The 72,089-nt window shown below is 31.9% G+C and overlaps 2 protein-coding genes and 1 pseudogene across 2 annotated transcripts; 2 read left to right on the top strand and 1 right to left on the bottom strand.

Moving 5' to 3' along the window:
• The first annotated feature begins 21,286 nt into the window (after positions 1-21,286).
• Positions 21,287-23,361, top strand: LOC117906619 (uncharacterized oxidoreductase At4g09670-like). The gene is made up of 2 exons (XM_034819722.1): positions 21,287-21,809; positions 22,456-23,361. Exons 1-2 carry the CDS (start codon positions 21,348-21,350, stop codon positions 23,068-23,070), a joined length of 1,077 nt encoding a protein of 358 aa, XP_034675613.1. The 5' UTR covers positions 21,287-21,347; the 3' UTR covers positions 23,071-23,361.
• A 25,369-nt stretch (positions 23,362-48,730) lies between these two features.
• Positions 48,731-49,378, top strand: LOC117905541 (annotated as a pseudogene).
• A 6,062-nt stretch (positions 49,379-55,440) lies between these two features.
• LOC117905540 (uncharacterized oxidoreductase At4g09670-like) lies at positions 55,441-56,354 on the bottom strand. Its single transcript, XM_034818441.1, has 2 exons — positions 56,350-56,354; positions 55,441-56,243 (listed from the first exon to the last, which is right to left on the bottom strand). The coding sequence occupies exons 1-2, from the start codon at positions 56,352-56,354 to the stop codon at positions 55,577-55,579; spliced, it is 672 nt and encodes a 223-aa protein (XP_034674332.1). The 3' UTR covers positions 55,441-55,576.
• Between the last annotated feature and the right edge of the window lie 15,735 nt (positions 56,355-72,089).

Here is a 72,089-nt window from a genome sequence, read left to right as displayed (position 1 = left end):
AGGTACTAAAGTGTAGTTGATTCTCTATAATGGAATGTTGAATTAACTTTATAATTGGATTTTGAAGGAGCCAATACTCCTATGGGTCTTAGTCGTCCTTGTTTTGAGCTCATATACCATGATGACATGGGTTATGAGGGTTGCATTAGTTCTATGTTCACTCTTGTGCATAAGGGTGTTTTGCTAACTACGCAACGTTACATAAGGGATAGTAAACAAGGTTTCTAGATTAGGTTAATTTATTAATTAGATGGTTCTATGTGGTTAGTTAATCAATTAGCACTAGTTTTGGGTTAGATCAAGTGACCCAAGCCTTGGTGGGCTTAAGTCACTTAAGCCCAATAGGGAACCCTATAAATACCTCTTGAGGGTTAGGGTTTCCAAGGCTTATTGACTGTCATCTTTCACTTTTAAAGAGAGAAAGAGAGAGCCAAGGCATCTTTTCTTCCAAAGTCCACTTTTTTTAGTGTTAAGGTCATGGTTTGAGTCATCGAGCCAAAAACTGTGTATGAGACCTCTAAAGTATTCAAGCATCTTCTTCATCGTAAGGAATTAATATGAGAACATCCAAATCAAGGTATGAATCATTCTTCTATAGTTTTATTAATCTAAATGGTTTTTAAAACCATGTTTCTGCTTAGATTAGTTTCTAGAGAAGCCTAGGTTAGATTGCATATACCTATACGATCTAAGGTTTAGGAATAAAGAAATCCAGGGGTTCCCATCACTCCTTACCTAAAAACCCCATAAAGAATTATAAATATGGTTAGTGGCCCTAGAATTTATCTACAAAGAATTGGTGAAATCCACCACCAAACAAGAGTCAACTAAAAGTGAATGATGTATCCTTTGTTTTTTCTTCAGCAATTCAGGACACTCATTTTACCAATGGTTTTTCCTTCCATAAAGAAAGAATTTTTCTCCTCTCCTTGCTCTTCTTATTCTTTCCCTCAAACTTTATCTTTTGCTAGGTGTTTCCATAATTTTATTTGTCTTCTTCCTAGAAGAATCAGAAGAACCTTTAATTGTCATATGCACACCCTTTTGGTCTTTGAAAATCTTCTTAGCCATTTGAAGTTCCCTCATAAGGTATGTTAAGTTCATTAACAACTTATTCATAGAATAGTTGAGCTAAATTTGCCTGAAGGAATTCAATAAGGTCTCGAAGACCATATCGACCTTAGTTTCCTAATCAATCTTAAGCTTAAGGATCTTTATTTTATTAAAGAGTTCGATCATACGTATCATATGGTCTTTAACTAGAGTTTCTATCAGCATCTTGGTGTTCATAATAGTCTTAAAAGCCTCTTGTCTAACTAACTTGCCCTAAGTTATGGCATGAGACATGTGTTGTTGTTGTAGCACCTTATTTGAAGCTCCAAGTATGATACACTTGGTCTTTTGATCTGCCTTATGTCAACTATGAAATGTCTCTCTTTCTTCTAGCGTGGATTATTCATTAGGGGTACTAGGAGTAAATTCCTAAGTCACCCATTTTAGTTCATCTAATGTGAGAATTATGTCCAAATTTCTTTTCCTATCCACATAGTTAGATCTTATCAAGTTGTTACTTGTGAGAATGAGATTAATTAGATTATATGACATGATTGTTTTAATAAAAAATAAGCAATGTATTAATTATTGATTATTCACCATAAATCAAGTAAGAATAAATTTAACTAAAATGTAGAGCTCTTAGGACTACGTATCCTTTTGTTAGGTATCCTAGTATCATAAAAATTAAGCCTATATTAGGCATGTCATGATCTTATTACTAGATAAAGACTCTCTCAGATTTATCTTCCTATCTTATTCAACCTTAATGCAAATCAACATACCTTATCAATTAGCCCTAGGACTATGTAAGTAAGCCCAAGGTGGGTAATTCAATCTCTTCATATCTAACTCAAGTGTGTATCCAATATCCTTGACATCAATGTTACCAAATAAAGAACCCTACTGTTAGAATGGTTGCTTCTACTACAAACATATATAATCTTGTCCATATGGAAAATCCAAATTCCTTGATTCCTCAAGCTCAACCCACTATTAGGGTGGTGATATTCTCAAATCAAGATAGGCTTTACAATGGAGGCTATGGGCTTTACTAAGGCTCTTTCTCACTTACTATTTTGAAAATAAATTTTTTTATTAAGCTTCAATAATTTCTTAATGGATAATATATTTTCTATGAAAATCTTCCAAAAATATTTATTTCCTAAATTCAAACCTTAATATAAAATGAGAAAAAAAATATTGAAAAATAAAATTTCCTTAAGAGCACTTTATTAAAAAAAAAAAAAAAAAAAAAACTCTCAAAAATTTTAAAATATTTTAAAATAAAATTCTCCTTTTCTATATATTATTTCTAGTTAAATAAACACTCTATAATTAGAATTTATTTTCATTAAATTATTGTATTTTCTAAACCATTTCGATAACCTTCTTAATAATAAATTACCTATCACGAATTCTCCAAAATTATACCTATTCTCTTAAAGCGAAATCTTATGCAATTAATATATATAAGAAAAATATGAATGCTTTCCAAAAAGAAAACTTTATTCTTAAAAATTTTAATAATTTGAGAAGATTTTAAAAGTAAAATCTTTAAGAATTAGTTTTGAAAGGGAAATAACAACTCTAAATCTTTTTCACAAAATCTTTCTTAAAAATAAAAATAAAAATAAGAAACCTTAGCGTTTGCACTTTCTAATTTAAATAGGTATGCTATTTTGGAAAAATCATGAAAATTTGTATCCAATTAAGATTAACCAAAATTAAGCTTTTATGCCAAAAATAAAATAAAATATATGCAATTATAATAAATATCATAAAATATAAAAGCAAAAATGAAAAGTTTTCCCATGGCCCTTAGAGATTTTGTCATAGATTTTTGGTAATATAGTATCAATTAAAATTTTCCAATTTGTCAAAATAACCCTACAACCAAAATTTAAGGTTAGATAATAATTAAAAACCCTAAATTATTACAAAATTCCCCAAAAGCCAAATTTTCCCCTAATTAGCCACATACAATGCTTAAACGCTAATTCAACCACTTAACTATTGCCCCTTGCAACTCTGAGTCAAGGTTGATTCATTAATGGATTAGGGTCATTTTCCACTTAAAAACTTACCTTTGTTGGTTGGTTTCTCCACTCTTGATATGATTGAATGTTAGGAATGACATCTTAGTTCTTTTAGGTTTCAAAGATAGGTAAAGCAAGAATTTTACATCAAAGAAAAAAAATCCTATGCTTATCCAAACCGAAGCATACAACCCATCTAAATAAAGGAAAAGCTTTTTACATTCAAAAAGAAAAGCCTACACTCTTTATGGAGTTTACAACCCAATCTAAGAGGAAAAAAAAAAAAAAACAATTCATGTTCAACCACATAATATTAATCCAATTCATTCACTTATCCTTTAGGGTTATGGGATGAATAAAATAACCTTGCAAAACAAAGTAGATCCTAAAAAAGGCTATAACATACTAAATCCTAAGCTAGAGCTCTGATACCAAGTATTATGAATCCATATATTACTCTATTTTCAACCTTGGATCGCTTAGGATGCATGCTATCTATCTTAGGGCTCTCTAGTTCTAAGGACAATGTAAGAAGTGGCAATAAAAACTTTAGATTTAGGGCAAGAATGATTCATATATTTGATCTAGATGTTCCTAAATCAAATCCAATCCAAAGAATCGATTTTGTAATAGTTGTTATTTCGTTAACAAAGGATTCTTCCAACGTCTTTGTCTTAACAATGGATTCATTGGCATCTTCTTCTTCTCCTCTGCTTTTAAAAATGTTATTGCTACTTTTTCTTATTCAATTGCTATGAAAAGAGCTCCTTACTTTGATTTGATGAGGATATCTTAACAATGTTCATTGCCTTCCTTTGAACAGCAACTATGTCACTTGCTTTCACTAACACCGAATATTCCAGTTATCCCACTCTCTAGCTGAGAAGTTGAGTCACCTTTTTTTTGTTTGTTGCAACAAGTAAGTTGTGAGGCGCTTGTGGACCCACATTTTTCACGTGCATCCCCACTCAATCGGCGAGACTCGCTTTTATTTGTGAACAATTAATTTTTGGAAAAGTTGGAGTCACCACTTATTTTATTTTTATTTTAAAGGGAAAATAAAATAAGAAAGAAAAAACCCTAAAAAAAATGACTCCATAATTTTTGGAAAAACATGTCTTTGAAAAACTCGAGTCTAGGTCCGGGGATCAGGTTACTTATTGGGAAGGTACCTCTAGGAGGTAATACCCCTCTAAGCCCTAAAGAGGTCTATACTGACTAAATTGGGGGAATGTGGCAATTAATTGATTAATTGAGGATACCTAGATAGACTAAGGTGATTTCAAAAATAACATGCCAAACATGATCAAATTACAATAAAGGAGAGTTAGGGTGCATACCTGGACTGCTTCTTAAGCACCATCAAAAGACATCAATGATTAGTTTGGAAAATAAAACACACAACATATATTTTATCCTAGTCTCTTAATCAAACATGGCAAGTTAAACAAACAATAAAAAAGATATGTTGAACAAGTTGAGAATCACATACGAAGCAATACATAACAATCATATATTAAGCAATACATAATTTATGGAATTAAGATACGAAGGTAAGAAGCATACCTGAATAGCATGGGTAGCTTGTAATGTGCTTCCACAAGACATGAGGGGTTAGATAGTAAATAATAAGATAAATCCTAGCATGCTTGTTATCTAATTAGCATAGCAAAAATTATCAGAGTATACTAATTCATCAATTATCACATACGTCTTGTATATAATTCCTAAAAAATAGATATGATTGTAACAACCAACAAAAATGGTAGCAAAAATAAGTTTTGAAAAGATTTTTTTATGTGGGGGTTTCACCAATTCCCCAATTGATATACGCAAATCTAACCTGGAATTATCCCATTTATGTGGAACCACAAGCTTGGATTCGTGTTTGATTTAAAACCAAAATTTTCATTAAAAAAATCGAGAAAGATGCAAACCGATAAAAAAATGGTTGCATATTATTTTAAGAAAATGAGATTTTTTATTCTAAGGACTCTAAATGAATTTTTAAAATAGATTTTTACAAGGAACATTTTGAGAAAAGTATTTTATTTTAAAGGGAAAGACATTATTCACAAACGAACAATTCGCAAAGATCAAATATAGGCAACCCAAAATAAAACAAAATCACAAAGTAAAATTTTCTCAATAATCAACAAAACTAATAAAGGTGGGGGTAGAGGCCAATCTTCATGATTTTCCAGTGACCTCTAAAAATTAAACTTCACAAAAAAAAAAACAAAAAAAAACTATCAATGTAATAAACTAACTGACTTTAGATCAAATAAAATTAGAAGATATTAATCAAGAATTAAAAATGGGGAATTGGACATACAAGAATAATAAAAAACTAACATAAGATCAATTAAGCTAATTAACTAAAATTTTAGAGAAACATATGAACTAAATTATGATCAATCCAGGAATGAAAATTTATATATTTAAGATAGAAATAATACAACTTAAGATCAATTAAACAAGTTATTTAAAGCTTTGAAAAACATACAAACTAAAAGTGGATCAACCAAGAAATAAAATTAACAAGTTCAGAATATGAAAATGACATGGACCAATCAACTTAAACGACTCAAGTCCTAAAAACTCATGTACTAAAAAGATGAAATAAAAATAAGATTAATATTTAAAAACATGTATTCAATCGCATAGGATCAATTAAACTAATAAACTAGAATTCTAAGACCACTTAAACTAGATAACATGAATCAAAACAATGATAAACAATTTTAAAAGACATGAGATTAATTACATGGATCAACCAAATTGATAAACTAAAATCCTAAAAAAAACCTAAACTAAATAGATAAATTAAAACAAAACTAAAACAAGGTAAAAAACATGAATTTTATCAATAGAATTGATTAAATTAATGAACTAAGATTATATATAAAAAAAATGCAAACCAAACAAATAAATTGCAATTAAACTAAAACAAGATTAGAGGCATAAATTTTATCAATACAATTAATTAATCTAATAAACTAAACTAAGATTATAAAAATGCATCAAATAAAAAGATGGGACAAAACAAAATCAAAACTCGTTTAAAAACATAAACTTTATCTAATAAAATTATTTAACTAATCAATTAAAATTACTCATACATTCAAACTAAAACATAAACTAAAACTAAACTAATGCGGAATTAAAAAAAATAAACTTTACTTCACAAATTACTTAAATTAAGGAATTCAAGTCACTAACACATTCAAATTAAATCATAAATTAAAATTAAGTTAATCCGGAATTTAAAAAAAAATAAACTTTACCTCACAAATTACTTAAACCAAGGAATAAAAGTCACTAACACATTCAAATTAAATCATAAGCTAAAATTAAGTTAATTCGAAATTTAAAAAAATAAACTTTACTTCACAAATTACTTAAACTAAGGAATAAAAGTCACTAACACATTCGAATTAAATCATAAACTAAAATTAAGTTAATCCGAAATTTTTAAATCATAAACCAAAACTAAGTTAATCCGAAATTTAAAAAATAAACTTTACTTCACAAATTACTTAAACTAAGGAATAAAAGTCACTAACTCATTTAAATTAAATCATAAACTAAAATTAAGTTAATCCAGAATTTAAAAAAAATAAAAAAATAAAAAAATAAACTTTATTTCACAAATTACTTGAACTAAGGGATTAAAGTCACTAACACATTCGAATTAAATCATAAACTAAAATTAAGTTAATCCGGAATTTAAAAAAATAAACTTTACTTCACAAATTACTTAAACTAAGGAATAAAAATACTAACTCATTTAAATTAAATCATAAACTAAAATTAAGTTAATCCGGAATTTAAAAAAAAAAAAAACTTTACTTCACAAATTACTTGAACTAAGGAATAAAAATCACTAACTCATTCGAATTAAATCATAAACTAAAATTAAGTTAATTCGGAATTTAAAAAAATAAACTTTACTTCACAAATTACTTGAACTAAGGAATTAAAGTCACTAACTCATTTAAATTAAATCATAAACTAAAATTAAGTTAATCCGGAATTTAAAAAAATAAACCTTACTTCACAAATTACTTGAACTAAGGAATTAAAGTCACTAACTCATTTAAATTAAATCATAAACTAAAATTAAAAGGTGGATTAGAACTAAACTAATTGAGAATTTAAAAAACAAAATAAACTTTAACACAAAAAATTAATCAAAAACTGAAATTTGTTTAAAAGAAATCTAGACTAAATAAGAATATTATATGGAAAACTAACCTGTGAAGTGAAAGAGAAAATCCCCTCTTGTTGACTCAGGTGATAGCCCTGTCTCTGCCTGAAGTCCCTTTCTCTCCTCCAAAGTTCCACGTGAAAATTCTTTCCGCCTATTCCCCTCAAAAAAAAAAAAAAATTCTTTTATGCTTGGATTCTCTTCTTTATTTATAAGGCAGCCCACTCCTTATGGAATATCTTATTTCCATTCTTTCTTATGTGCGCGTGGATATGGAACTCCATTATGTGTGGCTCACTTAGATATTTCCCCAAGGATGTAGTCATATCTTGTTTGGTAAGTGATCAGATCCCCTTTAATCTTCTTTCCATATGCTCCCGGATGTGCCTCAGTCGTGATCTGCCCACTTTCTATATGCAGCCCGGATTCTTTCTTCAAGCAAATCATATGCAGCCTGGATTCGTTCTTAAAGTCGTGATCTGCCCACTTTCTATATGTAGCTCGGATTCCTTCCAAGTTTCCTTATTTGGCTATGATCTCCTCTCCTTGATGGCTCTAAGTCTCATGCAAAATTAAAAATAAAGTTGAAATAAGAAATCATGTAATTGGAAATAGAATAAAATAAAATAGAAAATCAAATCACATAGCCACAAAAATCCAAAATGTCAATTCATGGAATTAAAGAATAAATGAATAAGTGACTAAATAAACAAATAAATTGATAAGGGTATAAAAATAAATATCAGACGTATGCAATTAGAAAAAATCAAGAAATTAAAGTAATGCAACGGATTATAATAATTTAAATATCAAACTCAAACCCTCAAAATAAAAAATAAAAATTCATTTCATGCAATAAATAGTCAAGCCAATACTCATCCTATCTCGGAAAAGGAAGTAACCAAAATCAAGAACACGCCTAAGTGGGCTATGCCAAAAGAAGTGTCCAAGTGACCTATTCTGAAAGATTGTCTAAGTAACCTAGAGTGAATGTATGCAAGCTAGAAGGTGCCAAGTGCATCTAAATGGGCTTAAGGTGATGCCTAATGGGCCAAGTGTATCTAAATGGGCCTAGGGTGCCTGAGTGGGCCTAAGTCTAAATTAGGGCTGCCAAGAGTCACAACGAGGTTAGATAAATCTCTCAAACAAAGTCCTTAAGGTGGCTTAGAAAAGATAGACTACATGAGCAGCAATGGGCCACTAGGGAATTGCCATAAAGTACCGAACAAATACTTAGTAGAACATGTGCTAGGTAGACAAAATTGAGGGTTTACAACGCTCTAGACTTGTTCGGGCATGAACTGAGTTTCCAATAATAAGATCCTACTATTGCTCATTCCAGCGGACGAGACACTTTCTCAGTTTCACCTACTTTTTTAGCATCGTTAATCTTGCAAACCAAGAGTTTTTCGCTCAATTGACTTTCTTTTCAAATCCTAGCACACGAAGGAGTGGAATCCTCTTAAATGATTGGTGGCTAAGGCTCTATTATCTATAGATTGAACATAAACAATGAACACTCAAAAGTGATCGAAGCTCTAACCCTTAAAAGAGAGGCTTATATAGGCTTCCAATAGGCTTAAGTGACTTGAGTTCATATTCGGCTTGGGTTAATTAATCCAGCCCACTTGGGTCCTAATTGATTAATTAGTCTTATTGGATTCTAATTAATTAATTAACCTAGATAAGAGATAACATTCACAAGTTCCACTGCAACCTCGCATTTTTACCAAAACCTTGTCATGTACCCATGTGGATAAAGAACCTAACTAACCCTCAAAAACTATGCTGCCATGGAATATGAGCTTGAGTAGAGACCAATAAGACCCATAGGAAAATACTAACTCCCTTATAATTTAATTATGAAGTCGACTCAACATCCCATTATATAAAGCCAACTATACACTAGTATCCTATGATATTACAACGAGATACAACTAGGGTCTGTGACTTACTGTATTGAGACTTTCTATAGACTAATGTTTATAATCTAATGAGATATGTGCTACCAATCTCTCAAAATTAACTCTTCAATCCTTGTGTTACAAATCCTTCTATTATATGATCAATTGACTTACTCTAAATCACAAAAGGCATGTGTCAAATTCTAATTATGAAATTATGAAAACCATAATTTTCCTAATCACATGTCCTTAGGATCACCTAAGGAGACATATTGTCTCAAACCCATGAGATATCATATTGCTTATATTGAGAATACTTATTATCACCTACCTATTCAACAGTGACCCAATCCGTAGGGAATATATGACCACCTTAGGGTCTCACTCATTGATCAAAGTCATTGTTGACTTCACACTAACTTTTTCTTTCAAGATTGAGAGTCCATGCAATATAATAGTTTGATGAATCATAACTACGTGATAACTAATGTTATGATTCATTGTAAGTCTTTGTCCAAAGTGTAAACACACACGCTAGTGCACTTATTATGGGAAAACCACCTTTGTGACCAAGACATGTCATTTTTTTTATTAAGAGATAGTGCACTACAATATTTGATAGATTGCCCAAATCTATGAATTGACTATGAATTACTTATCATCTATGATTTGAATCTTTTTATGCAATGTATAATGCACTTAAGTTATATACAATATAAGTGATAAGAGGCATGAATGCTCAAATAATAGTTAATGCATATAAGGATAGACAAGGAAGCCATAATCATAATAAATAAATTTATTAATGAAACTATATTATGTTACATCATGTGTTCATCGACTCAGTCCTGACATAATTATCATAATTTACCAATTAACTCTATATCATTCCAAGTGACAAATTTCAAAAATGATTCTCACCTACATTGAATAATTAAATTTTCTCCATATATTATTTTAATGTTGTAAAATAAATTTCACTAGTTTCCATTAACTAAGTTAACTATAACATCACACCTAATTATATGTCCTTTAATTATTTTATTTAAAAAAATCAAATTACTACTAGAATTTCTTTAATACAATACAAAAGTTAATTTTGTTATTTATTAATCATCAATGATAAATTTAATAATGCTAATTATTATTATTATTATTATTATTATTATTATTATTATTATTATTATTATTTTACTTTCTTAATTATTTTAGTCTATTAGGGATTTTTTTATTTCTTTGATAATTTTTAATCGAAAATTTTAAAAACAAAATTAACTAAAAATCTGGTAGGGAAGGAAGTCTTTTTTATAAGCTAATGGCGATTATTTTAATAGAAAGGTGAGTGATGGAATAGACTATTACGACAGTTGAAATAGCTTATTCATAAAAATTATTTATTAGATCCTAGAAGGTCATCAACACTTGAACTTCTATAAGCACCAACAAATTATTAGGTGAAAAAAAGAATTATATATCACATAATGACAACTTCAGTGGACTATATTAGAGGCACAAGAAAATAACACAAGAAAAGATACAAGGAAGAAAATAACACATGAAAACATACAAGAAAGAAAATTAAAATTGAACCATATACAAATATGTAGAAGAAGAAAAAAAACAATAAACAATACTAAACAAGTATAATCTAAAATTTTCCCCAATAAACAATACTCAAGAAATATAATCTAAAAATTTCCAAAAAATTAAAAATATGTAAAATTTTAGTAAAATTGAGATATATATATATATATATATATATATTGTTTCCACCTAAGTATTGGGCATAGATTGTTAGAAATGATATCATAGAAGATCACAACCCTCATGTGGGGGTTTGTTTGATCCTGTATGGGGTGTTTGTCTATTTGGTCCCACAAACTTATGGAATACAATAAAAATGTTGTGTCTATATGAAGGGTGTTTGTGATGTCTCACATCAGATGAAAGAAACACTTTCTAACGTTATATAAATATAAACTTCTTTTAATCTTGTAGACACGTTTTAAAATCGTGAGAGTCTTTTATGTTTATAATAGACAATATCTACGTGATCAGGTGTAAATTTTTAAGTATTAAATTAGTTTTCATTTCATTTTCAACTGTGAGATCTTGTATTTTAGGGATTCAATAGCAGTATGTCTATGCTCTTACGTACGGGTCTAGAACCGTTTCCTCCACGAAAACCTAGTTGACATGGCTGGGGGTTACTATGCTCCATTTTGAAGTGGAACGAGGAGTTAATACAAAAATAATATTTTTTTGAGAATTTAAGAAAAAAAACAACAACAACAATAAAAAATGTAGTTCTTTCCATACGTAAGCATTCACATTATTTTTAATGTAAAAATTGTTATTAAAAACTTATACTTAAAATCACATCACAATCGATGATTGTGATTTTAGCTTTGTAATTAAAATCAAGCTTTAGACTTATGATTAAAGTCATTGTCATTAGCATAGTTTTATTATTTTTATATTTATTACTCTCTCGTTATTTATTTTTATATAAAATATATTAATCTTTAAAATAAAAAATCAAATTAATATTTAATTTAAGAAAACCCAAACAAATTCATGGAAACAAGAAAGACAAATTCAGCCTCTGTTTGGTTACCAAGAAAATTAGAAAAAACAAAGAAACCCAATTTGAGATTCATTCGTTTCTAGTTTTCTTTACTACTAAAAACTTTTAACTTTCATTATCACTGTAAATAATATTAAGAAAAAGGAAGATGGTTTTGCATTTTCTATTCACGAACCCTAAATGGCGAATTATACATTTTCTACTTTTTTTTTTTTTTTTTTTTAATTTTCTTAATATTTCTCGATATTCAAATGTTTATTGAATGACAGTTATGCTTAAGGCAGGGGATATGTTGAGAGAAATGGTGAGGATTGAGAAAAAAACAAGATGATTTGAGTTGACTACATCGTGGTAAGGTTATGGAGAAGGAAATAGGGGCATCAAAAGGAAAATAAAATGTTTACTATTACTTCATTAAATCACATTATTAGAAAATATAGATTCAAGAAAAATTTGAAAATACGATAGGAGTCAATATTTTATTTTTTAAAATTTTCAAGTTTTTTTTTTGTTTTTATTATATATATATATATATATATATATATATATATATATATATATATATATATATATATATATATATATATATATATGTATGTATTTTAAGTTTTAATTGTATTTTTAACTTTTGAAATTTTTTATTTTATTATTAATGTTATTTAAAAAGAAGAAGAAGAAGAAGAAGAAGAAGAAGAAGAAGAGTGTATTTATATATAATATAGGGTATGAAATCATTATTAATTAGAAAATTAAAAAGAATTTATTCAACACTTGAGAATATCAGATAATTTTTCCAAAATAATTTGTATCTCATATTATATAATAAAAATTTATAATATAATTATTTGTATGATACTTTTATCAAATTAAAATGATAAATTAATTTTGTTATAATTTTATTTAAAATTAATCAAGTAAAAGAGTATTTTATGAAATAATTATAAAAGTGTATATATTTTAAAATATTTTAAATTGATGAAAATAAAATTGATTTATAAAAACCAAGGTTCCTTTATATATATATATATATATATATATATATATATATATATATATATATATATATATTAAATTAGTGAGTCAAAACTATTTTTTCTTGTAATAATCATAATATTAATAAGAATAAAAATATTAATAATATGATAATAAAAAATAATAAAAGTAAAGGTTATTTCATGGACACCCTTAGGCTATATCACATTATGTTTATATTTAATTTATGAAATGAATAAAAAAAGAGTGAAATATAAATTATTTTTAATGTTTAAAATAAAATTATATCACATTTCAATATTTTTCTATTTAAAAAATTGAAAAATCTCTTATATTTAACAATATTCATGATTAAAATATTTGAATTTTATAAATAAAAAAATTATATTATGTTATTCAATAAATTAGTTTTTCTTTTTTAACCATAAATTTAATTTATAATAAAAATTAATAAAAATAAATAAATTTATAATACATGACATATGGATATCTCATATTTTATTATAAGATTAAAATATCCTATATAAAATTGATAAAAAAAAAAAAAAGGATGGATAACATATTTCATTATTTATTCTATAAAATGTTTGGTTAAATATAAAATATTATAAACGATGAAAGAATGTATTCTATTCCATCATCAACCAAATATGGGATACGATATAATATCGTATATTTTATTATATTTCATGATATATCCGATCAATCAAATATGACATTAACATTAAACGTATAAATATATTAATTATATGATTGTTAAATACATTTATTTAAAATCATTCTAAAAATAAATAAATTTTATAAAAGGATGTAAATGAAATGGATTGAATTGAGGAAGAAATCATAGAAAAAAAAACAAAACCCTGATTCGCTACTTCTTTTCGCTACTACATCCCGGCTGGCGGCTTTTATAGCATAAAGAAAGAAAAACAAAACATTGGATCCAAACGAAAATAGAGTTTTGTGGAAGAGAAAACATATCTAATTTCTCTCCTCACTCAAACCGGGTACCGCCACAGGATTTTGAAAAAGGGATTAATCATGATTTCAAAACCTTTATAACATATTCGTTTTATTATGGCCCTTTTGACCGAGACTGAAGCTCCAAGCCTCCAATGAATGAACATTTTCATATGCTTAGCTCATGCGAACCTCACGGCGGCTCTTACAACCAATGGCTACAGATGGGAATAATGATAATGATAATAATGAAAGCCCATGTGAATGGACTTTTCCAAATGTCTTTTTCCTTTTCAAATATAAATTGAAACTCTTGGGTCCTTTTTCCTTTTCAAACGCTTGAGATCTGATCAACGTGCTAGACGTCATTTATACCTAAAAGTTAATGTTAATTAATTGTTACACATAATCTCAGATATTGGCAAGCTAAATGGACAGTCAACTACATGGTATGAGATTTTGGCACGATAGTCAACAAATGACACCAGTCAATAGCCCTTACTTAATGTGATTGTCTAACCATCCTAACGGCAATCATCATTACAAGAAATATTAGAGTGCATAATCAACGCTATAATGATGGTGCCATCAACTCTATATAAACCCCTCAAAAAGCACAAATAAGGTACACACGACTCATTCTTTCCCACAAAGAATAGTTAGATCTATCCTCATTGATTTTTAACTTAAACTTCAGAAGGGTGTGTCTGGACCACCTATCCGAACATCATTCTGTGCAGGGAAAAAGTCCGCCTAACTCCAGTGAAGCTAGACAGACCTGTAGTGGCGAATCTCGTGGCCTTCTCTAGTGAATGACTGTCGACAGCGTACAACATGGCGTTGGGGGCTAGTGTTATTGCTCTCGATACCTTGCTTGCTATATCGGCGTAGCCCAAAATCTGAAATTGGATCAGTGTTTCGACCATGTCATTTGGGAATCGGAGAGAGCTTATCGGTTATGAGCAGTGTGGAATAGTGTAAAGGAAAGTAGTGTTGTCTGCTTTAAGATAAGACTGAAAGACAATAACTGTGTTTGGTTTATTATGGAAAAAGAGGTCCACTTGATCATAAATAGATAATTTTATTTTAATATTTCTTCTTTGGCCCAACAGTCGTCTATATCCTCAATCCTCAATAATACATCTTTAAAATCATATAATATAAGTACTTGTTTAAAGATTAGGGTGGTGTTTGCTTATTGTTTCTATAGAAATCGTTAAGACGTGCACCTCTGGTATGCCACTGTTTGCTAAGATGCTTCCACATCATGAGCTTTACTGCAATATAATTAAAATAAATTTATTATTAATAAGTTTAGTTTAATTATGTAAATAGTATCATATAGTTTCCTTTTACCTTAATAAAAAATATCAAATATTTTAAATTTTTTTATTCAATCAAAAAAACAAACATCACTTACAACTTTTCAATTATAATAAAATTATTTTAGAGAATGTTTGAATATTTATTCACTTAGAAATGTTTACATGACTTTTTGTTTCCATCATTTTTTGTTGGATCCATTTCATTTCCTTTCTCATTTGATATAAATATATTTGATCATCATTTCTTTTCAATTACGTTAATTAACACTTTTATTAATATTTTTTTATAAAATATATTTTTTAGGATAATTTTACATAAAGGTATTCAATAATTCTCTAAAATTTAAATTTTATAGATGAAATATACTTATAAGGATATATTTTTATAAAATTTGAAATTAATGGTCATTTAATGTAGTTATATTAAATCTTAACGATGTGAATGGAATTATCTTTATTTTTATGTTAATATTTTTATTCCTATTGATATTATGATTATTATGTTAGTTCATCTATATTACATCATATATTATTATTATTATTATTTTACTTTAATATTTATAGCACGAACACTAAAATTATTAACTAGTATTATCTATAGCATAATGTTATATTATTTAATAATAAGAAGAAGAAGAAATGAAATGGGTATTTGGTAAACCAACTTAATAACTTAAAGCAATTTAATAACTTAATTTAAGTTATTAAGTAAAATTAAGTATGTTTAGTAAAATAACTTAATGGTATAACTTAAAAAAAAAAAAAAAAAAACTTTAAGTAATAAGTATAAACAATTAACTTATTTTTAAGTTCACATTTTTATTTTATTTTTTATTCTCATTTGTCCTAATTTTCTTCATGATATCCTTTGTTTCCATAACCTTTTATCCAACCTCCTTTATCTTAATTATAATTTATGAGAATAAATATATTAATTTAATAATTTAAACTATTGTAGACCCCAAAATTTGTTCCAATTTTATTTTTTACATTAATTTTGAGCACAATTTTAAATCCCGATTACATGTACTATTTTAGGCCCACTCACCCTTCAATTTTTCGTTTTCATTATTTTGTAAATTATTTTTTATTTTATTTTATTTTTATTTATTCATTTTATTTGTTATTATTATATTATATTATATTATATTATATATATATATATATATATATATATATATATATATATATATATATATATATATATATATATATAATACAATATAAAATGTTTACTATTACTTCGTTAAATCACATTATTACAAAATATAGATTCAAGAAAAATTTGGAAATACGATAGGAGTCAATATTTTATTTTTTAAAGTTTTTTTTTTTGTTTTTATTGTATTTATTTTTTTTAAGTTTTAATTGTATTTTTAACTTTTAAAATTTTTTATTTTATTATTAATGTTATTTAAAAAGAAGAAGAAGAAGAAGAGTGTATTTGTATAAATACAAGATATGAAATAATTATTAATTAGAAAATTAAAAATAATTTATTCACACTCGAGAATATCAGATACTTTTTTTCAAAATAATTTGTATCTCATATTATATAATAAAAATTTATAATATATTTATTTGTATGATACTTTTATCAAATTAAAATGATAAATTAATTTTGTTATAATTTTATTTAAAATTAATCAAGTAAAAGAGTATTTTATGAAATAATTTATAAAAGTGTATATATTTTAAAATATTTTAAATTGATGAAAATAAAATTGATTTATAAAAACCAAGGTTTCCTTATATATATATATATATATATATATATATATATATATATATATATATATATATATATTAAATTAGTGAGTCAAAACTATTTTTTCTTGTAATAATCATAATATTAATAAGAATAAAAATATTAATAATATGATAATAAAAAATAATAAAAGTAAAGGTTATTTCATCGACACCCTTAGGCTATATTACATTATGTTTATATTTAATTTATGAAATGAATAAAAAAAGAGTGAAATATAAATTATTTTTAATGTTTAAAATAAATCGATTAATTTGTCTTTTTTTTTTTTATAGGATATATGGCAAAATGTAACATTTATTACTTAATGTTTAAATTAACTTTAAATTAAATTATACTTAAGTTATTAATTTAAAATTTATTATTTAATTTTTATTTTAAATATTAATATTATTTGATAAAATTAACTTAAAATATATTTGTGGACCCCGCATTTTGCTCAATGCATTATCACTGGATGGCGAGCTAGATTTTTATTTTGTTTGGTGAAAATTTGATTTTTAGAAAAGGACTTGGAATCGCCACTTATTTTTGTTTTATTTTTAAAGGGAAAAACAAAATAAGAAAGAAAAACTTTAAGTGTGACTCCTGAAGGAAAAAACGGGTCTGTGAAAAACTGAGTCTGGGTCCGGGGGTCAGGTTACTCATTGGGAAAGTACGGTGGTGAGTCGTAGCACCCCTCTAAACCCATATACGTACGACCTTTACTAAACGAATTGAGAAAATTATGGTAATTAATTAATTAATTATGGATACCAAGAAAAATAATCAACATACAAGTCATGGTGAAAATTAATATGCACAAAAACAATGATGAAATCTAATTACAAAAATACACAAAATAAATAATAAGAGGATTATGCAAAATGATTTATTGAATTAAATAAATAAAAGATATTTAAAAAAAGGATTTAAAGAAATTTCAAAGGATTTTATTAAAAATGATTTTGAATTAGTGATTTCCATTTATTTACTTATAAAAAAGAATCAATTTATTTTCTCAATTTCATTTGAATTCAATTTTCAAAAAAGCTATTTACACTTATTGTATCAAAAGAATTTACTACAAAATTTCAATTTGGGTACAAAAATTATTTTTATTTGCTTTTACTAGAAAATAATGAATTTTTACAATTTTATTTACAAAAGTATTTAGATTCATTTTTATTAAAAAAAAAGTGATTTTTACAAATTATTTAAAATGACATAACTTTATTTGCAAAAGAAATTTTAATTAAATAGAAAAACAAAGATTTAAATTCTCTATTTATGAAAAACTCTTTTAATCCCATTTTAATTAAGGAAAAAGAATTCATTTTTAAAAAATATTTTTAGACAATTTTACTAAAAATTAATTTTTGGGACAACTTTATTTACAAAACAATTTTTGGACAATTTTTATTAAACAAAGAAATTTTTGAATAATCTCATTAAAAACAATTTTTCGAATTCTATTAAAAACAATTTTTTTGGATTTTTCTAAATGCATTTTTCTGAATTTTTATAAATAATAAAAATAAATAAATAAATAAAAACTTTCTTTTATTAAAAAGAATATTTTGAAATTAGTATTTTATTATAACATATTTACTGAATTCTTCCTTTCATTTAAACAAAATTTCTAATTTTTTCGATGTTCAATTCTGTACACACTCAATAAATATAAACAAACAAATATTTACAAAAGCTAATTAAAATAATTAAATTGCTTTAAGTTATTAAGTTGGTTTACCAAATACCCATTTCATTTCTTCTTATTTTATTATTAAATAATATAACATTATGCTATAGATAATACTAGTTAATAATTTTAGTGTTCGTGCTATAAATATTAAAGTAAAATAATAATAATAATAATAATAATATATGATGCAATATAGATGAACTAACATAATAATCATAATATCAATAGGAATAAAAATATTAACATAAAAATAAAGATAATTCCATTCACATCGTTAAGATTTAATATAACTACATCAAATGACAATTAATTTCAAATTTTATAAAAATATATCCTTATAAGTATATTTCATCTATAAAATTTAAATTTTAGAGAATTATTGAATACCTTTATGTAAAATTATCCTAAAAAATATATTTTATAAGAAAATATTAATAAAAGTGTTAATTAACGAAATTGAAAAGAAATGATGACCAAATATATTTATATCAAATGAGAATGGAAATGAAATGGATCCAGCAAAAAATGATGGAAAAAAAAAAGCCATGTAAACACTTCTAAGTGAATAAATATTCAAACATTCTCTAAAATAATTTTATTATAATTGAAAAGTTGTAAGTGATGTTTGTTTTTTTTTATTGAATAAAAAAAATTAAAATATTTGATATTTTTTATTAAGGTAAAAAGAAACTATATGATACTATTGACATGATTAAACTAAACTTATTGATAATAAATTTATTTTAATTATATTACAGTAAAGCTCACGATGTGGAAGCATCTTAGCAAACAATGGCATACCAGAGGTGCACGTCTTAATGATTTCTATAGAAACAATAAGCAAACACCACCCTAATCTTTTAACAAGTACTTATATTATATGATTTTAAAGATGTATTATTGAGGATAGAGACTTCCACTGGATGTATTATTGAGGATTGAGGATATAGACGACTGTTGGGCCAAAGAAGAAATATTAAAATAAAATTATCTATTTATGATCAAGTGGACCTCTTTTTCCATAATAAACCAAACACAGTTATTGTCTTTCAGCCTTATCATAAAGCAGACAACACTACTTTCCTTTACACTATTCCACATTGCTCATAATCGATAAGCTCTCTCCGATTCCCAAATGACATGGTCGAAACGCTGATCCAATTTCAGATTTTGGGCTACGCCGATATAGCAAGCAAGGTATCGAGAGCAATAACGCTAGCCCCCAACGCCATGTTGTACGCCGTCAACAGTCGTTCACTAGAGAAGGCCACAAGATTCGCCACTGTAGGTCTTTCCAGCTTCACTGGAGTTAGGCGGACTTTTTCCTTGCACATAATGATGTCCGGATAGGTGGTCCAGGCATGCCCTTATGAAGTTTAAGTCAGAAATCAACGAAGATAGATCTAATTATTCTTTGTGGGAGAGAATGAGTTGTGTGTACCTTATTTGTGCTTTTTGAGGGGTTTATATAGAGTTGATGACACCGTCATTATAGCGTTGATTATACACTCTAACATTTCTTGTAATGATGATTGCCCTTAGGGCGGTTAGGCAATCACATCAAGTAAGGGTTGCTGATTGGTGCCATTTGTTGACTGTCGTGCCAAAATCTCAAACCATGTAGTTGACTGTCCATTTAGCTTGCCAATGTCTGGAATTGTGTGTAATAATTAATTAACATTAACTTTTGGGTGTAAATGGCGTCTAGCTCGTTGATCAGATATCAAGCGTCTAGTTCGGTGCTCAGACATCAGGCGTCTAGTCCAAGGCTCAAACATCAGACGTCTAGGCCGTCTCTCAGACATCAGGCATGGTTAAATAAAATTATATCACATTTCAATATTTTTCTATTTAAAAAATTGAAAAATCTCTTATATTTAACAATATTCATGATTAAAATATTTGAATTTTATAAATAAAAAAAATTATATTATGTTATTCAATAAATTAGTTTTTCTCTTTTTAACCATAAATTTAATTTATAATAAAAATTAATAAAAATAAATAAATTTATAATACATGACATATGGATATCTTATATTTTATTATAAGATTAAAATATCCTATATAAAATTGATAAAAAAAAAAAAGGATGGATAACATATTTCATTATTTATTCTATAAAATGTTTGGTTAAATATAAAATATTATAAACGATGAAAGAATGTATTCGATCCCATCACCAACCAAATATGGGATACGATATAATATCGTATATTTTATTATATTTCATGATATATCCGATCAATCAAATATGACATTAACATTAAACGTATAAATATATTAATTATATGATTGTTAAATACATTTATTTAAAATCATTCTAAAAATAAATAAATTTTATAAAAGGATGTAAATGAAATGGATTGAATTGAGGAAGAAATCATAGAAAAAAAAACAAAACCCTGATTCGCTACTTCTTTTCGCTACTACATCCCGGCTGGCGGCTTTTATAGCATAAAGAAAGAAAAACAAAACATTGGATCCAAACGAAAATAGAGTTTTGTGGAAGAGAAAACATATCTAATTTCTCTCCTCACTCAAACCGGGTACCGCCACAGGATTTTGAAAAAGGGATTAATCATGATTTCAAAACCTTTATAACATATTCATTTTATTATGGCCCTTTTGACCGAGACTGAAGCTCCAAGCCTCCCATGCATGAACATTTTCATATGCTTAGCTCATGCGTACCTCACGGCGGCTCTTACAACCAATGGTTACAGATGGGAATAATATAAATTGAAACTCTTCGGTCCTTCTCCTTTTGTCTTTTTTCCTCCTTTCACCTCAAGCCTCTCTAATTCAGTAATTCCCAAACGACATGGCCGAATCGTCGATCCAATTCGGGATTTTGGGCTGCGCCGACATAGCACGCAAGGTATCGAGAGCGATAACGCTCGCCCCCAACGCCACTCTGTACGCCGTCGGCAGCCGTTCGCTGGAGAAGGCCACGAGATTCGCCGCCGCCAACGGATTCCCTCCCTCGGCTAAGATTTACGGCAGCTACGAGGCGGTGCTGGACGACCCCGACGTGGACGCCGTGTACGTGCCGCTGCCGACGAGCTTGCACTTGAAGTGGGCGGTGCTGGCGGCGGAGAAGAAGAAGCATGTGCTTCTGGAGAAACCTGTGGCTCTGAATGTGGCGGAGTTGGATCAGATTTTGGAGGCCTGCGAATCCAATGGAGTGCAGTTTATGGACGGCACGATGTGGATGCACCACCCTCGGACGGCTAAGATGAAGGAGTTGCTCTCCGATCCACAGCGTTTCGGACAACTCAAATCGGTATGTTCTGTTTGTGAATATATAGGAAAATTCTCAAAAGATGGAAATTTTGGGTCTCAATAAACCGTCTGTGAAGCATTAACTTGGAATTCCGTCCTGTTTGACTTTTCAGAATTGCAAGGGAATGGAAAAAAAAAAATATATGACAATTCTTTCGACATAGAGGGAAAACACACTTTCTCTTTAGAATTGGTCTGGAGTTCCTAGAACGGGAATTTGGGGATTAATTTTTTTTTTTTTTAAGTAAAAAAAAAATCTAAGAAATGGAGAAGACATTCGGTTATCCATGGGTTCTTTGATTAAAAGGGTTCTTTAAAACCCAATTTTTGAAATTTAACCCCTCGCCCTTTATTGTTTCTATGGTATTTTCATTGACGTCTTGCTCAAACTCATGGGTAGGGCTCCACTAAAACGAATACTCTCCATCATGGCAAGCAGCCAATAAATCTCACCATATCCCACGTGTAAAATCAAATTGCTTGGATGAGGTTGGTTTGTTCAATTTGCAATGTGATAAGATTGAAAAATGAACTTTGTCTTTTCCTTGTAAATGTATTGTCCCTTTAGCTATTGATGAAATAATTGAGATTTAAGAGGTAGGAGCATAGTATATTTTCCAAAGATTGACCTCTCCTTGGTCCCACAGGTGCAATCCTGCTTTACATTTTTGGCTGCTTCTGATTTTCATGAGAATAACGTCCGTGTTAAGCCAGACCTTGATGCCCTTGGTGTTCTTGGTGATACTGGGTGGTACTGCATCAGGGCAATCCTGTTTGCTGCTGACTATGAACTGCCTAAATCAGTGAGAGCTTTGCCTGGTCCTGTTCTTAATCAAACAGGGGTACTCAAATCATGCGGGGCTTCTCTAATATGGGAAGATGGGAAAGTAGCAACCTTCACTTGCTCCTTCGAAGCCAATTCGACAATGAATGTAACTGCTATTGGAACAAAGGGAACTTTGCAGGTTCAGGACTTCGTTATTCCTTTTAAAGAGGACAGGGCTGCTTTTTCCACTGGTATAGAGTCTGGGTTCAATGAACTCGTGACAGGGTGGAGAACAATGCCAAGCGAGCATGTCGTCACAACAGATCTCCCTCAGGAAGCTCTCATGGTGAGGGAATTTTCCGGTTTGGTTGCAGACATTAAAAGAAATGGTTCAAAACCTGAACAAAAGTGGCCAACTCTCAGTAGGAAGACGCAGCTGGTGCTGGATGCTGTGAAGGCCTCAATCGAGAGGGGGCTTGAGCCTGTTGAGGTGTAGTGGGTTGATAAAACTTTCCCATCCAATGCTCTGTTTGCTTGGTTTTTAGTGTCTTGGGTTTGATTAGTGCTGCTTTTGAATGAACTTTGCTGAACGCTGCCTAATTAATAAATAAAGAAGGCTTGTTTCTACCTTATATAAAGGGACCGATATAACCCATACTTGGAATGCCTGCCATTCTACTCTTTTTGTGCCTGCACAATCGATAGGACAAGCCTTCCTCTTCCTCAACGTGCAGTTATAGACAACTCCAGTAGTGGCCATGTTGAACTGGTTCTACGATTCAAGTCATCTAATGCTTTTATGGGTGTTTAGAATCTTCGTTGAAATGATCTATACTAACATTGACACTGTCAGTAGTGGCCATATCAGCAGAATAGGGCATTTACACACTTTAATGCACAATGATTAAATATAGTAAAATTGTGAGATTGTGAGCAACCAAAAATAATCTTTTCGGCACACAAACAATTTTTTCACAAGAAAAGATGAAAGAGATGATAAATAATTATATAAAATTTATCACATCATATTTTCTATTAATTTTTAATATATATGGGAACAATAATAAAAATTAAACTCATAATAGAATTATGATTTTAAATCCTTAGAAGAATCAAATTCAAATATTAATAATTCTAATATACTAAAGAAACACAGTCTTGGTTTAATTAGGATTTTTACGTTGTCTTTCTTAAACAAAATTCTTCAAATTTCATCATACTTGTCATCTTCTTCAACTTGAGCAATGTTCTACTTTATTCGATTTTTTTAAAAATACCGCAACTTAATTTTTAGAAGAACAAAACTTGAATGTAATTTCCTTGTCTTTCACTAAATCACAAATGTAGTGAAATTTGATGTCAGTGTATTTGCTTTTTCCACGAAAAATTGGATTCTTGTTTAATGCAATTGTTGATTTATTATCACAAAAAATCCTTGTGAGAAATTTTAATCACAAATGTAGTGAAATTTGATGTCAATTTGTTTTCTTTTTCCATGAAAAATCAGATTTCTTAACTCTAGTAATTGCTCCACTAGAATTTCTACATACGCATGCACCATACCACCCATTAAATCATTTTTAAAACTAGATTTAACCAAACTTTTGACCCATTTTTTTTTTTTAATAAATTACTACAAAATATAGTTTAAAAAAAAAACAAAATCCCTACCTATCCAACAACTTGAGTAACCTCAACCTCCAGGTTTTCTCCACTTTCCTTTTAAATTGCCTTTCAAACTCTCTCCCAAAAACTTCCTTCACCACCTTCACATTTCAACTTTTATACACAAAATAGAGACTAAACTTTAAGGTGTTTTCAGATTTTCCTTTTGAAGTGCCTTGAGAATGGATTTAGGAGATGATGTAGTCAAGGTGTCCCTGGATCTCATGGAGCTGAAGATCCTATGGGTCCATCCTCTGATGGAGATGGGCCATGGAATCCAAACTCTCTCGAGTTGTTGGGTCGGTGGAAGAAGATACCTTATGAGTAGCTCTTGAAGAACTTGCACGACTTCAACTAGAACGAGCCCTTAGAGCAACCTTGGGATAATTTGCCTCGGGAACTCCACCCTACTCCATAGCTCAGAACTCATCTTCCTCAACTACTACCTCTTGATCAACTTATTGGGTTGCATCCTATGGACCATGGTGAGTTGGAGGAGCCATTGGTCCATACATGTTACTATAGTGCTTGGCCCAGGAGCTCCTATCCAAAAGGGCATGGGTAGCTTGGACCCCCAATGCAGGGTTAATCTTAAAGCCTACATCCTCGAGAATGCTCAAGCTGAGGAAGGTGAAAGAACGCGCCTTTTCTAGAAGACGGATCATGAAGATGAGTCATTGTGTCTAGAATAACCTAGCTAATGTCATACTTCTAGTTAGAGAGAATGACATGAATGAATTGAGCAAATGACTAACATATTTGGGTTTGATGAGTAAACGGGTGAAAGAAATAGGTAAGGAAAGTAGAAAACAAGCAAGCTGGCTTGGAGAAGCCGGTAATAGGAATGTAAGATGGAAGAGGGTGGGGAGCGCCAAAAAGCGAAGTCGGAATGGTATCAAGTTCCTCTCTAGTGAGAGCTTGTACCTTTAGAGAATAAAGGAATGTGAGCCTTAAGTCATGGCATGCTAAGGAACCGCCAGATGGAATGGGAAGAAATGAGGAAGGACTTATCGTACATAGTCACCTAAAATGTTATGCCCCAAAATCTACTTTAAGGGCATGACGATCATTTCACACCCTAAGCCTAAAGACTTAAAGTGGAAACGACATAAACATTCATTTTGTAACTGGATATTACCATTTACCAAATTCTTATTTAGAGTAGTAAAATAAATGAATTCTAAAATCTCCAGATATCAACTTTAAAAACTAACACATCCAACCAAAGTGTTATTGTCCAAATAACTCTAAACTCAAATAATTCAAATAGAAATTAAATTTTAACATCTAAACAATGTCCAAAATAAAGTTTGAATCAAAATCCTAACAAAAAAAAAATTCCCTAGCCTAGTCATCACTCCTCGCATGAACTAAGAGTATTGAAAAATTATCAACAAAGGGGAATGAGCTGAAAGCCCAATAAGAAACATCATTACAGTTTCATGGATCAAATAATTTCAATCATACTTGTAAATAAGAGATATGAGGTACAATCATTTTCATAAAACCTTCTGAGTTCAAAAATGCTAATACATTTTAAAGTGTTCAACCAAATATTTTCATATATATCAAAACCATTTCACGTCTAACCCAAATCAAATACATTTTAAATATTTTCACTTTGGTTATCGTATAACAAATGTTGCCCAATTAAGTGAGATTTTACAAATGAGTAACTAGTTTCAAATTCGTTCCATTTAAGGTGAACAAAAGCAAATGTCAACAATTATAACTTTTTGACTAAGGCCATAAAGTCAACTATTATAACCTGTTGACTAGGGCCATAGAAATGTCAACAATTATAACTCGTTGACTAGGGTCATAGAAATTAGAGTCAAACATTTCATTTCATTAATTCAAACTTACAAAACAAAATATCATATCTCTACAATTTTCATTTTCCATAAACAAAGAAAAATGCTCAAACATATTTTCCATGCAAAACATATACTTGATCCCTGCATAGAAATAGAAAAAAATATTTTTACACATTTCAAAATACAATATAAAAAGAAAATTATTTCTTCTTACAAAATCTGCATTAATTTCCTTTACCTCAAAGAAGCACTAAAAAACTTTAAGTATTTAGCTTGAAGAATTTACTCTCCACCTAACATAATATCATACACAAATATTATTATTGATTATTATCTATAGGTCTCAATTTGACAATCTTAAGAATATTTTATTTAGTAATAGGGATCCTAATTAATTTCCCATATTAAATTTCTTACCATCCAATATTATTTTCAACTTCCTAAACAATAATAATTTAAATTAGCAAGTTTTCAATTTTTATAAAACTCATATTCCTTCCAAATCTTATCCCAACCATTATTTCTTTTATATACTCAAATTAAATTAAGACTTTCACTAGAAATTATTATTATTATTGTTATATTATTATTATTATTTTCAATATCTTATTATTAATATTATTTGACAATTACCTCTCTTCCTAATTTTACCTAGCAATTACCCCATATTCTTTTACAAAAACCCACCAACTCCATTACGCTAGTTAATTTCCATTACGCTAGTTATATATATATATATATATTAACATCCTTTCTAGTGTTGACTCTCCAGCCTTCTTCATTTTTTTTCTTTGTTTTCTTTTGATAATAGAGCACGCCTCTCCAACCTTCTTCCCTTTCCAATTTGATTATTATTTTTATTTTCTTCTATTTTTTCTATTAATTTGAATATTCCAAACTTTCCAATCTTTATTAATGACTCTATTCATATTCATAAATTTTTAATCTTTTTTATCTAAAAATTAATTTAACAAACCTTAATATAGATTTAGATCTTCCAAAGAATATCTAAAGTGTTCAAAACTAATTAATGAATATAAAAATATTAATTTAAGGATTAAAATCTTACTTGGAAAATTGATCTTTAACCCTAATCTCTAATTCTTCAGCCCTATGTTCTCTGATATTTATGATATTTGTTTAAAAGACTTTTCTGAGTAGAGAAGATAAGAAAGATCTAATTTATACCTAGAGATTTTAAATACGAAAAAGACCTTTTTACTCTTATGAAATTTAATTAAATTAATTAATTACTTTTAAAAACTACGATTTTACCCCTAGGGTTTGGGACATTACATGAAAGGTGAGTTTGGCCACAATCGAATGCATGTACGGATAGAACATGCAAACAAGATGGCGATAATAAGTCCCCTGAAGAGAGAACAAAATCTTCCAACCTTGCTTTTTGATGATGGTAGGGAAAGGAGTGTCCTAGAAGGCTCGGAGGTCTATGACATGCTCAACTTCTACGTGTCAATCGTGGAAAAAGACATGGTAATGGTCTCGTGCCTCTTAACAATGAAAACACTGAACTGGAAGGGCTTCTAGGTCGAAAGAACCCTGGAGTGGAATGCCCTATACGGGCTTAGGTGATATAGGAAGGCTCACCTCCTTTGATGTCTACAATTAACCATAAGTAAAACGGAATATGAAAGGACACTAAAAAGCAATAAAATTGATAAAAATTCGAAGGAAAACTAAACCGCTCAAAATACCATAAATGATATGTAGAACAATACTATGTGAAGAAAAATGAGAAATATGAAACAAACTAACCTCAAAAGGCAAAGAGGAAGAAACCCAAAATGCTCGAAACAACTTGGAAAAAGTAAAATGAATAAATGGCATGTTGTATGGCTTTAAATAACCTATAGGAGTGCTCAATGCAGATTAGTGCTTGAGCGTCGTGAATGCTAGAAGCAACACTGAATATGACTTATAACACTTAAGTGTTCTAACCACTCAAAGTGGCACTAGAAATTACTTACAATGCTTGAGTGTTAATAGCACTGGATTGAGCACTTGAGCATTGGTAGCAATGCTCAAGCATTTGAAACTTTAAGGTAATTCAAGAAAAAGACAAATTTCTCAAAGGAAACTTAGGAAATTGAACTAGATTAACAAAGAAGAGATAATGAAACACAAAAGCAATCAACTTAAGCAAATCATCATGCTTAAGAACTCTTAAGATTAGTTTAAATAATAAAAAATCAGGCGAGTTACTTTAAATATTACACATCAATCCATCAAGAATCTCAGTTTCAAGTTAATCATAATCTCAGTTTTGAAACCCAATGCATAACTATCAATGTATAAGAGGATCAACATGGAAACATAAGTATTGATGTTCAAGGGAATACGACTTACTGTCTAGTTCCATATTCAAAATTTGATCACTTAGAAGGGATCCATCATGCCTTTGGTCAAATTAAAGTACACATCCAATCAATTTGATCTAAGAGCATTGGATTTCTGCTTCACACAATCTCATTGATCTATATACAACACAACTTGACTCCCCCTTAATTTGACTTCATTTTTTTCTTCTTTTGAAAGTAGAGACATTGTACATCATGATCAATATTGATTTTTCATTTTGTTTTCATTCATGGTTGTCCTTGTATCCACTTTTGGGGTGTTTCCAAATGTTGTAAGTGAACAACTTACATTTGAGAGCATGAATATTGGAAAATGTATGAGAGTTTTGCTTAACCTATGATTTAATAAATTTCAATGACTTACTTCAGGAAACAATTATAATGATCTTAGTCAAACAAGTTATGTGGATAGTAAGATTTGAGCATGACAAAGGATCCCTCTAAAGTGAAAAAAGTCTACTTTAAGAGGTAAACTTGAGAAGTCTCCTTCTTGATCAAGTATAAGATGTAACTAAGGTTGAAATTGCACCATACAAAGATATTTAATTATTAGGAATCAAGTACATCAACAATGATTAACAAATATTTATGAATCAATCCACATCAAGTCATGTAGATCTAGTATATTTCTCTAGTTCACAAACTTAAAATATTACAGATTATGCTAATATATCAAGTAATTAAACAAAAATCATATGCCCAAACTAAATTAAAAGATAGCTAAGGGAAATAAATAGAAATTCAACAATAAGCTCAAAACCTTTAAGGCTTATAACTCTTGAAGATCATTCAATTAGGCATATGCCTAAATATTTCTTAAGGAACTCAAACCTAAGAGAATCCAACAATTTGGTAAGAATATCTATCAATTGATGTTCAATGGGGACAAACTCTAGAGAGACAACCTTTTCTTCAACTAGATCCCTTATGAAATGATGGCATATTTCAATATGTTTAGTATGGGAATGAAAAATAGGATTCTTTAAGATATTTATAGCACTAGAGTTTTCATAGTGTATGTTCATGGTCCTTTGCTCAATTCTATAGTCTTTTAGCATTTTCTTCCTCCACAAAAGTTACGTACAACAACTTTCAACAACAATATATTCAACTTCAATAGTAGATAAAGATATAGAATTTTGTTTCTTACTAAGCCTAGCCACAAGACAATCACTAATAAAAAAAAAACATCAGATGTGCTTTTTCTATCCTCGACATTTCCAGCCCAATCAGCATTGGAATAACTAGCAATCACAAGATAAGAATAATAGGGATACCACAAACTATATTCAAGAGTCCCATTTATATAACGTATAATTCTTTTAATAGTAGTTAAGTATGATTCTTTAAGATTTGTTTGGTACCTAACACAAGCTCCAACACTAAAAGATATGTCAGGATAACTTGTTGTGAGGTATAATAAGCATCCTATTCTGTAAAGCTTTTGCTTAGCATATTTTGCAGATGCATCCTTGCTAAGCTTAGTGGTAGTGCTCATAGGTGTCCTAGAGTATTTGGTGGATTCTAGACCTAATTTCTTAACTAACTCCCTAGCATACTTGGATTGAGAATGAAAGATTCTATCTTTTAGTTACCTAATTTGTAATCCTAGGAAGAAGGTCAATTCACCTACCATACTTATTTGGAATTCAATCTTCATTTCCTCAGCAAAACTATGGGCAAGGTCACTAAAGATGGCTCCAAAAGCTATATCATCTACATAAATTTGAGCCACTAACAACTCATCCATGGACCTATGTATAAATAAGGTTTTGTCAATTCCCTTATCTCAAACTTTTTCTCTAAAAGATAAGTCGTAAGCCTCTCATATCAAGCTTTAGGAGCTTGCTTTCATTCATAAAGGGGTTTTTTTTTTTCTAACTTATAGACATGATTGGGGAATTTCAGATCTACAAAACCCTTAGGTTGATCAAGATAAGCATTTTCACTCAAAATCCCATTTAGAAGAGCTCTCTTCACATCCATTTGGTAAAGTTTTATCCTCAAGGAACATGTTATTGCCAAAAGTATCCTAATTGATTCTAATAGGGCTATAAGTACAAATGTCTCTTTAGAATCAATCCACTTTATTTGTGAGTATCCTTGGGTAACTAATCTTACTTTGTTTCTCACAATGACCCCATTTTCATCTTATTTGTTCTTGAAAATCCATTTTGTACCTATGGCATGCTTATCTTTAGGCCCAGGAACTAAATACCACACATTATTCCAAGTGAATTGATTTAACTCTTTTTAGAGTGCGATAGTCTAAGATTCATCACCTAAAGCTTCCTGTACATTTTTGGCTCTAATTGGGAGGTATAACATACAAGACCCATCTCATTTATTATTGATTGTTTCCTAGTAACCACATGTTCATTTACATTTCCTATAACATTTGAGATTGGGTAGTTCTTAGGTACTCTGGATCTATGCTTATTCCTTATTTCTTTAGATGTGTCATCTAAAGGTGTGGTTTCATTCTTATTGGGATCAATGTCTCTTTTAGGGATATCATTAGGGTTATCTTTTGTGATTTACACATTTTTAGAGTTATCCTTAATTGATTCTTGGGTTAAAATTTGACTCTCAATTATATCCTAATCATACCCATTATTATTTATAACAACATTAGAGGACTCTTGGATAATTTGTCAATTTTGATTCTATGAGCTTCACCAATAGTAGAATAACCTAGGAAGAAACCTACATCAGATTTAACATCAAACATTCCAAGGTTCTCCCCATCCTTGAGTATATAGCACTCACTACCAAAAGTCCTAAAGTACTTAAGATTAGGTTTTCTCCTAGTCCATAATTCATAAGATGTCTTCTTTGTTCTAGGTCTAAGAAAAACTCTATTAGCAATATAACATGCAATTCTTATAGTTTCAACCCAAAATTGCATAAAGGTATTATGCATATGAATCATTATCCTAGCCATTACTTATAACACTACATTTTTTTTCTTTCTGTTGAGGAGTTATTAAGGCTAAAAATTCATGTTTAATTCCTTTAGACTCACAAAATAGGTCAACATCCACATTGTCAAACTCTCTCCCCTTATCACCCTTAATTTTTGCAATTTGTTGGCTTATTTTCACTTGTATTATAATAAATAAAGACTTCAAGGGTTCTATGGTATCTGATTTCTTTCTAAGAAAACTCACAAATGAATATCTCAAAAAACCATCTGCACCCACTAAGACATATCTCTTCCCTCCTCTACTCTCTATGTACATAGGACCCATAAGATCCATATGAAGAAGGTCGAAAGGTCTAGTGGTACTAATGTCCTTAACCTTTTTATGTGTACTCTTAATTTGTTTACCTTTCCTACACTCACCACAAATTGGTTTAAGTTCACCCACTAAGCTTAAGAATTCTTTTAACTTTCTCATTGTTCACTAAGTGCACAAGGTACCTATAATTTATGTGACCTAGCCTTCTATGCTAGAATTCAGTAGGATCTAGCTTCACCTTACTACGCATAAGAGGTGTTCTCGAGATATGATTTATAGCATAATAGTTGTCTACTATCCTATGTCTTGTGATAATGACTTTTTCTTCTTTATTAACTACTTTACACAAGTCTTGACAAAAATTCACCCTATGGTCTGTGTCACTCAATAATCTAAATTGAGCGTTTCTTGTTTTCTTGGAATGTGTCTTGTTTTCTTGTAATGTGTGCATAGTGAGGGATTTTAGGAGATGTTGTTAGGTTAGGAGTTTCTACCTTTAAGAAACATAGTTTCTCCATCAGAGGGCTTTATTAATGTACCCAAACCTCATTTATCACTATTGGTTTTGCATTTATCAAGTATTTCATTAAGTACTTTAGTTTTAGGGTGAAAATTTCATTCACAAATGAAGAAAACTTATTGCTCTTTATCTCTTGAATGAGAGCATTATTCTTCTTAAAGAGAGAATGATGTTCAAACTCAAGAAATCTAAATTTTAAGTTAGTTTTTTTTTCTTTTTACACATCATTTTTGGTTTTATGAACTTCAAGAATATCATGATCCCTTAGATAGTTCTTAATCAAATTTTCATGCTTAACAACAAGATTATTCTAGAGTTTAGCCTTTTGATCATCAGTGAACTCATTATCACTATCACTATCATGCACAAATTTCACAGATGCAATGAAAGGTAAAAAGTCATTAGGATCGTACCTTGCATCTTCAAAAGTTGTGAAATTACTATCTTCATAGTTTGTGTCTCTCCATGTAGTTTGCATAGACTTTTTAATATCTTTGAGGCTAGAACAATCGGTAACAAAGTGTTCTAGACCTCTTTAGTTAAAGTATTCAACTTTCTTACCTTTGGAGAAACCTTTGCCATTTTATTTGGATGTTTGTTCATTAGGTGTCTTTTCTTTTCCAGATTCTTGATTTTTGTAAAACTTTTTTTTTGAATTTCATGACCATTTTAATTCTTTTAGCCATATGAGTCAATTCATCCCTAGTTATTTTATATGACATTTTAATATTTTTTTTCTCATTCTCAGAAGCCTTAAAAGTATAATATTTAGGCTTTTGAGAACTAAGTAAGGTAATCTCATATGTCTGTATAAAGCCAATAAATTCATCAAATCTCATGGAATCAGTGTCCTTGCTATCCTCTATAGCAGTAACCTTAGGTGTAAATTTCTTTAGTAGAGATCTCAATATTTTTCTTACTACCTTCGAATTCAGAATAAGTTCTCCTAGGTTGAAAGAAAAGTTAACTATGTCACTTAGTTTAGAATAAAAGAAAGAAAAGTTATGATTTTCAAGCATCCTAATATTCTCAAATTTAGTGGCAAGCATTTTCAATTTAAACATCTTTATAGTAGACTTACCTTCATGAGTAATTTGGAGTATCTCCCATGCTTCCTTTGCACGTTTACAGTTTGCTATTCTAGGAAACTCATTGGACAAGCTCCATTAAAAATACTAAATAAAGCCCTAACATTAGCTTTACTACCTTCATTGTCAAATTTGTCCCATTCGTGTTTAAGTTTTAGTTCTTCTATTGATCTCCCTTGAGCATCAAGGGTCAATGAGGGTCATCCATATTCTACTTTCATACCCTTTCGCCTTGCATTTTAAGGAAAAACATCATTCAAGCTTTCTAATGGGAATAGTTACTCCCATCAAAGTAAGGTGGACTATTCAAAGGTGCTCCTGTTTGTGAACGTTCCATACTAGACTTATAGGATCATTAAAAATATGATTTTTATCCCATATGAATAATAAAAAAATTGATTATTATCCAATAGGATTAAGAACAGTTTGATTTTTAATCATTAGGATAAGAAAAAATTGATTTTGATCCCACTTTGATACCAATTGAAAAAGCTCCTAAGCCCAAGGAGGTAACACCCAAAGGGGGCTAAGAGTGAATGGGTGAATTAAAAAATTTAAATAAATATTTATATGTTATACCCAATTTTTACCCTACGAGTAGTTAGGGTATATCAATTCTTTTTGTTGTAGGCAATTCAAACAAAATATCAAATAATAAGCCATGAGGCACAAGGATTTTTACATGGAAAACCCCCACACTAACTATGGAGATGAAAAACCATGAGGTATAAGACTTCTAATCTAAATCCACTATATGAAATCAAGTTACATAGATTTACTTGACCGTTTTACCCTAAAGACTTCTCTCAAATACATACAACATGATCACGTTCATGGCGCAACAATCTCCAATTGCTCTAGTGAATACAATTCAACTTTGTCGAAGGGATGAAGGTCTTCAAACCAAGATTCAAATATCAAATCCTTAAATGAGAGATTAGAAATGGTGTGGCACTTTAAGCTTTCCCCTCAATGAAACCCTTTCAAATAATGTGAGATTTCTTAATGATCTTAATGCAATCTATAACCCTTAAGGGGTTATTAGAGAGGTATTTATAGGCAAGAACTCGAAGAGTTTTAGTTTTGTGAGAGTTTTAAATTAAATTTGGATGAAAAATATTGATAAAATCAACATGACCACTCGAGCCAACTCACCCACCATTTGAGGGCCTTAGACGCTTGAGCGGTAAGGTGCACTTGAGCGGCAAGGTGCGCTTGAGCACTCCAAGTCATTTGAGAAGTTTTGTTATTTTCAAATGTTAATTTTAAATCATTTTAAGTTCAAAACAAAACCAATACTCTTTATACCTTAAATGAGCCTAAATTTTCATAAGCCAAACCTTTTTAGATGTATCTATGACTTCCTGGTTGGACGAACAACAATTTTCAGTAGAGCAAATCACTATCTAAAAAGACTTATATGACCAAACATTAAAAGGAACAAATTTTCAAGAATGAAACAAGACTCTAAGTCCTAACAAGTATTTATTAATACAAATTAAAATGGTGATGCACTAATTATTAATTGAAAATTGTATTATTAATGTTTTATTGTAATTTCAATTTATTAGTGGAAAAGATTAAATGAAATATTATAAGCAGGAAAAACAATTTAATTGGTATTTGAAGTGAAAAAAGAAATTGCATTATTTCCATCTATTCTAAGTGTACTTAGTGGTTTTAAACAATATCATAACTATTTGAAGTAGAAAAAAATTCTTAAAAATCAAAGAAGTGAAAATCTTGGAGGATATGAAGAATGTGAGGAATCCTTATATTCTTTGTTAGCTTCCTAACTTTTTAGTATTTTAATTTTTGTGCAAAAGCTTCATCAACTCCAACTAGTCTTTGTAAACAATACAATTTTTTTAGTGGAAAAAAATGTGAGGAATCCTCATATTCTTCATAACTACTCTAATTCTTTTTAGCATTTTAAATTTTAATTTTTTTGTGCATAAATTCCATGAACTCTAAGTTAATTAGTTTTTGTAAACAATATCACAACTATATGAAGTGGAATTTTAAAAAAAAAATTCAAAGAAGTGAAATACAAAAAATGTGAGAAATCCTCACATTCTTCATCATCTTCCTAATTTTTTAGTATTTTAAGTTCTCAATTTTTTTTGTACATAAATTCTATCAACTCTAAGTATAATTAGTCTTTGTAAACAATATCATAGCTATTTGAAGTGGAATTTTTTAAAAGAAATTCAAAGAAGTGGAAATTTTGGAGGGTACGAAGAATGTGAGGATCCTCACATCCTCACATTCTTCGTACCCTTCATAATTTTTTACCATTTTAGGTTTTCAATTTTTTTGTGCATAAATTCTATCAAATATTATTGTAAAATGCTTTTATTTGTAGCATTTTGTTAATAGTGATTTCATTAGAAACACTAAAAAAATTAGTTAATGGGTTGAAATAAATGGGAAAAAAGTGTTTTATTAGTCTTTGGTAATATATTATATAATAAAAAGTGATTTTTAGAAAATTAACTTATCAAGTAATTGTCTAAAAGGAATGTAGCTATCAAGTTGTAGAGGAGAGTAGTTATCAACTATGAAGAGTTTAGGATGCAAAAATGAGCTTCTTTAACAAGTTGTATCATAATCAACTTTGGAAGATGGCTATGAATTTCATTTATTTGAACTTGGGAATGTAGCTATCAGGGATATAGAGGAGACCAAGACCTATTGTGGATATGGTCTTGTTTTTGTATTTAAAAATATCTATGTGTATCATTAATTTTTATGAACACTAGTTGAATTACATACTTTACACCAACCTATTTGTTGGGAGAAAGTTCAACACAATATTACAACAACATTTATCAACTAAAATCAACCACGCATGCACCATAATTTTTTAAACGTGGAAAACCTCCTCAATGTGAGGAGTAAAAACTACAAGACTAAAGTATACTAAAAAAAGGCTTCACTATCAACCAAAGTGAGAGTACACAATTTGTCCTAGCATTAATTAGGGACCATCAATAGCAACAATCGTTAAGAAAAAAATTTATTGGCTTCACAAACATTAACACCAAATAATAAAAAGAGTAAAAGAAAGATATCACAAATTCGATGTTCTGTTCGGGTATAGTAATATGTCAAAAAAACTCCAATCAACAATCCAACTGTTCATATTGAATAACCACGAGTACAAAACCTCTTATTAAAATTTCACCTTAATCAAATTAGGGATCAAAGAGATATCACTTTTTGATGAAGATTGCATAGAATCGATATGCTCTGTTCTCTTTTTCCATCCTACTCATTTTGAATGATTATAACTTATAGCTAACTACACTAATCAATGATCGAATTGATTAGAATCAATAGACATAAGAAAAAAAGATACTATCCAAATTTCAGCATGATCCAATGGTGAAAAACGGAGATAAAAAAGATTGATCAAAACTGGTTCGAAACAATTCTATTTCCGGCCAATTCTGTTTAGGCAGCTATAGAATGAAATAGACAGTTCCTATCAACAATCATACCCTCAAGAATGAAGAGCTATAAGTGATGAACCAACTGACCAAGTTTCGGCTTAAACATACCATATCATGAATATCTATTTCTTGGATGAAAATAACTTCTTCACACTCTTCAATTTCTTTTACTTTCTCTCTTACTCCTATTTTTTTCTCTCAAAATCATCGATTGCACTTTGCTCACTTTGTATTCCAAGAAGTGAATCCTTGTTAGGGTTCTCAAAAAACCCTACACCAAAAGACAAAAATCCCCATATCATATAGACTTTGTTGGGTTTGACATATATGGGCCATCCTCCACATGAGAGGCACACCTAACCCAACAAATCTTCCCATTCTTGATCATGTGGAAGAGTTCACTAATCCGACAATCAAGCAACAAGCTTCATTTTTCTCCATTGGCAATGACTTTGCCAACATATCAAATCCATTATCATCTGTGTGAACTTTTTCAAGTTCTAACTAATTGTGATTCAAGACATTTCTAATCCTTGACATCGATATGGTTTGATTGTGCATGAAAGGTAGAATTCTTACCAAGGTGTATGCGTTTTGACAATCACAAAACTTCACATAATTGTCTTGTATAAAACCAAGCTCTTAGATAAATTTCTTCATCCACAATAACTCCTTGCAAGCTTCTGTAGCTATAAGAAATCCTGCTTCAATAGTTGAAAGTGTCACAGACTTTTGCAACCTTGACTGCCAAGCCACAACTCCCCCTGCAAAGATAATCAAATAACCTGAAGTTGGTATGTGAGAATCAATATCTCTAGCTATGTTAGCATCTGTATAACCAATCAATTTAGGTTTCTCATAGCCAAAGCAAAGACTCATGTTAGAAATACCCTGAAAATATCTCATTATCCACTTTGCTGCATTCCAATGTTCCTTTCCTAGATTTAAAAAAAACGGCTTACTGTACCAACTACATAAGTTATGTCTAGATGTGTACATACCATGGAATACATTAAGCTTCCAATTGCAAAGGCATATGCAACTCTTTCCATTTATTCCTTCTCTTCATTGGTAGAAGGACTTTTGTTGGTAATTAATCTAAAGTGAGTAGCAAAAGGAGAGCTAACCAATTTAGCCTTATCCATGTTGAACCTCTAAAGTACTTTTTCAATGTACTTATCTTGGGACAAAATCAACTTCCTAACATGTTTATGTCAAGTAATTTTCATAATAAGAACCTGCTTTGTTGGCCCTAAGTCCTTCATAGAGAAAAACTCACTCAACTACTTCTTTAACCCATCAATTCTAGAAGCATTCTTGCCAACAATTAGCATATCATCAATATAAAGTAGTAAAATTATAAAGTCACTCTAGAGAATCTTTGCACAACTACACAATGATAAAAAGTTATCTTGTTGTAGCCTTGTTTCTCTATAATTGACTCAAACTTCTTATACCATTGCCTAGATGTCTGTTTCAAGCCATAAAGTCTTTTTTTCGATCTGCAAAAATAATCTTCTTTTCTATTTTACTTTGAATCCCTCTGGCTGCTCCATGTATATCTTTTCCTCTAAGTTACCATGGAGGAAAGCAGTTTTCACATCCATCTATTCAATTCCTAAGTCAAAACTAGCTGTAAGACCAAGCACTACATGAATGGATGACATTTTCACAACTAGAGCGAAAATATCTTCAAAGTCAATGCCTTTCTTTTGACTAAATCCCTTGACATCTAATCTAGCCTTGTATCTTGGGCATGCAGTGTGTTCTTCTTGCTTCACCTTGTACACCCATTTGTTTTTCAAGGCTCTTTTTCCTTTGGACAACTTCATTAACTCAAAAGTGTGATTATCATGTAAGGACTTCATCTCATCTTGCAAAGCCTCAATCCACTCTCTCTTTTGCTCACTTTCTATAGCTTTTTCAAAGCTCTCAGGTTCTTCCCCATCAGTGAACATCACATACTCTTCTGGGGAGTATCTTATGGAAGACTGACGATTCCTGGTAGACCGTTTATGTGGGACTATAGGAGTAGCTTATGGTACTTATGGTTGGTCAATAATATCATAATTTCTAACCTCTATAGGTTCGGAATCATCACTTATACCATGTTGGTCATTTTGTGTTTCAACATCAAGTTGATCTGCCATTGATGTTGGAGGAATTATTTCCAAGTCAATTAACTTATCACTACTATCAGATTTTTCTTTCTCCACCTCATTAAGGTCTGTTGTTGTCTTATCTTCCATAAATACAATGTCTCAACTTCTAGTCAACTTTTTTTTAATTGGATTGTACAATTTATACCCAAATTCATTTTGGCCATATCCCATAAATACACACTAACATGTCTTCACATCAAGCTTAGACCTTTCATCTTCAGGAATGTGCACAAAGGCCTTGCGTCCAAAGACTCTCAAATGATCATAGGAAAAATCTTTGCTTGTCTAAACTCTATCTGGCACATCAAACTGCAAAGGAACAAAAGGTGAGAGATTCAATACTTGAACTATAGTATTCAAAGCCTCACCCTAGAAAGATCTAAGCAACCTTGCTTGTGAATGCAAACATCTCACTCTCTCAACCAATGTCATGTTCATCATTTCAATCAAATCATTCAACAGTGGTGTCTTTAGAGGAGTTTTTTGGTGGCGAATAGCCTATTGCTTGCAGTACTCATCAAATGACCTTTATATTCTCATCCATTATCAGTTCAGATACATTTCAATTGTCTTACAGTTTCTATCTCAACTGAAGCTTGAAATTTCTTGGACACATCCAATACCTGATCTTTATGCCTCAATGTATGTGCCCAAATCTTCCTTGAATGATCACCAATATAAGTCACGAAGTATAGTAAACCACCAAGGGTTTTTACTTTCATTGGACCATATAAATCATAATGGACCAAGTCAAGCAAATTCTCATTTCTTAAAGAAGAAGGGTGTGTCTTGAAAGCAACTCTATTTTGCTTCCCTACCAAGAAATAAGCACACTTTTGTAAGCGTGTGCTTGTCATTCTAGACAAGTGATTCTTTTGGAACAACACCATTATTCCTTTCTTACTCATGTGACCGAGTCTCTTGTGCCACAACTTAATTGTATCCACATTTTCAATAACATGAATTACATCCTTAGAAAGTCTCGCTTATATCATGTATAAATTAGGATCCATTTAGATCTTGCTATGACCAAAGAGTCCTTAGTGAGCTTCCTTTTACCATTACCAAAACCACTATAGTCGCCATCATCGTCAAGCTTGTTAGTAGAGATAAGGTTCAACCAAATGTCTGAAACATGCTTTACATATTTGAGAAGCAATTTCATACCATTATGGGTTTCCAACACTACTACAAAAATTGAAATTAATGACGCTTTATTTTATGACGCTTTCTAAAAGCATCATTATTGAGGGTATACAATGACGCTTATAAGAAGTGTCATAGTTGTATTATTTATCTTGATACTTATTATAAGTGTCATTATTTGATGTCATCTTTTTCCTTATAACTGTGTATATAATGACGCTTATAAGAAGCATCATAGTTTTATTATTTACCTTGATACTTATTATAAGCATCATTATTGGGTTTGGGTTTTATTTGAGAAGGTTTTATAGTTAATGAATATAAATTTGAAATTATTTAACTAAAATGAAATAAATTAATATTTAAATTAATTTAATGATGATTAGACTCACAATAAAACTAAATGCAATAAGAATATTTATAAAAATTTTCTAATATTTATGGGAATTAAGCTCATTCTATTAAATTAGTTTTTTTTTTAAATATCAATATTCAAATTAAACCAACATCAACCTAAAATATCAAATAATTAAACAATATAAATTCATTATGAGTTCAATATATAAAAATTATTATTGAAAGATGAAATAAAGAATACTATTTTTAATTTATTGAAAAAGGACATGCATGGTATTTTAGAATTTGTTATAAAGTCTCCATTGAAAACCCTAACTTTTGGAAGACAAGAAAGAAGGGAGAGAGCCACCGTTTTTAGTGAGAAAGAAGAGAAGAGAGAAAAACGCAAGTTTTTCTCATCATGCCCAGATTTCATCAAAGGTCCGATCCCACTTCGTTTGTGGTCCGATTGAGCTGAAATTTGGAGGAGAGTTTCGTGACTCATTTATCTTCAATCTGAACGGTGAAGATCAGATTTGGAGTTTTGGAAAGTCATTAGAAAGAAAGAGGAGAAGAGAGAAAAACGCAGGTTTTTCTCATCATGCCCAGATTTCATCAAATGTCCGATCCCGCTTCGTCCGTGGTCCGATCAAGTTGAAATTTGAAGGAGAGGTTCGTGGCTCATGTATCTTCAATATTAATGGTGGAGATCGGATTTGGAGTTTCGAAAAGTCATTAGAGAGAAAGAGGAGAAGAGAGAAAAACAACGGTTTTTTACATCATGCCCAGATTTCATCAAAGGTCCGATGCCGCTTTGTTCATGGTCTGATTGAGCTGAAATTTGGAGGAGAGGTTCATAAGTCATTAATCTTAAATTTCAACGGTGAAGATCGGATTTAGAGTTTTGTAAAGTCATCTTTCAGCCAAAAATAGAACCTTTATTTTGGTGGGCTTTTTTCAGCCAAAGATGGCGCTTCCTGAAAGTGTCATTGTTGCCTAAGACATACAATGACAGAGGCGAAGAGGACGCTTTAGAGAAGCGTCATCTGTTACCTTTCTTGACGCTTAAAAAACGTCATTGTTTCCCATTTTTCTTGTAGTGCAAGCAAACATTACATATGCCAACAACATTAGCCACATTATTGTTGCCTATTCTTATAATTCCAAAGTCACTAGGTGTGTAAGATGTGTAGAAATCCTTACAAAATGTAGCATGAGTAGTAGCACCACTATCAATTACCCAACTAGTCTCATCAAATGTTGAATTGATCATATAATCAATCATCATCATACATTAGTAGAAAGTCTTCTATAGTGGTGGTAGCTCGATCTTCATTACTGCTCTCATTCATTTTTTCCTTTTCTTTGCTCTTCTTATTTTCTTTCTTCAACTTTCTACAATGTTTCTTGATATGCACCTTCTTGCCACAATGGTAACACTCAACATTAGCAAATCTTCCCTTAGACTTACTTTTACTACTTTCCTTGTTCTTTACACCTCTGCTCTTGTTTCTCCTCTATGCCTTAATAACTAGCACATTTGGCTATGAGGAAGAACTTTGTGACTTTCTTCTCAGGTCTTCATTTAGAACACTGCTCTTAGCAATTTCTATTGTCATTTCACTATCAAAAGTTGAATTAGACAATGACATTCTAAATGTCTCATAAGAATCCGACAAAGTACCCAAAAACCATAAACCTTGTACCTCTTCATCAAATTTTATCCTTATTACAACTAACTGATTTATCAAACCTTGGACTGTATTTAGGTGATTGATCATAGGTATATCCTCATGATATCTCAAAAGAATAAACTCTTTCATCAAATACATTTTGTTGTTTCCGATCTTCCGAGTATACAACTTTTCAAGTTTGATGCACAATGTACGTGCATTCTTCTCACCACTAACATGGTTTAATACATTGTCATCTACCAACTATCAAATATACCCACACACCTGCCTATAAAGCAATGTCCATTCCTCATCAGTTTGGTTAACAGGTTTTTTTTTTTTACAAACACAAGGTGATGGTAATCCTTCACATATAATACATCCTCCATTTTGTCCTTCCACAAAGCATAATTTGAGTCATTTAAGCTCACCATTCTATTTGCACTAACATCCATTCTTCAACACAACATAAGCAACCAAAGCTCTGATACCACTTTGTTGGGAGAAAGTTCAACATAATATCACAATAATATTTATAACCTAAAATCAACCACACATGCACCAAAATTTTTCAACATGGAAAACCTCCTCAATGTGAGGAGTAAAAACCATAAGATCAAAGTCCACTCAAAAAGGGCTTCATTATCAACCAAAGTGAGAGTACACAATCTGTCCCAACACTATTTACTGCATTGATGCAAATTAAGGTTTCCTTAAAATGGCCTAACCAAGTCTTACATTTAAATAGGATAAAATTCTTTGAGAAACAACTATTAAATTCAAAAATAGATAAAAAAACTGTGATTAGTTTCACCAGGTAATGAGAACATACATCTACTAGGTAGCATGGTGGAATTCAGATGTTTTACAAGGGAACTCTACAACAATTGTAGTCTATACAAGCAAGATCTTCTAGGTTCTCATTGGATAAGAGTTCAAACAATTGTACAATAAAAATTTAATTTGGTCTTGGAAAAGATTGCCTTCAAATTTCTATAATTCTTTAAGTTAGATGTAATGTTGTTGCTACATAAGTTGGTATTCATGATTTAGGATCTTATCCAATGCAATTTCAACTTAGACAATTTAAAATAAGAAAAAACTAAAAGGGAATTGAGGTTAGATGCAAAGGCTAGATTATACAAGATATACTGACAAATCATCATCACCATATATTATGACACTATCAAATCTTATGGATTCTCCATTAAATTTAAAGTTTTGATTTGATTATAAAATGTCTTCATTAAAAAATTAAATCAAGACTATAGTGACTGAGTCCAAAAACCACTTTAGTAATAAGTTGAATCCATGTTCTTGGTTACAAACCAAAACAATATGTAAAATAAATATTTGTATTAGACACCGAATAAGAATCATTAGGGAGATATACACATATTAGAGGTTTGTGGAATCCTCAATACATTTGGCAAGTTTCTAGGAATATGAGAAAATGGTTACTTTTGTACTCAATTTTATTCATGAATCACAATCTATGTTTCCTCATATTCTTCTCCCCAAGTTTTATGAGTTGGCACAACTACAAAACATGAAGGGTAGATATGAGATATGTTTTAATATGGTTTTGTTATTCCCTAGTAGATATTCAAAATATTAAAGTGAATCACAAACTCAAATATATATATATAAACTATGACAATTTTTAGCAATCATATGAAATCATGTTTTAGAAACTTTCCAGACTACCTAGAAATGAATTCCAACTCAAATATATAAGCAACAAAGTTATTGAGCTAAAGCTTATCTTTTATATATTTATGTTTTTTCTTCACTTTGCCCCACATTTTCTAAGAATGGAGCATTAGTCATTTTTGTGAATTCCTAAAGAAATTAAGACAAAACATTGGAAATATAGATTGGAGAAGCCAACACAAGTTCAATTTAGTTACACATTCAAATGTTTGAACAAATCAAGAATGGAATTCCAACAAAAGAAAAACAAAACACCCATAGGCAACTATGAAACTATAGACCCACCAAATATATATTTGAGAGATTGTGTCCCAGCATCTACCACTTCTTTCAAGACCATCCATTACAACTCAAAGTCTCTGCAATCAATCAAAAAGCAACAAATTTTCAGCACCAAGATAATTGGCTCTTAATGGATCTAATTATGTTGAAATTTAAAAATAACTCTAATACATGATGGCAAAGCCTAGTTACTATAGTCAACCATTAAACTCAAATGGAGTTGGCATCTTTAATCTGAAAAAAAATTAAAGTTTAACAAGCTTATTAGAAACATGAGATAAGTTTTTTTTTTTTTTCGCATGAATATTTATAGATCAAATTTAGAAACACCTATATGAGAAGTGAATTCAAGTTGGTTATATATTTGTCATGGATAATTCTATAAAATTAGTTACAACAAATCTTGAAAATGATTTCAATTGCTACTAGCCAAGTTGTTGTAAAGAAGGGGAAATGGTAAAAATAATATATAGTCAACCAATGTGGCTACTTTACATAAAATACCAAGAACTTTCATATATACTTAGTCAAATTTCTCTCAAACATTTCAAAATTCAAGCTACTAATTTATTTATTTATATATTTACATCACACATGCTATGTTGTGTGAATCAAACAAAAGTCATTATACCCTTTAATCTTCTTGTTTTCTTAGTTCAATGAGGTGTTTTGTATGTTACATCATTTTCCTGGTATACAACTATCAATTTCTTTAAAAAAAAATAATCATACACTTGTTTATGGCCCATCTCTTTCTTAACATGTGTAATTTCAGCCTTAACTAACTAGTGTTGGTTTTTGGTTCCATCCAAAGCAATGTTGATATCCTACAGAAAAAGAAAGTCAATGCACAAACCTTAATAGCATTTCAAAATAATTAACATGTTATAGAAAAATCAGGTAATATTCATAAAGGAAAACCATATTTCTACAAAATCAGCAATATAGAGGTTTTTAAAACCCATACTTGGAACTAAATATTTGGGGACTCTGGATCTTACATTGATCTTGTTTTGTATAGCTTCTTTGGAACCCAAAGAATCTTAAATCTTTCCTTCAAGTTAGTGGTTGAGATCATGTTGTCTCTTTCCACCTCAAGCTCTTTGATATCTCTAAAGAGTTGTTTTTTCTCAATTGAACTTCTTTTTTCCCATACTATCTTGGAGTACAATCTCATGATTTGTTGTAAACTCCTAAATAATTTTAAATTTTTTTAAAAAAGTATAGCCCCTAAAGCATAAGTCCTCTCATCATTCTTATCTTTTCCACTTTCTATGTCTACTTTCTATGTGCTTAAAAATACAAATCAATTGCTCTACTACTCTAGGAGGAGAGTTTCGCAGATCCCACTGACATTTCTAGAAAGAAGTAGTAGATATCAATTTGGTTGGAGTAAGGGCTGAATGGAATTATTGGTGCCCTACTGGTTTCATGAACTTCAAATCATTATTGTTATCTTCATAGTAGTTGATGCACTACATCTTCCTCCGCTACACCTCATCCTTAACTCTTTGGAAGAAAATATGGGTATTAGGACATTGAGTCTTATTTAATTGTTGATAATTTTGTTCCTTTTAATGTTTTGACCATAGAAGTCTTTTTAGATAGTGACCTGCTCTCCATTAAATATCAAGAGTTGTTTGTCAAACCAGGAAATTATATATACGTCTACAAAAGTTTGGCTTGTGGAAATTTAAGCTTCATTGGGGTATAAAGAGGATTGGTAATTGTTTTGAACTTAAAATTAAATTTTATAAAGTATTTTAAAAAATAGAAAACGCTAAAGTGAGGAGCAGTGCTCAAGCCATCAAAGTGGGCTGAGAAGTCATGAATTTCCAAACAAAATTCTTTCACACAAATCTGATTTGGAAGTCTTCTAAAATCAAATCTCTTCAGGATTTACTCCTATAAATACCTCATAATAACCCCTTGAGGGTTAGAGATTCTAGAGATTAGAAAGAGATCTCAAACTTATTGAGAAGTTCTTTTTGAGGAGAAAGCCTAAAGTGTCATATCATTCTTAATTTCTCATTTAAGGATCTGATCTTTGAATCTTGAGTTGAATAACTTCATCCCTTTAGTGAGACTGAAGTGATCCACTGTAGCAATTGAAGGTTGCTATATAGAAGACGTGAATCAAGTTGTAGGTATTAGAGAGTAAGTCTTTAAGGTAAAGCGATAAAGTAAATCTATATAACTTGATTTTGTATAGTAGATTTAGATTAGTAGGTCTTAGACTTCATGATTTTTTATCACCATAGTTAATATGAGGGTTTTACATATCAAAATCTAGTGTCCATTGCATATCTATTAATTCCATTACTATATCCTTGATTGGTTGTTTATCATTGTTATCCCTAACATCTTGCAGGTTATCCTAAAAAGATAAAAATTATATTTTTATATTTAAATATTTCAAGTATAGCCCATTTGGTTATACAAGATATGCCTAGGATCTCTCAAGTTAAAAATTGAGGATAATACATATCAATCTTTTGCTTAAATTTTAAAAACCACCCATTCACCCCTCCTTTGGGTGTTCCCTATTGGACTTTCGGTTTTTCAGTAGGTATGAGTCATGACAATGGCTAATTCGAAAATTGGAATGAGACCAAATTAGAACAGATTAAATATGAGAATGGCAATGGCTATTTGCTTAGTACGTTTGCTTCATAACCCCTATAAATTAATGTTTCAACCCAATCCTTCATATAGCTCTGGGCACTGAAACAATCAAACAAATCCAAAATGGATGAAAGACAAACACAAAAGGTATAACACACTGGGGTGCTATCTCAAGTTAGAGTCTACAAAACAAAACCTATAGAAACTGAGTAGCCACATAATGCATTTTAATTGAAGGGCATTAGCCACAAAAAGCCAAGGCCATTCAATTTTGTTGGCATATATGTTGAACAGACCATTTTGATTTTTTTTTTCTTTCGACAACCAACATAGCTGAGGTTGCATTGAAGATATCAATCCACACTACACAAATTGCTTGCTTATTCAAAATTAAGACAACTAGGGAAGCAAAGAAACATTATGAAACTCCACAATTATGGATCTTTCGACTATCAACCAGAGACTTGAGAATCAAAAATAAATAAAGGTTAGAGCAAAGAGAAAACCATACTACGAATCAAACTCAAAAAATACAAATAGAGAGATCATTCAAAAATCAGTGTTATAAAAATTAGTTTAAATCATCTTATTGACTGAGTACTTGGATTTTTCCAAGAAAAAACTAGAGAGAGAAAGCGGAGGGTAAAAGAGCTGATTTTATTAAATAGACAAGTCATTTCGCAGGTATACCCTTAGGATTTGTCCAAAAGACAAGAGAATCCAAATTTGTGACGGTGACGAGGAGCTTTTAGGGCGTCAGAAGGTTACATCTAGCCTGAGGGGTAGGGGATAAGGTTGTAAAATTGGTTTCTAGAGAGAGAGTTGGTCTTTGAGTTAGATTTCCAAGACTACCCCTTGTGTGGTGGTTAATTTATTTTTCTTTACCTTTTTAAGTTTTCTAAGTTATATTCAAACTTATAATATTATAAAAAATTATTTACCATAAATATATATGAAAGCAAAACGTGAAATTTGTTGTAGTGAAGTGTATAAATAATATAAGTAAAATGATCTAATATGTTTTAAACTTATAAAAATATATATGCAAAATTACATAATACAATTTTTCTTCCATTTTCAATATGTATATTTTCATATTTAAATATTATACATAAAATTTAAAATATTAATATATTTATAAAAGATGAAAAAAATTAAATATTATTTTTTTAATTATATATATGAAAAAAAAATATGTATATGCAAAATTACAAGATACAATTTTCCTTCCATTTTCAATATATATATATATTCATATTTAAATATTATACATATTTTGTTTGATAAAATTTAAAATATTAATATACTTATAAAAGATGAAAAAATAAATATTATTGATTTTTAATTATATATATTAATTTTTTAAAAGTATTTTAATTTTAATAAAATATAAATTATATGTTTATTACTATAGTTCAACCAATGAATTATAAATCGATAACTTTTCCAATTAAATGACTAATCCATTTTTTAAAACATTGCTTACATTGTAGACCCCCTTTGAAGAGCCAAGGGGTTAGTTTTTTTTTTAGAAATGACATTAGAGGAGCCGGGCAGCAGCTGAAGTAAGTGGGGGGGCCCCTTTTCCCTATGCCCGGGAAATCAGCTGCCCGAGCATACCATAGGCCATGCTGATCATCAGAGGCCGCACGCCTGCTGATGTAAGGAACAGGAAATTGATGGGTTAGCTTGCTGAAGAAGACACGAACAGAGGGACAAAAGGAAGGGGGGACCGGGACAGAGAGCTACAGAGATCTGGAGGAAAAAGGAACCCAGACCAAGGAAGGACCCAAGGTACGTTCTCTTTTAACCCTGTATTTCCATATTCTTGGAGGATTTTTCATTTTTGGCTTGGTTACTCTGTTTCCTTGATTGGTTTTTGAAAGAAAACTGGTGAGGTTCACTTCATCGCGTCCATTACGAGGTGTCTAAGATCACTGTTCGCACTTTTGCTTGGGATAGACTCGAGCTTTTCTTTCCATCTATATTCAGCTTAGTGGTTTCCGTGAAAGGAGGCTTGATTTAGCAATATGATTTTTTTTCTCTTTTCATGCATGACTGTCACCCTCGCGCACTCTCCTCCACCTTTCTCTCTACGCCGCGCCATGCACCCCAAGCCTTCTCGTTTTAGCATGGCTATGCATGGCCTCCTCTTGCCCATACCCCAACCACCTTCTTCTATTCTCCAGCATTTAGAGACGACTATGGCGGCGATCGAGGCTCTGAACGACAAGAGCGGCTCCAGCAAGTCCTCTATCTCCAAGCACATCGAGTCGGCGTATGGAGGTCTGCTGGCGGCTCACTCCCCCCTGTTGGCGCACCACCTCAACAGGATGAAGCAGAATGGTGACCCCGTTATGGTCAGGATCCACTGCATGAAGCCTGACCCTAACGCGCCGCCACGGAAGGGTCGCGGCCGTCCTCCCGAGCCCGAGGTTCCTTTTCCTCCAGGAACCGTTCTCACGCCGCCGAGGCCTAGGTGCCATCCGCCGAAGCCCAGAAACCCATTTGCTCTGGTCTCTCCACCGAAGAATGCTTTCTCCGGAAGTGGCAAGCCACGCGGACGTCCTCCATAGAAGCCCAAGGTGGGAACTTCGTCGGCTCTAGCACCGACGACCGGAGCAGCGAGACCTAGGGGATGGCCGCCAAAGGCGAAGCCGGCGGTGGTTCCTGTTGGGTGTCGTTTTGAACAGAGATGTTGAGTGTTGTAGGAATGAGTGTCTTTGGGTTTGAATCAAGGCATTAAGCCCAGCCGTGGTGGTAATGGGTCTTGGGTTCACTCTTGATGATGGGCTTGGGCTTGAATTGGAGCCCAGGCCCAATTCGTGTGGATAATAGGCTCCATGCCAATCCCTAAAAAAAAATCCTAGGTCTAATTTAATACTTCTAAATATTTGCTCAAATCATATTTTCATAATTAGAATTATTATTCCCATATTTATTATTTATTCAAAGCCCAATCTATAAAAAAAAAAAATCAAGTTCACATGTTTTAATTTAATTCTTCAAATACTCTTTTAAATCTCATATTTATCAACTAGAATTATTATCTTATATTCTACTATCTATCCATGCCAATCCCTCAAAAAAAATCCTAGGTCTAATTTAATACTTCTAAATATTTGCTCAAATCATATTTTCATAATTAGAATTATTATTCCCATATTTATTATTTATTCAAAGCCCAATCTATAAAAAAAATCAAGTTCACATGTTTTAATTTAATTCTTCAAATACTCTTTTAAATCTCATATTTATCAACTAGAATTATTATCTTATATTCTACTATCTATCCATGCCAATCCCTCAAAAAAAAATCCTAGGTCTAATTTAATACTTCTAAATATTTGCTCAAATCATATTTTCATAATTAGAATTATTATTCCCATATTTATTATTTATTCAAAGCCCAATCTATAAAAGAAAATCAAGTTCACATGTTTTAATTTAATTCTTCGAATACTCTTTCAAACCTCATATTTATCAACTAGAATCATTATCTTATATTCACCTATTTTATTTATACCAATCCTTCAAAAATCTCATGCTTTAATTTAATTATTCAAATACTTGCTTAAATCACATTTTCATAAATCGAATTATTATCCCATGTTTATTTAGCTATTTAAAATCCAATCCTTCAAAAATCCTATGTCTTAATTTAGTTTCTTCAAATACTTGTTCGAATCTTATTTTCATCAATTAGGATTATTATCTCATATTCGTCTATTTATTTAAAACCCAGTCCTTCGAAAAAACTATTGTCTTAACTCAATTTTTTTCCAAAATCCTAAAAATTCTACAGTTCGTCTAAATTTTATCCTCATCAACTAGAATCATTATTCCATGTCTATTCGAAGTCCGATCTTCCGAAAACCCCATGCCCTAATTAAAACTTCAATCCCAAAAATTCTACCATCCATATTTATTTGCCTAAAAATTATTCCCTTTAATTAAGTATTATAACCCCCTACCTACCTATTTATTCAAAGCCATATCCTTTAAAAATCCAATGCCCTGATTTAAATTCTCAATTATAAAAATTCCACTATTCTCCTTCTTATTCGTTTAAATATTATTTTTGTTAATTAGTATCATTATTCCGTGTTTATTTATTTTATTTATTTCAATAATTAAAATTCAATTCTTCGAAACCAGATTTTCATATTTAACCTTGAGACTCAAAAATTCCGCCATCCACTTTCATTCATTCAAATATCATCTTTGCTATCATTGTTATAAATTTCACGTCTGCTTATTTCTTTCTTCTAAAAATTCCAATAATTAGAGCCCATTTGTTCAAAGATCCGACTTCCAAACTTAATTTCAAAATCTCACTATCTACTTTTATCCGTTCGAATATCACCTTCGTCAAAAATCCAATTTTCCAATTTAATTTTTAATCTCACAAATCTCACTATTCATTAATTCATCCGTCCAAATATCGTTTTGATTAATTAGTAACATTATTCCATACTTACCCATTTATTTTTCTTAGAAATTTCAATTATTAGAGTCTAATTCTTCAAAATTCCGATTTCTAAATTTAGCTATTTGAAATTCAAATTGTCCTATCTCCGAACTTAATTTTCAGTTTCCTATGCTCCAATTCTCGTACTTACCCCGCTACCTATTATTATCATTATCATTATCACCTTATTCATTATTCCTATAAATTCTGCCTTCGAATGATTTCTAAGATCTCCGATTTTTATACGTCAACTTTCATAATTTCTACGTCTCGAATAACTCATGATTCTGATCCCTTTCAAAATTTAACTCCCATAATCCTAATTTTCGTAACTTAATTTTTCTTAAAAATCCCGAACTTTCAAATAATTCTTCAAAATCCCAACGTTCTTTCAAATTTAATTTCTAAAAGTTCTCATTCTTGCATCTAATCCCTAAGAATCCGATTTTCAAATAATCTCTAAGATTCCGATTCTCAAATGAGTTTCAAAAATCCAGTTTTCCTTCGAACAATTTTAATCCCTGTTTGGTGATGTGTGTGATATGTTTTGTGCTCTATATGGTGTACTAACCCTCTCTATTGATAGCGCATGGTGGCTCGTGGCCCAGGTATGTACCCATTTTCCCTTTAATTGTTGTCTATGCATGTCCCGATTCTCACACATACATGATCATCCGGAGTATTCATTGATTCCCTCATCAATTGCCATGGTTGCTTCATTTTATTAGTAGAGACCCGATTTTAGGGACTTAGAAGGGTGCTACGGTCCTTACCGTACCTTCCCGATAAGTAACCTGACCCCCGAACCCGATCCGGTTTTTCGTAGACCACCTTTTCCAAATAAAGAGTCACACTTAGGGTTTTTCTTTCTTATTTTGTTTACCCTTTTAAAAAATAAAACAAAAATAAGTGGCGACTCCAAGTCATTTTCAATCAACAAAATCAATCTTTCAAATTAAAATCGAGTTCGCCATCAAGTGGGAAACGCATGAGCCGAAATACGGGGTCCACATACATCTTTAAAAATTATTTTTAAAAAAATTAAATTTGAAATAATAAAAAAAAAACTGATTCATCAATTTTTTAAAACAGATTTTAAAATTATTATTATTGTTGTAAAATTATAAAGTGAAAGGAGAAGAAAGCAAGAAAGATAAATTAGAATGTAGGAAGAGAATCGAATAATTTTCATTAGAGGTATATCCCTTTTATAGGGAGTCACAAAGAGATATACATCAATATGGATGATCATCCACAAGTTCCCATAATCCGATAAATTCTCATATTTTATAACACTCCCCCTTGGATGATCATAAGAATATGCCTCATTAAAACCTTACTAGGAAAAACCCCATCGGAAAAAAACCTTAGTAAAGGAAAAAGAGTACAATATTCTTTTGGATTACTATAACTGCCTCGTTAAAAACCTTGCCAATAAAACCCATTGGGACAAAACTTGGACGAAGGAAAAAAGAGTGCAGTATATCCATATTATCATTCTCCCCCTCATTTAAACATAATTATGATTTCTTCAACATTTCAAATGGTAGATCTCTCAATCTTCGTATTCCAAAGTCATATCTTAACTTTTTCAATGTGGTCGAAGGTAACGCTTTGTGAATAGATATGCTAGATTATTGCATGACTGAATCTGTTGAACATTGATCTCACCTTTCTTTTGGAGCTCATGAGTATAGAAGAATTTAGGGAGAAATGCTTAGTTCTATCACCTTTTATGAATCTTTCTTTAATTTGTGCAATACAAGCAACATTATCTTCATGTAACACGGTTGCATTGCCTCTAATTGAAGGTAGTCCACATGTTTCTTGTATATGTTGGATAATTGACCTTAGCCATACACATTCACGACTTGCTTCATGAATCGCAAGAATTTCTGAATGATTTGATGATGTGACCACCATTGTTTGTTTGATAGATCTCCATGAGATAGTAGTACCATTGTAATTAAACACATACCATGTTTGTGACTTACTTTTATATGGATCTGAAAGATATTTTGCATCTGCATATCCAAGCAATTGTTGCTTTGATTTCCTTGAGTAAAATAGACCCATACTAGTAGTTACGCAAAGATAACACAATATATGGTTGATACCATTCCAATGTCTTCGAGTTGGAGCGGAACTATATCTTACTAATAAATTGACAGAAAAAAACAATGTTTGGACATATACAATTGGCAAGATATATAAGTGCACCAATAAAACTAAGATATGGTACTTCAGGACCAAGTAATTCTTCATTCTTTTTCTCAAGGACGAAATGGGTCATTTTTCACATCAAGTGATCAGACAACCATTGGAGAACTTAAAGGATGCTTTATCCATATAAAAACGCTTCAAAACTTTCTTAATGTATGTTGATTGATGTACTAAAACTCCATTTGGAAAATGCTCAATATACAGGCCAAGACAAAATTTTGTTTTTCCAAGATCTTTCATCTCAAATTTTCTTTTTCAAATAATTTGTTGTTCTTGTGAGCTCTTCAGGAGTTCTAACAAGATTTAAGTCATCAACATACACTGCAATAATTACAAATCCGGTTTCTGATTTCTTAAGGAAGATGCATGGGCATATAGGGTTATTCACATACCTTTCTTTTAGCAAGTATTTGCTAAGACGATTGTACCACATGCATCCAGATTGCTTTAATCCATACAAGGATCGTTGTAACTTGATTGAGTACATGCTATGAGACTTTGTACAATTTGCTTCAGGCAATTTAAATCCTTCATGGATTTTCATGTATATATCATTATCCATGGATCCATATAAATATACTGTAATAACATTCATGAGACGCATATCTAGTCCTTCTAGGACTGCCAAACTAATTAAGAAATTATATGTGATTACGTCTATGACGGGAGAGAATGTTTTCTCATAGTCAATACCAGGTTTCTACAAGAAACCGTATGCTACTAATCACACTTTATATCTTATGATCTCATTATTCTCATTGTGTTTTCGTACAAATACCCATTTGACCTAACAAACTTTACATATTCAGGTGTTTGGATTATAGGTCCAAAAACTTCTCATTTGTTAATGAGTTTAACTTTGTCTGTATAACTTCTTTCCATTTTAGCCAATCATTTCTATGTCGGCATTCTTCCACATTTCGTGGTTCAAGATCTTCATCATTTCTTATGGAGACCACTTGGAAAGTGAAAAGAACATTATTTTGATATCATTTTTCTCCCGTGTATACATAACTTACTGAGATCTCACAATTTTTAGGTACTTGTGCCTCTTCAAGGGCTTCTTTGTTTAATATATGTGCCTCTTCAAGGGTTTCATGTATTATTTATGCCTCTTCTAGGGCTATAGATTTATCAATTTTAAACTGATCAGTTATTTTTTATGGCCTCTTTTAGAGTGCCAAGTTTTTCTTGGGTTCTCCTCTTCCGGGGAGTTACATCATTTGAGTCGACAGGTCTACCACGCTTCAGGCGTATCTTAGATTAATTTGTTAACTGTCCTACAGGGACATCAATCCATGCTGGAGTATTTGCAGCCGAGATATATGACTTTGTCACTTTCTTTGTATCAATGAATGCATCTTGTAATTGATTTGCAAGATTTTGCAAATGAATGAACCTTTGAACTTCTAGTTCACATTGATTTGTATGATGATCAAGATGAGTCAAAGTCAATGCATTCCAAGAAGATGACAAGTATGATGAAATTTGAAGAATTTTGTTTAAGAAAGACAACGTAAAAATCCTAATTAAACCAAGACTGTGTTTCTTTAGTATTTTAGAATTATTAATATTTGAATTTGATTCTTCTAAGGATTTAAAATCATAATTCTATTATGAGTTTAATTTTTATTATTGTTCCCATATATATTAAAAATTAATAGAAAATATGATGTGATAAATTTTATATAATTATTTATCATCTCTTTCAGCTTTTCTTGTGAAAAAATTGTTTGTGTCGAAAAGATTATTTTTGGTTGCTCACAATCTCACAATCTCACAATTTTACTATATGTAATCATTGTGCATTAAAGTGTGTAAATGCCCTATTCTGCTGATATGGCCACTACTGACAGTGTCAATGTTAGTATAGATCATTTCAACGAAGATTCTAAACACCCATAGAAGCATTACATGACTTGAATCATAGAACCAGTTCAACATGGCCACTACTGGAGTTGTCTATAACTGCACGTTGAGGAAGAGGAAGACTTGTCCTATCGATTATGCAGGCACAAAAAGAGTAGAATGGCAGGCATTCCAAGTATGGGTTATATCGGTCCCTTTATATAAGGTAGAAACAAGCCTTCTTTATTTATTAATTAGGCAGCGTTCAGCAAAGTTCATTCAAAAGCAGCACTAATCAAACCCAAGACACTAAAAACCAAGCAAACAGAGCATTGGATGGGAAAGTTTTATCAACCCACTACACCTTAACAGGCTCAAGCCCCCTCTCGATTGAGGCCTTCACAGCATCCAGCACCAGCTGCGTCTTCCTACTGAGAGTTGGCCACTTTTGTTCAGGTTTTGAACCATTTCTTTTAATGTCTGCAACCAAACCGGAAAATTCCCTCACCATGAGAGCTTCCTGAGGGAGATCTGTTGTGACGACATGCTCGCTTGGCATTGTTCTCCACCCTGTCACGAGTTCATTGAACCCAGACTCTATACCAGTGGAAAAAGCAGCCCTGTCCTCTTTAAAAGGAATAACGAAGTCCTGAACCTGCAAAGTTCCCTTTGTTCCAATAGCAGTTACATTCATTGTCGAATTGGCTTCGAAGGAGCAAGTGAAGGTTGCTACTTTCCCATCTTCCCATATTAGAGAAGCCCCGCATGATTTGAGTACCCCTGTTTGATTAAGAACAGGACCAGGCAAAGCTCTCACTGATTTAGGCAGTTCATAGTCAGCAGCAAACAGGATTGCCCTGATGCAGTACCACCCAGTATCACCAAGAACACCAAGGGCATCAAGGTCTGGCTTAACACGGACGTTATTCTCATGAAAATCAGAAGCAGCCAAAAATGTAAAGCAGGATTGCACCTGTGGGACCAAGGAGAGGTCAATATTTGGAAAATATACTATGCTCCTAGCTCTTAAATCTCAATTATTTCATCAATAGCTAAAGGGACAATACATTTACAAGGAAAAGACAAAGTTCATTTTTCAATCTTATCACATTGCAAATTAAACAGACCAACCTCATCCAAGCAATTTGATTTTATACGTGGGATTTCTGATATTCTTTATGAAATATGGTGAGATTTATTGGCTGCTTGCCATGATGGAGAGTATTCGTTTTAGTGGAGCCCTACCCATGAGTTTGAGCAAGACGTCAATGAAAATACCATAGAAACAATATTACTTAATGATTTAAATTAACTTTAAATTAAATTATACTTAAGTTATTAATTTAAAATTTATTATTTAATTTTCATTTTAAATATTAATATTATTTGATAAAATTAACTTAAAATATATTTGTGGACCCCGTATTTTGCTCAATGCGTTCTCACTTGATGGTGAGCTCGATTTTTATTTTGTTTGGTGAAAATTTGATTTTTAGAAAAAGACTTGGAGTCGCCACTTATTTTTGTTTTATTTTTAAAGGGAAAAACAAAATAAGAAAGAAAAATCTTAAGTGTGAATCCTGAAGGAAAAAACGGGTCTATGAAAAACTGAGTCTGGGTCCGGGGGTCAGGTTACTCATTGGGAAAGTACGATAATGAGCCATAGCACCCCTCTAAGCCCGTATACGTACGACCTCTACTAAACGAATTGAGAAAATTGTGGCAATTAATTAATTAATTATAAATACCAAGAAAAATAATCAACATACAAGTCATGGTGAAAAGTAATATGCACAAAAACAATGATGAAATCTAATTACAAAAATACACAAAATAAATAATAAGAGGATTATGCAAAATGATTTATTGAATTAAATAAATAAAAGATATTTAAAAAAGGTTTTAAAGAAATTTCAAAGGATTTTATTAAAAATGATTTTGAATTAGTGATTTCCATTTATTTACTTATAAAAAAGAATCAATTTATTTTCTCAATTTCAGTTGTATTCAATTTTCAAAAAAGCTATTTACACTTATTGTATCAAAAGAATTTATTACAAAATTTCAATTTGGGTACAAAAATTATTTTTACTTGCTTTTACTAGAAAATAATGAATTTTTACAATTTTATTTACAAAAGTATTTAGATTCATTTTTATTAAAAAAAAATGATTTTTACAAATTATTTAAAATGACATAACTTTATTTGCAAAAGAAATTTTAATTAAAAAGAAAAACAAATATTTAAATTCTCTATTTCTGAAAAAACACTTTTAATCCCGTTTTAATTAAGGAAAAAGAATTCATTTAAAAAAATATTTTTAGACAATTTTACTAAAAATTAATTTTTGGGACAACTTTATTTACAAAACAATTTTTGGATAATTTTTATTAAACAAAAAAATTTTTGAACAGTGTCATTAAAAACAATTTTTCGAATTCTATTAAAAACAATTTTTTTGGATTTTTCTAAATGCATTTTTCTGAATTTTTATAAATAATAAAAATAAATAAATAAAAACTTTCTTTTATTAAAAAGAATATTTTGAAATTAATATTTTATTAGAACATATTTACTGAATTCTTCCTCTCATTTAAAAAAAATTTCTAATTTGTTCGATGTTCAATTCTGTAAACACTCAATATATATAAACAAACAAATATTTACAAGAGCTAATTAAAATAAAACCAAATAAAAATGGTAAATAAAATATGTACCTAAATAAACTTACAACAAGCTTCATGTGTCATCAATTCGTACTCAGCCAATAAGATTGCAGAATGAATTCATGCAAAAACAAAAATAGCGCAAGTGTAAATATCCAGAGAGTATAAAATCCCAAACAAATATTCAAACCCAAATCCCAATTTCAAATTAGTCCCATAAATTTCGTCAATTTAAAATGAGTCCAAATTACTATAGGTCTTAACCTAGAACATCCAAATTAATAACCAAAAATACAAACACAATCAACCAAACCTAAAATTGGATAAATTAAAATAAATTCTACTAGACCTAAATTTAATATTTTATAATCTAAGCCTAGTTTAATGTACACCACAATTGTCCCATGTCCAAATTAAACAATTCAAATTGGTCAAGCCCATATCAAATACTCAAATAATCCAACAAATCTCATTCACATTGTAAGCCCAAAATTCATATCAATTAACGAGCCACATTAATAATACACATGACTAAAAGAAATAATATCTTAAGCTCAATCTAATAAGCCTAAACAAATATCCAATTAACAATAGGCCCAAGTCCAAATAAACAATATGCAATTGATATAATCCAAATATCCCCAAATTGATCACCAAATACAATATACCCACAAACCCAAATTAACAAATTTTAAATTTATTCACTAACAATAAATAAATCAAATTACGTATTGATCTACCAACAACAAATTAACCCCAAATTTCATATTAATGCAACAACCCAAATTTCACAAACAACAGTTACTATTAAAATTAAACAAAATAACAACAACAACAATAACAATATCAATAACAATGACAATAATAATAATAATAATAATAATAATAATAATAATAATAAAATAATAATCATGAAAATGGATGTGATGGGGAAAGTGAGGGAATGAGGGAGTGAGAGAGAAGAGGAACGGGCCACCGGCAATGACTAGCCTGGGCTCGCCGACGGTAGTGGGAGATTGGTGGGTTTGTGAAAATAATAATAATAATAATAATAATAATAATAATAATAATAATAATAATATAATAATAATAATAATAATAATAATAATAATAAAGATAAAAAATAAAAAATAAAGTGGAAAAAAATGGAAAATGATTGGAAGAAAATGAGATGAAATGGGATAAGGAAGGATTCTGGTGCCTTTGGAAGTCGGGTATGATGGAGGAGGAGAAAGAAAGAAAGAAAAAAGAAAAAAAAATGGTGGGAAAAAGATTGGAAGGAAAATGGGTAGGAGAAAAAGAAAAAAAATAAAATAAAAAAAATGGGGGAAGAAGTGTGGGTTCCTAGCCATCCAAAATGGGTGTTGGGGAAGGAAGAAAATAAAAGAAATAAAAAGGAAATTGGGGCTATGAGGAGGAGAGAAAAAAATAGAGGAGCCCCCGGCCTGAGTAGCTGACCTGGGGGGAAGAAGAAGAAGAAGGCAAAAATGAAAATGAGGGCAAAAAAAATGGCAACCATTCTTGGGAATTGGGGGCTGCCGTTTTTAGGAAATGAGGGGAGAAATTGGAGGGAAAGGAAAATGGAGGGGGGGGCGCCCAAAGGGAGTTTTGGAGGGAAAGAAGAAATCAATAAAAAAGAAAAAAAGGAAAAAAGCATGATGAAGAGCGGAGATGAGGGCTTTTGGACGTGGAAGAGGATGGGAGGTAGGTGAGGGTAGGTGGAGGAAGAGAAGAGAGAGGAGAGAGAAGAGAGAGGAGAGAGAAGAAAGAAAAAAAAAATATATATATATATAATACAATATAATATAATATAATAATAACAAATAAAATGAATAAATAAAAATAAAATAAAATAAAAAATAATTTACAAAATAATGAAAACAAAAAATTGAAGGGTGAGTGGGCCTAAAATAGTACATGTAATCGGGATTTAAAATTGGGCTCAAAATTAAAGTAAAAAATAAAATTGGAACAAATTTTGGGGTCTACAATATTTTAAATTATTAAATTAATATATTTGTTCTCATAAATTATAATTAAGATAAAGGAGGTTGGATAAAAAGTTATGGAATAGCAAAGGATATCATGAAGAAAATTAGGACAAATGAGAATAAAAAATAAAATAAAAATGTGAACTTAAAAATAAGTTAATTGTTTATACTTATTGCTTAAAGTTGTTTTTTTTTTTTTTAAGTTATACCATTAAGTTATTTTACTAAACATACTTAATTTTACTTAATAACTTAAATTAAGTTATTAAATTACTTTAAGTTATTAAGTTGGTTTACCAAATACCCATTTCATTTCTTCTTCTTCTTATTATTAAAGAATATAACATTATGCTATGGATAATACTAGTTAATAATTTTAGTGATCGTGCTATAAATATTAAAGTAAAATAATAATAATAATATATGATGCAATATAGATGAACTAACATAATAATCATAATATCAATAGGAATAAAAAATATTAACATAAAAATAAAAAAGAATAAAAATAAAGATAATTCCATTCACATCGTTAAGATTTAATATAACTACATTAAATGACTATTAATTTCAAATTTTATAAAAATATATCCTTATAAGTATATTTCATCTATAAAATTTAAATTTTAGAGAATTATTGAATACCTTTATGTAAAATTATCCTAAAAAATATATTTTATAAAAAAATATTAATAAAAGTGTTAATTAACGAAATTGAAAAGAAATGATGACCAAATATATTTATATCAAATGAGAATGGAAATGAAATGGATCCAACAAAAAATGATGGAAAAAAAAGTTATGTAAACACTTCTAAGTGAATAAATATTCAAACATTCTCTAAAATAATTTTATTATAATTGAAAAGTTGTAAGTGATGTTTGTTTTTTGATTGAATAAAAAAATTTAAAATATTTGATATTTTTTATTAAGGTAAAAGGAAACTATATGATACTATTGACATAATTAAACTAAACTTATTGATAATAAATTTATTTTAATTATATTGCAGTAAAGCTCATGATGTGGAAGCATCTTAGCAAACAATGGCATACCAGAGGTGCACGTCTTAACGATTTCTATAGAAACAGTAAGCAAACACCACCCTAATCTTTAAACAAGTACTTATATTATATGATTTTAAAGATGTATTATTGAGGATAGAGACTTCCACTGGATGTATTATTGAGGATTGAGGATATAGATGACTGTTGGGCCAAAGAAGAAATATTAAAATAAAATTATCTATTTATGATCAAGTGGACCTCTTTTTCCATAATAAACCAAACACAATTATTATCTTTCAGCCTTATCTTAAAGCAGACAACACTACTTTCCTTTACACTATCCCACACTGCTCATAACCGATAAGCTCTCTCCGATTCCCAAATGACACGGTCGAAACGCTGATCCAATTTTAGATTTTAGGCTGCACCGATATAGCAAGCAAGGTAGAGCAATAACGCTAGCCCCCAACGCCATATTGTACGCCTTCGACAATCGTTCACTAGAGAAGGCCACGAGATTCGCCACTGCAGGTCTGTCCAACTTCACTAGAGTTAGGCGGACTTTTCCCCTGCATAGAATGATGTCCGGATAGGTGGTCTAGGCACACCCTTCTAAAGTTTAAGTAAGAAATCAACGAGTATAGATCTAATTATTCTTTGTGGGAGATAATGAGTTGTGTGTACCTTATTTGTGCTTTTTGAGGGGTTTATATAGAGTTGATGGCACCGTCATTATAGCGTTGATTATACACTTTAACATTTCTTGTAATGATGATTGCCCTTAGGGCGGTTAGGCAATCATATCAAGTAAGGGTTGTTGACTGGTGCCATTTGTTAACTGTCGTGCCAAAATCTCAGACCATGTAGTTGATTGTCCATTTAGCTTGCTAATGTCTGGGATTGTGTGTAAGAATTAATTAACATTAACTTTTGGGTGTAGATGGCGTCTAGCTCGTTGATCAAATATCAAGCGTCTAGTCCAGTGCTCAGACATCAGGCGTCTAGTCCAAGGCTCAAACATTAGACGTCTAGGCAAGGTTAACCATGCATGTCAGAAATCCTAAGGACTTGACTGAATTGATTTGCCCGTTTGAGAGGCCCAATCGACTTGGTCTATTTATTCTGTCTGGTATTGTGTTAAAAAAAAACTTCTCACATTTGGTATGAGACGAAGCTTATCTTGATCCAAATGGAGTGATCCCAAACCGGTTATACGTTTGCCTTGGTTGGCCAAAGGGTCTTGAGTCTAGGAAGGACCCCATAATGCCCCATAATATGTCTGTCTTTATCTGGTAGGGAAACTGTTGGGTTGAGGCAGAACGGATTATTCATTTTCAAGTTTTTGGGCGCCAAGGGGCTCATGCCACTTTGACACAACTTTCGTATGGTACTCCGAATACTGCTATTGCCTGCATTCTCCATATGTAAGACTACACAGAAGGATGTGTGGACAACAAAAATGGTAGGTCTTTCCCAATTTTTCGCTTATTTTGCCTTAGTCTCTCATTTTATAACGATTTCTCTATTGTCCCTTAAGTGGTAGCCGAAGTCCAAAACCTTATGTGGCAACACACTCATCTTTCCCACTGGCTAGAAGCAGTCGAGACCATGAGGGCATACGTTGCCCATAATGTGGATGAGAATGAGGATCTCCTTGCCAGCTTGGAGATGACAAAGAGTGAAGCTACTATTGCCCAGGAGATGGCTAAAGAAGGTGTCGGTCTACTGAGGAAGGCCAAAGAGAAGAAGAAGGCGTTTCAGGCTGAAGTTCACCAACTGGTTGAGGACAAGGTGGCTATGGTGGCCAAGAAAGAGAAAACTGAAGAAAAAGTTGTTCGACTGAGGTAGAACTGTAAGATCCCCGGGTAAGGTTTGATTCTTTGTATTTCTTTACTCTGGTTGGCTGAAGCTTAGTCTTCCATACTTGTAATAAGCAATTTTACTAATAATATTGCTTTAGGTTGGTCACATTCCATGGCCAGAGCAAGGGTACTCCGTCTAGAGTCTGGAGGTAGTATGCCCTCAAGTCTCCTGCCTTAGTTACAATATATGGCCCTTCCCAATTAGATTACAGCTTTTTCGGCTCCTACATTAGTTGTATTCTCGAATACTTTTCTGATAACTAAATACCATAACCGAAAAAATTGTAGTCGTAACCTTTTGTTGTACTGAGCAATTGTCATCTAAAGGTATGAAGCTAACTGGATAGTCATGTCTCCTTACAATTCGTCTACCTAATCCAGTTGTCTTATGAGTTCTTCATCATTGTCCAATTGGTATTGCACGACTATTTTGGTAGCAGACATGTCAATCTTAGTTAGAATAATGACCTCTATCCCATAAGCAAGGGTGAAGGGAGTGGGCCCTGTTGGCTGTCTAGATGTTATCCGATAAGCCTATGAGACTCTAGGTAGCTCATCCACCCACTTTCTTTTTGCCATTTCCAATATTTTTTTCAGTGCATTCAATAAGGTTTGATTTGTCGCCTCTGCTTGTCCGTTGTTTTATGGATAGCGAGGTGTCAAGTATAGGTTCTTGATTTTTAACTCCGAGCAGAATGTTCGGAAGATAGTATTGTCAAACTATGGCCCATTATCCACAACAATCACTCGTAGAACTCCGAATCCACATACAATGTTTTTCCCGATGAACTTGAAGACATCTTTATCTTTGATGATAGCATAGGCTTCTGCTTCCACCCACTTGTTGAAATAGTCAGTTGCAATAGACAAAAACTTCTTTTGTGCTACTGCAATAGGCAAGGGTCTGACTATGTCCATCCCCCACTGTGCAAACAGCCAAGGACTTGTGACCAAGTTGAGCACTTTTGAAGGTACACGGGGAATGGGAGCATGTCGTTGACATCGATCACATCTCTTAACATGGTTTTCAGCATCCTACTTTATGGTAGGCCAGTAGTACCTTTGCGTGTAAGTGCAATGGGCCAAAGTTCATCCGCCTGGGTGATTGCCACATACGCCTTCATGGAGTTCAACCAAAACATATTTGGCCTCTGGCTTGCTCAAACACTTTAGGTATGGACCTCCAAATGATCGTCTATACAATTGGTCATCAATTAGACTGAAGTGTGTTGCTTGTATGCGAAGCTTGTGCACTTGCTTTTCGTCTCCTAGTATATTCCATGTCTGAAGGTATTTCACGATGTTAAGTATCCAACTTGAGTCCATTTGACTAGTGTTGAACATTGGCTTAGGTGTGATTGAGGGGGCAACTTTGAGGTAAACGGGTAGCGTCATCGCCTCTTTTATGAGAAGAGTGGCAGCTATTCCAGCTAGTGCGTTTTCCTTCCCGTTCTCTTCACGCGACACCTATCTAATGATCCACTTGTCCAGTTTTTCTAGGCAACTTTCCACCGTGGCGAGGTAGCAAGACATGTGTTCATCCTTTACTTCATACTCTCGTTGAATCTGTCCGAAAATTAGCTGACAGTCACTCATGATTTCCAACTTGGTTGCTGCTAATACTAAAGTAATATCTAGCTTGACTAGGACAACTTCATATTTTGCTTTGTTATTGGAGAGAAAAAAAGTTGAGACAAATAGCTTGCTCCATCAATTCCTTAGTTGGTGATTGTAGGATCAGACATACTCCAGATCCGGACACTCTGGACGTTCCATCTACATGAAGTGTCCACCATTGCTCTCAAGGGCGATTAGTTAGATGAGCTTGTTTTTTAGGGAGTTTAGCTATAAAGTTGGCCATAACTTGTCGCTTCAATAATAACCTTGGTTGATACTTGATTCCGCACTCCCTCAACTCGATGGCCCATTTCAACATTCATTCGGATAGATCTGATTTGTGTAGGGTAACTCAGAGTGGTCGGTTTGTGAGTATGGTCACTTGATGAGCTTGGAAGTATGGGTGGAGCTTCTGAGTGGCATTTTTTAAGGCTAAAGTAGTCTGCTCCATTCTAGAGTACCGAGTCTCAACGTCTTTCATTGCTTTGCTCACATAGTAGACGAGTCTCTCCTCTTTGTCTTGTATGTATTGAAACAGGACAACACTAATAACATAGTCAGATACATCCAAATACATATAAAATTGTTCGTTGGACTTGGGGCTGCTTAGAATGGGTGATTCAGTGAGGTAGCGCTTGACTACTTCAAATGTCTGCTTGCATTCATCTGTCCAACCGAACGTGCTCGCTCCCCTGAGCGTGAGAAAGAAATGTTTCAACTTGTCCATGAAATAGGCTATGAAAAGCCCCAAAGGTACTAGATGGCCTACGAGGCGTTGCAACTCATTTTTGCTGCTTATGATGGGTGTTTCAAGGACAACTTTTATTTGAACCAAATTAATTTCAATTCCTTTTTGGGTTACCATAAACCTTATAAACTTTCCTGTACTGACGCCAAAGGTGCACTTAGTTGGATTGAGCTTCATGTTGTATGTCCGTATCAGACAAAATGTTTCTTCCAGGTGCTGGACCTGCTCAGCTCGGGTTTCGTTTTTTACAACAATGTCGTCAATGTAGATTTCCACGGTTCAACCAATCAAGGGCTTAAATATTTTCGTTATTAATCTCTGATAAGTAGCACTAGCATTCTTAAGCCCGAACGATATGACTTTATAGTAGTACAACCCATGTGGTGTAAAAGGTTGTCTTCTCCTCATCTAACTGGAACATAGGGATCTAATGATATCCGAAGAAGACGTCTAAGAAGGAAAGCATCCCATGCTCGACGGCAGAATCGACTATTTGATCTATCTGGATAAAGGAAAGTTATCCTTTGGGCAGACGTCATTTAGGTTGTTGCAATCAACACAAACTCGCCACTCCCATCCTTCTTTGGAACTACCACCACGTTTGCCAACCAGTCCGGATATTTGACTTCTATGATAAATCCGACTGCCAATAGTTTGTTAATTTCTATCTGAATGATTTTTTGCTTGTTTGGATGAAAATGTTGGACCTTTTTCCCGATAGCACGCGAGAAAGGCATGACGTTAAGTTTGTGGGAAGCCATAGATGGATGAATTCCCGACATATTTGAGTGAGTCCAAGCGAAAATGCCCTTGTTTCTCTTAAACACATTTTCTAGTAGTTCTAGTTCATCCTGTGTAAGTAGAGAGCTGGTATAGGTGATTTGATATGTGCCATGTGAGAGACATAGTGGTTGGAGTGGATCAACTGTAGATGGATCTTTCTCTGTCGGGCTTAGTAATTGCTATTGCTTCCTTGTATTTGATGATTTAAGATGTGTCTCCTTACTGACTGGATGTCCGGACTCTAGCGCCACCTGATAGCATTGGCGCACTGCTAGATGGCTGCCAAGGGAATCGACTTATCCCTCCTCTATGAGGTAGCTCACCATCTAATGTTATGTAGAGGGAATGACTTTCATTTGTGAAGCCATGCTCATCCCTAATGGCATTGTATGGGGACAAATCGTCGACCACTGAGAATTTTACGTTCAAGGTGACTAGGCCAACTTGGACGGGTAGTACAATGTCACCCAGAGAAGTCGTCGTTGCTCCATTAAATTCGGATAACAAACGCCTTGGGTTCTCTAAGGGGGATGGTTGATTCGTGATTCCCAATTGGTGTCTCAGCGGATTCATATCCAGCTGGTGCTCTTTGATTGAGAGAGTAATCAATAAAATTTATAACCTATTACACCATGAACTAGGGTAGCAAAGACAAAGCTACTATAGCATAGTGGCTCTAGGATCGTTCACAGGGAAGGGTTTTCAACTCACAATTGATACCAATTCAAAGTGAATTGGTGCTTTTTCATTTCAAGGTTAGCTTTAAAAGAAAACATAAAGATGTTTAAGCGAAAAAGGTTTTGTCTTAAACTAACCAAAAAGAAAGTAATAGAAATTACTTATGAAGAAAAACATTCCTTGGAGGTTTAGGTTCACAGGGGAGATTCCTCATGTAAAAACAGAGATCCGGTAATTTGGTTCGTTTCCTCGCATTAGAGAATTAACATGTAGTCAATTCTCTAACCGGTGCTGTACAGAGGTATCCTTTAAATGGATTTCAACTCTAATTCCCTCTCACTGATGCAACTTGCAATGGCTCGTGCCTCTCACCTAGCATTTGCCAATCAAGGTGATCTTTAACTTTGGACTTCCCTTCTCAAGCTCGCAAGAGATAACTAATGGATGTCTCCTTAGAGTCCAAAAGCTTACCAAGTGTTGGCAGTTCTAGAAAATCCTACCTCCAAGTCACTTCCCAAAAGCTCGCAAGAGATAAACAAGTGCATCTCCATGGACGGAGATCACTGGCCTTACCAAGTGTTGGCTCAAATGACTTGAAGGTGTTTTAAGTTAACTAAAAACATAGAAATCATTAAAGGATGACACTTTCTCTTCACTAATGATTGAAACCACAAAGCTACTAATTCATGCACTTGGAACCTTTCCCGGCTACCTTAACTCCAAGGAACTAAAAGTCTAGCCACTCATTCTCTGAGGAAACTTCCTCAGAGCTTGTTTGGCTAGAAAGAAAACTAACGAGAAAACAAATATATGAAGGAAAAACAGAGCAAGTGCTCTCTAAAATATATTTCTTCCTTCCACTGCTTACATAATAGATTGATCGATAATAGATTTCCTTTGTAAAGAAAATTACAAACTATATATATGAGATTATTCACCCTTTTTACTTACTTAAAGACTAAGGAATCCTATGATAGGTGGATTACAAGGAGACTTTGGGGATTTAAACAACAAATATCTAAAGCAAAATATCCCAAAATATCTCAAAACGTCGATCGGAAATATCAGGAAGCTTCAGGAGAACACTGCAACTGTGCATGTCTGACCGGGTAAGCGCTACCAGAGGATCTGGATATGTCTGACCGGAGAAGTTGAAACATCCTCCTCTCCCATCCGGATGTAAGATATCTGGATGTAAAATGTCGGTGCACGGAGTTCTTCCCCGAGTGGACTGAGCTATGCTGCGCAAGGGGGACCGTCTGCGTGTGCAAGGTGTAGGAACCCCTTTCCCGGATGACACGGAGCGCGCATGGATATCCGGATTTCCCAAGCGGAAAGGCGGAGCAATGCTATCCAGACTCCCTAAGAGGAAAAAGGCGGCGCAATGCTATCCGGCGCAGCTCCATCCGGACGATAGCATATACTATCCGGACTCCTTAAGAGAAAGGCGGCGCAATGCTATCCGGACATGTTGTCCGGATGGAAAACATTGACTAAAGTGAGTGAGCGAGCCTTGCTACAACCGACGTTCCGCCGCTCTCCAATGGTGTGTCCGGACGCCCTGTCCGGACATCTTTACCAAGGATTCCAAAGAATCTCTCCTCAATCTCTGATTGCTTTGGTGATCAAAAAGCTATCAAAACACCAAAACTTAAAACAATTTGATTAGAATTGATTGCAAGGGTCCTTAATATGTTAATTGGGTTAAAAGGTGATAACTACTACTCAAAAGTGTTTATAAGAGTCAATTACAAGCTATGAAATAGCACTTTTTGAGCAATAATCACTCCCCCCAACCAACATATTGCTAGTCCCTTAGCAATGAAGGAGAGAAAAATAAAAATAAAAAGTATTATAATTTACAACATCATGCTGATCAAACAACAATTTTCAAGTGGCATGATGATCTAACTCTCACATGGAACATTAAAGAAATAAAACTCAAATTTCAACAAGAGTTATCAAATAACTTGTCTAATCACAATTCTTAAAGAGAAGACATTATGCAAATTTAAGCTTTAAAAGAGTTTCCACTCCCAAATGGTCAAACCTTACTCTTCCACAAAAATCTAAGTGTTATTTATTAGCTTCCGAATATAGTATGTTAAACTAATCTCTCCCCCCAACCTAGTTCTTTTCAAAGCTTAGCAAACTAATCAACCTCCAATAGGCTAAGAACGCACCTCTTTTCTTTCACAATTTTTTCTTGTAGGAGTGCAAAGCTTAAAGGCATTTTTTTCTAAATTGTCCATGTAACGGGGGTCCATCGATGACTCCCAACCAATCAAGGTTTAGGGCATCAAGCTTTAAGGATTTTTCAACCACTAACTCCTCGGATTTTACCCCGGACTTTTGAGAATAAATTTTAATACCCAAGCACCTATAGTATGTTAAACTCCACCTATCCACCCTTGTAACGAGCATTGAGGTCGGTAACTCCCGACCAATTAAGGCTTAGGGCACCAGGTTTTAAAGATTTTCACCATATACCCCTCGGACCTTGCTCGGGTTTCAAGGCAAGCAAACATTTTTCTTTCTATCTCTCTTTTTTTCAAAGACTCATTGGCCTTTTATAAGGTGTCCCAACACTATTAAAATGAGGTCAAAGGTACCAAGTCTAAAATTTTCCTAAGTCAAGAGGGAAATAGTTTTTCATCTTATAATCGGAATCTATTGTGCATAGTGTGTGAATAGCTTAAAGTGGAAGAACTAAGGTTGAATTCAATAGAAGTTTCAACAATTCATCAACTTTAGTAAGCATAATACAAAATCTAAGTCAAGTAAAAAGACAAAAATTCAATTTCTCCCTTTTCATTTTGAAATTTTTTTTTCTTAATAACCATGGAGAGTAGAAAAAAACTTAAAAATTTTAAAATTAAGCAAAAAGCAACTAAATTACCAAAATAACTTAGCATTTATAACAAAAACTTCCTTCCTCAACTCTCCCCCCAACCAAGCTGAACATTGTCCTCAATGTGACAAAAGCGATTGAAAATTAGGGAGGAAGTGGTACCTCCTTAGAGACATGTAGTGATGCTGTTGAAATAATGGCTCAGCTGTCTCTCTGTAGGAGGCTTCGGATGAGGTGGGAATGGCATGCTCAGGAGCTGATGTACTACCAATTGATGCTGAATCTGCCTCAGGATGGCAGTGTGCTGGGCCTGAGTGGCAAGAATTTGCTCCTGCTTTAAGTTAGTTACAATTAACATAATTTAAGACCAATATTACAATCAAATAATTTACAAAACTTAAAAATTAACATATTTAACAAAATTATGGACTTTGGTGAAACCAAGTCCATCTAACCCTTCTCTGTTTAGGATTTCTGTGGCTCAAGGAGGTTGATTTCCTCATTTTCTGGCTTGAACGGCTCAATGAATGGCTTGAGGCGATGACCATTGACTTTGAAGGTGTCTATGCCATTGGAATGTAGTAATTCCACCACTCCATTGAGATGTACTTGGTGAATAATGAAAGGACGTATCCACCTTGACTTGAGCTTCCCTGGAAAGATGTGGAGCCTTGAGTCATAGAGTAGGACTCTTTGTCCTTTCTGCAATTCTTTGTTGGAGATTAGTTGATCATGCCACTTCTTCATCCTCTGTTTTGCAACTTTGGAATTGATGTAAGCATCATTTCTTAATTCCTCCATCTCATTAAGGTCTAAGCATCTCTTTGCCCCAGCTCTGATCAAGTCTATGTTCAACCTCTTGATTGCCCACCAAGCTTTATATTCAACTTCCACAGGAAGGTGGCATGCTTTGCCATAGACAAGACGATAGGGAGACATGCCAAGAATAGTCTTATAAGCTGTTCTATATGCCCATAATGAATCATGCAGCTTAATAGACCAATCTTTTCTACTTGTACTCACCACTTTCATCAGTATGTTCTTTATTTCCCTGTTTGCTAGCTCCACTTACCCGGAAGTTTGAGGATGATAAGGTGTAGCTACCTTATGCTTCATTCCATACTTGGCTAATAAGGCTTCAAAAGGTTTGTTACAAAAATGAGTACCTCCATCACTGATTATAGCCTTTGGCACCCCAAATCTTGAGAAGATGTTCTCCTTAAGAAATTTGAGAACCACCCTGTGATCATTATGTTTACAGGGGATTGCCTCCACCCATTTGGAAACATAGTCCACCCCCACCAATATATAGGAGTTACCAAAAGACATTGGGAAAGGTCTCATGAAGTCAATACCCCAAACATAAAAAAGATCAACTATAAGGATGGGGTTCATGGGCATTTGGTTTCTTTTTGTAAGCTTCCCGAGTCTTTGGCATCTATCACAACTCCTACACATGATGTGGGAATCTTTGAAAAGCGATGGCCAAGTAAACCGTGATTGCAAGACCTTCATGGTTGTTTTCTGAGAGGCAAAGTGGCTGATTCATGCCTAATTGGTGTCTCAGCTGATTCGTGTCTAGCTAGTGCTCCTTGATTGAGGGATTAATCAACAAAATTTATAACCTATTACACCATATACTAGGGTAGCAAAGACAAATCTACTATAGCATAGTGGCTCTAGGATCGTTCACTGGGATGGGTTTTCACTTCACAAATGATATCAATTCAAAGCTAAATTGGTGCCTTTTCATTTCAAGGTTAGCTTCAAAAGAAAACATAAAGATGTTTGAATGAAAAAGGATTGGTTTTAAGCTAACCAAAAGTAGTAATTGATTTTACTTACTAAGAAAAGTGTTTCTTGGAGTTTAGATCATTGGGCTCAGATTCCTCATACAAAAAGGGAGTTCCGGTCACTTGTTTCTTTTCCTCGCATTAGAGAATTAACATATAGTTCCTTCTCCAACCGGTGTTGTACAGATGCTTCCCATTAATGGGTTCAAACACTAAATCCCTCTCACTGATGCATCTTGTAATGGCTCATACCTCTCACCTAGCACTTGCCATTCAAGGTGATCTTTAACCTTGGATTTCCCTTCACAAGCTCGCAAGAGATAACTAATGGATGTCTCCTTGGAGTCCAAAAGCTTACCAAGTGTTGGAAATTCTAGAAAATCCTACCTTCAAGTCACCTACCAGAGGCTCGCAAGGGGTAAACTAGTGAATCTCCATGGATGGAGATCACTTGCCTTACCAAGTGTTGGCCCAGGTGATTTAAAGGTGTTTTAAGTTAACTAAAAAGATAAAAACCATCAACGGGTCACACTTTCTCTTCATTAAAAACTAAAACAACAAAACTTCCAATTTATGCATGAGGAAACTTACCCGGTTACCTTAGCTCCAAGAGACGAAGAGCCTAGCCTCTCATCCTTTGAGGAAAAATCCTCAGAGTTTGGTTGGCTAGAAAGAAAACTAAAGAGAAAACAAGAATATAAAGAAGAAACAAAGCAAGTGCCCTGTTCGTTAATTTCACATATATTTTGGTATATTACATATCTTTCTCCTTTTGTTTCAACGGATGCAAAGGAGTATATATAGAGAAGCTTTTCCATCCTTCCTAGCTAAGAAATCTTATGATTGGTGGATTACAAGGAGAAGAATGGAAATT

This window comes from Vitis riparia, chromosome 18 (genome assembly GCF_004353265.1).
Source record: "Vitis riparia cultivar Riparia Gloire de Montpellier isolate 1030 chromosome 18, EGFV_Vit.rip_1.0, whole genome shotgun sequence".
Taxonomy (NCBI): Eukaryota; Viridiplantae; Streptophyta; class Magnoliopsida; order Vitales; family Vitaceae; genus Vitis; species Vitis riparia.
This window is presented reverse-complemented; position numbering and strand designations above follow the sequence as displayed.

Bases quoted from the DNA above. Each gene is read 5' to 3' on its own strand.
- LOC117906619 (XM_034819722.1), top strand. From the start codon at position 21,348: ATGGCCGAATCGTCGATCCAATTCGGGATTTTGGGCTGCGCCGACATA. The intron at 21,810-22,455 runs GTATGTTCTGTT...TTGGTCCCACAG, and splicing joins GTTTCGGACAACTCAAATCG to GTGCAATCCTGCTTTACATT.